The sequence below is a fragment of the Colobus angolensis genome, unplaced genomic scaffold (genome assembly GCF_000951035.1).
Source record: "Colobus angolensis palliatus isolate OR3802 unplaced genomic scaffold, Cang.pa_1.0 Scaffold19, whole genome shotgun sequence".
Taxonomy (NCBI): domain Eukaryota; kingdom Metazoa; phylum Chordata; class Mammalia; order Primates; family Cercopithecidae; genus Colobus; species Colobus angolensis.
Window position 1 is genome coordinate 9,381,140 of NW_012115043.1, and position 71,730 is coordinate 9,452,869.

General features: G+C 46.1%; 2 pseudogenes across 1 annotated transcript; one reads left to right on the forward strand and one right to left on the reverse strand.

The window, feature by feature from the left end:
- Window positions 1–3,413: 3,413 nt before the first annotated feature.
- LOC105510675 lies at window positions 3,414–30,664 on the forward strand (annotated as a pseudogene).
- Window positions 30,665–35,425: 4,761 nt separating this feature from the next.
- On the reverse strand, window positions 35,426–35,859 carry LOC105510585 (annotated as a pseudogene). Its single transcript, XR_001001578.1, has one exon. The product of XR_001001578.1 is annotated as a 60S ribosomal protein L36 pseudogene (transcript).
- Window positions 35,860–71,730: the final 35,871 nt, after the last annotated feature.

A 71,730-nucleotide genomic window follows, 5' to 3' on the forward strand; every position in this document is an offset into this window, starting at 1 on the left:
TTTATCTATTAAAATCATATTTCTGAGTAATTTTAAAGTTTTCTTTATGGACTAGGGATATAAACCTTTTTCTGTCACTGAGGTTACAAAAACTTTCTCCTAGTAAGTAATTTGTTGTTTAGCTATATTTTTTCTTTCCTTTTTTAGCCACCCAGCCTCCAAAATCACACTTCACTTTATTTATTTTTATTTTTTGAGACAGAGTATGGTTCTGTCACCCAGGCTGGAGTGCAGTGGCATGATCTCAGCTCACTGCAGCCTCTGCCTCCTAGGTTCAAGTGATTCTCCTGCCTTAGTCTCCTGAGTAGCTGGGATCACAGGCACCTGCCACCACGCCTGGCTAATTTTTGTATTTGTGGTAGAGGCGGTGTTTCACCATGTTGGCCAGTCTGGTCTCGAACTCCTGAACTCAGGTAATCAGCCTGCCTCAGCTTCCTGAAGTGCTGGGATTACAGACGTGATCACAGTGGTGCCTGGCCACATTTCACTTAATTTTTTTTTGAGATGGAGTTTCACTCTTGTTGCCCAGGCTGGACTGCAGTGGTGTGATCTCAGCTCACTGAAACCTCCCCCTTCCAGGTTCAAGCGATTCTCCTGCCTCAGCCTCCTGAGTAGCTAGGATTATAGGCATGCACCACCACGCCCAGCTCATTTTGTATTTGTATTAGATATGGGGTTTCTCCATGTTGGTCAGGCTGGTCTCTCGAACTCCCGACCTAAGGTGATCCACCCACCTCGGCCTCCCAAAGTGCTGGGATTACAGGTGTGAGCCACCACACCCTGCCATTTCACTTAATTTTTATCCTGCTGAATGAAAACATTTTAACTTAGTGATTTTAGTGTAAACAGGAGCAGGACAGAATGTAATTATCTAGGTCTCGCTCTGTCACCCAGGCTAGAGTGCAGTGGCATGATCGTAGCTACAGCAGCCTCGAACTCCTGGGCTCAAGCAATTTTCCCACCTCAGACTCCTGAGTAACTAGGACCACAGGCGTGTGCCACCAGGCTCAGCTAATTTTTAATTTTTTTTGTAGAGATAAGAATTCTCTATGTTGCCCAGGCCAGTCTTGAACTCCTGACTCCAAGTAATCCTCCCACTTTAGCTTGCCAAAGTGCTCGGATTACAGGTATGAACTACTGCTTCCGGCTGAGAGTTTACTTTTGTTTGCTAGTGGTGTTTTTGGTATCTTTTCATATTTGAGGCTTTAGTGCTAGTGCTGAAGTATTATTACACTCACCATCTGAAGTTTACAGGACTTTTGTTTTAATATTAACAACTTTAGTTCTGCATCTTTGCAAGTATACACAATATGCCTACCAGGACTCTGCTTTATATCAATCAAAAGCAAGAAGTAATAAAGTAAAACTTTGCCTGGCTAGAGGCTTTGAAAGAATGGAATATTCTGGTTTAATTCTATTAACTTGGAAGTATGAAGGTGAAAAAAAATTCAAAACTTTAATTTCCTGTTGATTGCAATTTGAAAATACAGCCAGTGATCCACTTTTCTTCTCTAGTAAGTTTGGACATTCAGATCTACTTGGTCTTTTATTATAGAACTCCTAGTGTGCCTTAGACTTATATTGTGAAGGTCCCTTTCTAAAACTTTAGATGTAGGATGTAAGTGGTATTGTGTAAGATCAGACTGGATAAGAACAGATACCTGTAAATATACTTTTTAGATTAAATCTCTGATTGCCACTTGTTTTTCTGTTTAACTTACTTAAAAAAACACATTGCTGGAGGGTGAGAGTAGGAAGGAGATTTATGTCTTTTAATTGAATGTCAGTGTTTCATATCAAGACAGAACATATAGTATCCCTGGCTTTGGGCCTACAGAAGGAAACACATTTTTCTACCTGCTGTATGCCAGAGGTTCCTGAACACCTGCGGGGCTTATTGCAGCACAGATTGCTAGGCCCTACTCCAGAGTTTCTGATTCATCAGGTCTAGGGTGGGGCCTGAGAAGTTGCATTTATAAAAAGTTCTGCCGGGCGCGGTGGCTCAAGCCTGTAATCTCAGCACTTTGGGAGGCTGCGACGGGCGGATCATGAGGTCAGGAGATCGAGACCATCCTGGCTAACACGGTGAAACCCCGTCTCTACTAAAAAATACAAAAAACTAGCCAGGCGAGGTGGCGGGTGCCTGTAGTCCCAGCTACTCCGGAGGCTGAGGCAGGAGAATGGCGTAAACCCGGGAGGCGGAGCTTGCAGTGAGCTGAGATCCGGCCACTGCACTCCAGCCTGGGTGACCCAGCCAGACTCCGTCTCAAAAAAAAAAAAAAAGTTCTCAGGTGATGCTGGTGGTGCTGGTTCAGAGACTACATTTTTGAGAACCATTCTTGTATACTAACTGTAAATTGTAGAACTCTAGAAGAAAGCTTAGTTTGGTCTGAGACAAGAAGCACACAGGTTATGGAGCAAATCATGAAAGATTCAGCCCTTGATCCCAGCCTAGTGTGGAATTCAGTTAACAAGCAATACACAGTGACATAACACGATTCTTGGTTTTCATGATTACAAGTCATAGCCAAATATGGAGTGAGAAATTCAGTTTCATTTGCAAGGTTTGGAGAGGCCAGGTGATTCTCATCAAATAGGATTTAGTGATTAACCCCTTGAGAGTAGGAGTTATTTATATCCTTTTTCTCTCCCCCATCACTTAGCATTTAGCCTTACTTTAGAAAGACCTTGTATTTTTTTTTAAACTGGTAAAGAGCTTTGAGTGCTTATTAAATTGAAAATTGTGTGTTTTTAAAGATATTAGACATGTTTCTTATTTAAAAGTCTTAACAATAATGTCAGAGAATAAAATAATCTTTTTCCAAAAAACAGAAATCATTGTGATTATTTTATCTTACTGGAATGTTAGATAATATAGTCTGCTACATTAATCATCAAGCGTGCTATGGGTTTTCCATTTTTATAGGATTTGTACCACAATTGAGGTAATACTGGTAATTCTTGTGCTCCATTCGAAGATGAATAATAAAGGCCAAAATCAAAGACCTGGCATAGAAGCTGTATAATGAAGATAGCTCTGAAGGAACACATGTACACATACATAGACACACATATATATAAAGTATGCACAGATTTTCTTTTTAAGTTTTAAAGTTTTTAAAGTGTAAGCCAGCCCTGCCCCTCTCCTGGAGTGGGCAGGGACAGCAGTTGCCTGTGCAGCTTTGCTTGTGAAACCACAGGCCCTTCTGGCCACACTGCCACCTGGCCATGTCTCCTTTCCCTTTTTTTTTCCCTTTTACCTCCTTTCTCATTGACCAATGGGCTTGGAGCATTGAGGCCATGCCCTTATCCTGTGTTCTAGTGCAGCCCTGGTTACACCTCCGCTGGCTCAGTCGCACAGCTGCGTGGTAGCTGGCTAGAAGTGTTTAGCAGTGGTTGCCAGGATCACACTGATGTGGTCCCAACCCCACCTCCCTCCCTACCCTGTGGTGTCGGAAGAAACTGACACAGTGAATTGGACACAGCCAAGAAAAAAAGGTAAAATGCAGCCAATTGGCCACGGCCAAGAAAAAAAGGTAAAATGCACGGGATCTTGGCTACCTGACCCAGCCCCAAGCCCTCTCTGACAGCAGGACCACTGCCAGAGTCTGTGCCACTCCTGAGGCATACCGGGCTGGGCCTCTTGGCTTCCCCAGCCAAAGTCTTGTCAGCCAGCCCCACCCCATCAGCAGCCCAGCCCCCACCCTCACTGGTCACTCCTGGGTGACTCTGGGCTAATGACTCCCAAGGCTTCCCACTCCAGATTTGGTCCTCACCTCCTGCCACCCCAAGCCAGACCTCCCTGGGCTCTTTGAGCTCATATCTCCAAGCACCTCCTCCCCCACTGCAGAGCAATGTGGCCCCCACCAAGGGAGGAGTTGTTGGGAGAAAAGCTGAGTGTTGGGAGAGAAGCTGAGGCAGGGCTTGCATGTCTGACATAATGCAAAAGAGTCTTGGAACATGTCTGGGGTCCAGGGTATAAAACCCCTCATGACCTTTGGAATACCAACCTCTGTGCTAAAGAGTGGAAGGCTGCCCTGCTGCGCCACAATCTAAGCCCAGGGCATAAAACCCCTCGTGGCTTGGATGAAATCCAGGGCTCAGGGCATAAAACCCCTCATGGTCTCTGGAATGTGTCTAGACTTGCTGGCTCCTTGCTTCTAGCAATCCCAGGTTCATAAAACGATTGTATCTTAAACTAGAAGAACATGTTTCCCATTATCTCAAGTAGTATAATGTGTTCCATATACTTCAAAGAAAAATGCTAAACCATCACAGCTGTAGCTCATTCACTTGATGCACTGCTTTCTCTCAACACTCACATCCTTACTACCTGCTTCTTTGTTTGATCACCAATAAACAGTGTGGGCTCCCAGAGCTCGGGGTCTTCACAGTCTCCATTGCTAGCGTTGGCCCCCTGGTCCCACTTTATGCCTTAACTAGTCTTTTCTCATTCCTTTGACTCCACTGGACGTCGTAGCCCCCATGGCCTGGTGTAGGGTCTGATCATTCCAACAAGGAATGGAATGTAGTGAGTCACAATCCCCCTGGGAACTGTCATTATTGCCACAAGACCAGCCTTTGATCTTAGGACCCAGTCCCCTATCTGTTCTCACCCCGTTTCTGGTTCCTCTGGTTGCAGCACAAATTTCCAGCTGGAACTATGGGACCTGGGAGCAAGAGGTTTCAGGTTGCCTTACTCCCTTAACTTAGACACTGACAGTGTGAAAATCTTACACTCCCCACCATTGCCTCCCCCCGCACCAGTGAGCAAACATTGACTGTTGTCAATGGGAGAATGGGATTGGTTGGTTTCCTTCCGGGCTTCTACTCTTAAGAGAGACTTTAGCATTTTGTTTTCTGAGTTCTCTACCTCATGTTTGAGTTCTCCATGGTTCTGAGACCAGAGTGCCTTTCAGTCAGTGGTCTCTGGAGTAAGATCTGCTCATCGCCTGTGGAACAGATCTTGGGAAACTGAACTTCACAGCTTGAATCTTCCTCATCTCATCTCAACCTGGGGTACTTTGAGTGGCACAGGATAAATATGGGGCATCTTTCTGAAGCATCAGTTTGGCTTGATTCTCTTGAAAGAGAAAAAATAATATACTTAGGGGTGACAGTCACGTAGATTACTAAGAGTATACCAGACTTCTCTCTGAAGTTGTCCTCTTGGGTTGGGTTGTCCAGGCTTGGGTTGTCCTCTTTCTGATAAATTCCCAGATTTAACAGAAAGCCTGCCTTCTGTCATGAGGATACATTGATGTAAAAGTTTGAGAGGTGCTGGTATACTTCTTACACTAACAGATGTGTGACGATGTGTGACTCTGAACTGCACAGTGTACAGTTCCTGCCTACTTAATGTTTACTTTTCTACCTCTGCCTCTGGTTTTGGTCCCTGGAAGCTGCTGATTCATGGCAAAACCCCAGAGCTCGGAGTCAGAAGACTGAGTTTAAGTTTCATTATTGCCTTTTTTTTTTTTTTTTAGCCATCGTATCAGTCCCTGTCTGTCCTTAAGTGATTGTGACAACACCTTGTACAGTTGTTGGTGGCATTAAATCAGATGGTGTATAAGAGTATTTTGCAAAAACCGTAACGTAGGATGTGACTGTAGGGGCTTATAGTTCTCATGAGTATTACTGCTCTTCTTTTCCAAAGTTGAGAGAATATTAGCAGAGGAACAGCCCTTGTGTTCGGCAGGAGTAAAGAGGAAGAAAAGGAAAAAAATGGCAGTAGCACTGAGACAACCACTTCTGGTGGTTGCCACTCACCTGGGGATGTGAGTCTTGGCTGGCCAGTCTTCTGGGGACAAGGGGCCCAAGGGGCAGTAGAGGGTAATTGTTAAGATTGTGGAAAAACTGTCAGGTACTGGTTAAGAATTCTGGGTTCAAATCCTACCTCTCCATCTGCTAGGGATAAGATTTAGGGCAAATTGCTTGAGCTCTCTTTGGGCCTCCTTTTTCACATCTGTAAAATAGGGTTGGTATTGTTTTATATTTGTGAGGTTTAAATGAGATTTGTTATTGCTGTTGTTTTTATGTTAATCCCTAGTACAGGGCCTGCTGTAAACACCCAGGACACCAGGGAAATGGTAGTTACTGTTTGATTTTCCTCATCCACAGTCTCAAGGGGAAACCAGGCCAATGAGAACAGCCATTTGCCATCAGGCTGTCCCTTTAGGAGTCACTGAAAGGGCCCCAGCATGTGGTAAGGAGAACCCCAGGCACTAGGGTTAGGAGAAGATCTAACTTTTGCATTCATCTTTGCCATCAGTTTGCTGTGTGACCACAGAAAAATCACTTCTTCCACTGGGCCTCAGTTTCCTCCTCTGTAAGATGATACTGGATAAGATCAGTGTTTTCCAAATTTGTTTTTTAGCTGGAGACTCCTTTGTTCAAGTGAACCCTTACTCAAAAGTCTGGTTTTTAAAATAGAGGTGGAGGTCTTCTGGAGCTCTCCCAGATTCATCGCCCATGTCCTGGGCCTGAGGAGAGGGGTCCGGTGAGCTTATGAAGAGCTGTGCTGGTCAGGTGACCCCACTCCATGTAACTGCATCGCTTAGGGGACTTTCCCATCTATCTATTCTGTCCTTGGCAAGGCAGCAGGTGGCCATTTGGTGGGAGGAGGTCACAATCACAGGTCGTGATTTTGACCTCCTCCACTCTTCTTCAGCATTTCGTTTCCCTGAACCTGTATCTTCTTCATTCCCTGACTTTCTTGCCTCTCTCTAAGCAACTCTTTCTCCCCTTGCCCTTGTTTTTCCCTTTTTGCTTCCTGTAGATTCAGGACCTTGTGAAGGTGCTGCGTTCCCCACACTGGACATGTGGAAGGTGAGGGAGTGCTGAGACTTCTCTCTGGCTTACTCTCTCCAGCTGTGCATGCCCTTAGGCTTCTCTGGTTTGGGGGAATACTTTGTCTTCGGCTTATTTTATTTTGCTGCCTTAACCTTCAGCCTGTTTGTGTCCACTTCTTCATCTGTTTGTTTTTTTTCCTTCCCCCACATCTTTTATCATTTTAGAGAAGGTGAGACATACCTTAAAGCTTAACAACAATTTGAGAATAACTTTCAGAGCAGGCCTGTGGGATTTGGGGCTTTTTTTTTTTTTTTTTTCCTGAGATGGAGTCTTGCTCTGTCGCCCAGGCTGGAGTGCAGTGGCAGGGGCACAGTCTCAGCTCGCTGCAATCTCTGCCTCCTGAGTTCAAGCCATTCTCTTGCCTCCACCTCCTGAGTAGCTGGAATTACAGGTGCCCATCACCATGCCCAACTAGTTTTTGTATTTTCAGTAGAGACAGGGTCTCACCATGTTGGCCAGGCTGGTCTCGAACCCCTAACCTCAAAAGATCTGCCCTCCTCGGCCTCCCAAAGTGTTGGGATTACAGGCATGAGCCATCATGCCCAGGCTGAGATTTGGGCTTTTGAATGCCCAATGTGATGCTCTCAGACTAGGAGGCATGGAGGGAAAAAACCCAACCAACCTTTAGGTTTTGCCGTAAAGGCAAAGATCATTAGACCACATAGAAGTTTCTGACTTTTTAAAATTAATTCACTTTGGTTGAAGAGAGAAAACACAGGGTTAAGAGAAAATGAGTTCATGTTATAGTTGGAAGGATTGAAGCTATTTTTTCAGAGGAACTAACTGTAAAAGATATGAGGTTAACCAAACAGATAAATGACTGAAACATTCTGCCCCTAATCTCTTTAAAATCAAATGAACACTTAGCGATATTCACTGGGCCTTGATAGCAAAGGCACTTTGCTAAATAAACAATGGAGAGAATAGATGAACAAGCTAGGCTGCACACTGAGGGAGGCAGACTCCTCTGAAGGCGGCAAGAGAGAATTTTGGAACATTCTAAATGCTCAGCTTTGGGGTAGCTTGGTTCCGAATGGACTTGAGGCTGGGGGAAGTGGCATTTGAGGCTGACTTGAAGATTAAAGGTGGGTAAACATTCATCCATAAGGGGAGTAGGGGAGGCAGGGAGAGCAGTGAGGTCATGGCCATAATTATGAACTCAGAGAGCACCTTTCAGGAGCACAGGGGGCCTGGTGGGGGGCAGGGCATGGGGGTACAGGGGGCTAGGAGATGACTTCCTCTGGTTGTGATTTGGCATTTCCTTCATATCTAACTTGCCTGGGGTGCTCCTGAAAAGCCAGAGGAGCAGGGCACAAATGGCACCAGATCCTGTTGAAGATGGGCATGGGGAGGGGGACTGAGACAGAGCACCCTTGGCTGCTGTTAGAGACTTTTCAGTTCTCACACCTGTTACCCGCCCCCCTCCAAGTCGGTCAGGTTTGTCCAGGTGCTGTGACTCACCTTGCCAGCTCAGAGGAGATACTGAGTGGTATAGTGCAGAGTACAGGCCTAGAGGCATCCTGCAGCCGTGTATTTGGCTTTTTCTCTGCCAGTGGTCCAGTGGATTAGGGGATCTGGAGCCTGTTTCCTACTGCTCTGAGATTCTGTGTCCAGCCCAGGTCTCTCTGTTCTGGAAACAAAGGCCCAGATCCCCATATTTCCTTTTTGCTGTTTAGTTTTAGTTTTTGTTTTTGAGACAAGAGTCTGGCTCTCTCTCCTGGAGTGCAGTGGTGGGATATTGGCTCACTACAACCTCCGCCTCCTGGGTTCAGGTGATTGTCGTGCTTCAGGTCTCCCGACTAGCTAGGATTACAGGCATCCACCACTGTGCCCAGCTAATTTTTTTGTATTTTTAGTAGAGACGGGGTTTTGCTATATTGCCCAGGCTGGTCTGGAACTCCTGGCCTCAAGTGATCCACCAGCCTCGGCCTCCCAAAGTGCTGGGATTACATGCATGAGCCACTGCACCTGGCTCCTTGTTGCTTCTATACCTTCTCTATATCCATAACTGTTTCCCATGTAAGTTTTTTTTAATTTCTCATTTTTATTACCATGTAAATCATGTAAATTTTCTTTCTTTTTTTTTTTTTTGAGACGGAGTCTCACTCTGTTGTCCAGGCTGAAGTGCAGTGGCGTGATCTCAGCTCACTGCAAGCTCCGCCTCCCGGGTTCACACCATTCTCCTGCCTCAGCCTCCCGAGTAACTGGGACTACAGGTGCCTGCCACCTCGCCTGGCTAACTTTTTGTATTTTTAGTGGAGACGGGGTTTCACCGTGTTAGCCAGGATGGTCTCGATCTCCTGACCTTGTGATCCGCTCACCTCGGCCTCCCAAAGTGCTGGGATTACAGGCGTGAGCCACCACGCCCGGCCAACCATGTAGGTTTTCTACTCCAGGAGTGCAGATTTGTGATTGCAGTATCCTGAGTAGAGCTGATAACATTTCCAGAAGTAGGGAATAATGGAGAGAGAGAAAAATATCTTAATGTGATGGGACCATTTGAGGAGAGTAGGCTTTATTTTTTTTTAACTCCATTCTTAGCTACAAGACTTAAAATTATCTTAAGTTCTGCTAGCCTCTGCAGCACTTACTCTAAGAAGGGAAGCAGATTTAGGTTTTCAGAGGCCAAGATCGAAGGGTCCAGTAAGCAGGCAGTCCTTTTCCTGGAGTGAGGTGTAGCCATTTTCCCCAAACCCAGCTTCCTGTCCAGGCCCTGGCTCCCTGGTGTTTCTCTCTTGTCAAGCTTAGCTGGTCAGCCAGCTTTTTCCACTGTCTGCTCACCTGGCCTGTTGGATATTAGAAGAGCTTTAGAGCCAGATGCTTGGGCCAAGAGTAAGGCCAGAGTCTGGAAACAGGCTGGGTGGGGCTCTGGTCAAGCAAGTAGGTCCAGCTGGGGGCAAGGGAGAGGCTCCACATGACTCCAAGTCCTGAATCCTAGGATGGTCCCTAGCTGCTGTTTCCAGGAAAGAGGCCCCACAATTTCTAAGTTGCCAAGAGCCACAGGGCAGATGTCTTACCTCTGTTTTTTTGGGTGGTTTCTTGGTTGGGTTGATGTTTCTGGATGTAAAAGGACAGGGTAGGGGTGGTGACCATGGCTGATTCTCTTTTTACCTCCAGAGAGTGGGGAGAGGCTTCTAGTTGGGCAACTTTTTTTTTCCCCTGAAAAGGCCTGAATCAGAAACACAGTCAATAGGTGCAGTGGCTTATACCTATAATCCCAACACTTTGGGAGACCAAGGTGGGAGGATCACTTGAGCCCAGGAGTTTGAGACCAGCCTGGGCAACATGGTGAGAACTTAGAGAGACAGGGTCTTGCTATCTCACGGGTAGCTTGTTCTCTAGGACCAAGTGGCCTTCCTGGGGATGGGGCTGGGGGAAGGCTGAGACTGGCCTTTTACTTGAGGTCTGGGGATATGCAAGATTGTTGGAATGAGCTTGGGAGCTTGGCTCACCCCACCCTGGGTGACTGTTATCAGACATTGAATGATCCTCTTACATGTTTCTTCCCACACAGAAACATGATGCTGACAATGCCCCTCATCTTACGGATGAAACCAAGTGAGTGTCTCCTATTGGGGCAGCAGTCTCTAGGCCGAGGGAGTCAGGAAGGCCCCTGCCTATGACCTTCTTTTCCATCAAGCCACCTGCACCCCTGACCCATGTCTCCACCCCTACGACTTTCTCATCGACCAAGAGCCTGCAGTAACTCTACCAACAGCTCAATGGTGTTGCCTCTGAGGTACCTCAGAAATTGAAGCCCAGAGTGGGGTGCAGGGGCAAGGAAAGTAGGATAGAAACTGAAGCAGGTTTTCACAAGAGAGGGCAGATCCTGGGAGCAGCTGATTTGCTGCTGGGCAATGTTGAGGAAGTTACCTCTTCCCTGAGTCTTCTCCCTTGAAGCTGTTCACATGAAGGAGTTGGACCACGTGACTGGTTGCATCATTTTTTGCTGTAGAAGCACCAGATGAGTGCTGCTCCAAAGGGAGGGATGGTGGGGAGATAAGAACCATGAGATATTTTGGTACAAAAGAGTTGTGGAATGAAGGGTTCAAGATAGGCAGAAAAGAAAATGTTGCCAGTTGCTGGGGAAGAAAGGAAGTCAGAGGGCTTAGACACTGAGGGGGCAGAAGATCTCCATGTGCACCATCATCTCTTGTAGTCAGCAACAGGTATCCATGGGGAGGGCCCTGCATCTTCTTGTTAAGAATAAAAAGTTCCTCTTCAAAGTTTCTGCTTTTAAAAACAATAAGTGTTAAGAATAATAGTTCCTTTTAAAAACTTCTTTAAAGTTTTCTTTTTATGCTACAAACTAATAAATCTTTTAGTTTACTAATGACTCTTTGTTATGCCCTGGGTAGCTGTTAAATATAGTAGAGAAATAAGTGTATTCTATGTTTCTATGCCCTTATATTTTAAACAAAGCCTGTTTATTCTAGTTTCTAGTCTGCCTAGATATGCTCGGACATGCCTAGGCATGTCCCAGCTCGTAGCCTATGCCTTTTCTTTATTTGGAAATATTATTATCCTTGTTTCCTATAAGTAACCCCCTCCCTTTCTTTGTTCTCCATCATGCCATTACCTATTTAGGAAAGTTTTAAGATTTTAGCAAATCAGAATCAGTTTAGATTGTGAATTCCAGCTCTTGTCAATGAAGATAGGACACAGCAGTAGGGTCTTGATGCATCAGGGATAAAAACTCCTGCTTTCCTTTGTTTGGTGTGCTCTCATGGCAGTCTGGCTTGCAAACAGGATCCTTCTGCAGAAGTAAAATTGCCTTGCTGAGAAATCTTTTGTTTGTGTGTTCGTGTTCCTTGTGACTCCAAATTTTCATTTCTAACAATCTGCTGTCCTGAAGAATCTGGAGGTAAGAGGGCCTGGGCCAAGGTGCAGTGACCCCCTGGGCCAGCCCTCACACCTCCTCCCACAGTGGGGATTGGGTGACCCTCTGCCCGCTGAGACAGCCCAACAGCTCCCAGCCCTAATTATTGCCCTCTTTAACTCTCCCCACAGTCCTCCTCCAGCTCCTCCCCTCTACATGCGTCTCAGAGCCAATACCAAGAGGTAACTGTACCCTAAACTCCAGCTATCTAACAAACAATCAACTCAATAGAATGATTGAGACATTGTTAAGAGTCTAGTAGGGTCCCCGGTGCCACTCTGCCGATCCTGGGCTCCAATTTCCCCTTGGGGCCCTGAAGAAAGGGGCTAGGGGTGCCCGGTGCCAAGGGTATATGGGGAGCTGGGGGGCCCAGGTCTCAGCTGGAGGGACCCCAGAACATGGAGCATGCATCATGGCTCTTCTGTTGCTGCCCTCTTTGCCTACTGTCTCTTCTCCAGACACCCCTGCTCCAGTCCTTGCCACACATGCCTTGGGATTGTTGCCTCTCGGGGAAGTGCTAGTCTGACTGGTTGCCAGGAACTCCATATTTCTGCCCTGACTCAGTCCCTAATTTGCTCTTTGATTCTGGACAAGCCACCTCTCCTCCTTGGGCTTGTGTTTCCTGAGGAAGTAGAGAGTATCAAAAGTCTCTGCTAGCTCTGAGAGTCCAAGATTTAAAGGTCCACTAGAATGTAAACCTCAGGGCCAAGGGATCCTGTCTGTACTTTTTTGTCCTATATCCCTGCTACGAAGAATTGTACCTGGCCCATATGTGCTCAATGTTGAGTGAATGAATTTTCTAAATCACAAGCTGGCAGAATGGTGGGCTTTTCTCAGACTCCATCTATACATGTCATTGGTAGAAGGTCGTGACTACAAGTTGTCCAGGATCTTGGAATTTTGAACAAAGAATTGGATAAAATGCCCAGCAAAGCAAAGAAAGAATGAAGCAACAAAAGAACCAAAGCAGGGATTTATTGAAAACACAAGCACACTCCACAGTGTGGGAGTGGGCCTGAGGAACCTCTCAAGGGCCTGGATACAGAATCTTCCTGGGTCCAAATACCTGCCAGAAGTTTCCCATAGGCCACTTCATGCTCACCTCATGTAACTGAAGTGGTAGCCGCAATCAGTCTGATTGGTTGCAGAAAGCAGCCAACCAGAGGCTGAAGTGAAGTTACAAAAGTCACACTCCTGTGCAAACAATCTGATTGGTTGCAAAAAGCAACCAACAACCAATCAGAGGCTAGGGTGAAGTTACAAAGTTATACTTCTTGGCAAATGAAGATTTGACCAGCAATCAGTCTTAACTTGTTGCAGACAGCCAATTTCCCATCTGCCTCACAGAAAAGGTGAAAGGTTCTTTTCACCTCACAGAAAGGTGAAAGCCTCTGGTTCTTTCATTACTCAGACATGGAAAGTTAGGGTTTTCTTTTCATTTTGGTTCTAGGAAATCGGCACAAAACAGTCTTAGGTTCCCTGCCTCCAGACCCTATTTTCCTGCCTCATAGAGGTTTATGTTACTGTCCTTTCGGGAGAATCCAAATTCAGACTTTCAGTTCTGTGGCTGTGGGCCAAAACCAACAAAGACCCAAATCCTCTGTCCTTGGGAGCTTGAGGAGAGTTGACCAGTTCATGGTCCCAGTGGGTCTGAGAACTTTGCCTTTAAAATCCACTCCTGGCCTCTGCCTACCGCTTCATGGCCTGGGGAATAGAGTCGAGGGGGCCACCCTTGGTCACCTTCCTTTGACCCTCCCCACGAAACAGCACAACCAAGAAATTGTGGATCAACTGGAAGTAGTAATGTGATTTCTTTGCTCACAGCATGACTGCTGGGTTTGGGGGGCACTCAGATGTAGAGGCCCCAGTCTCGTCTTGCCCACTCCCAGCCTGAAGAAGAAGGCTTACCCCCCCAAATTCCACCTTATCCCCACAGGGTCCCTGATAACCTGGTCCCATGGGTGGGCCTGTCCTGGGGCATTGGTGGCATTCAGGGGGCAAGTCCCTTGCTGGGCCATCTCTGCCTCCCCTTAGTGAGAGCTCTGTCTTCTTTTTCCTACAGGAAAAGCAAGAAAGCCAGCAAAACCAGGGAGAGCCCTAAAGAGGCAGTTAGAGGTGAGTGGAGGGTGTGAAGTTCCCTCCTGTCCTCTGGAGAATGTTGCTTTCCTTTTCTTTCAGCACTTGCTTGGCTTTTCTCCCAAAGGTTCAAATCCAGAGAACCAACATACTGATGTCTGAGAAAGGAAAATTAAATACTGAACTCTATCATATGCAATGTGCTGCCAGGAACTTTGAAAGTGGGAATCTGGGCATCCCGTCATCCTTCAACCTGGTGCTTTGACAGGACTTTTGGGGGAGTCCTTTGGGCCCCGTCTCAACGTCTCTCATTTCAGGAGAGTCCACGGATCTGGCCAGCCGCCTGCAGTATTCCCAGCAGTGTGTGGGAGAGTTGGATTGGACTCTTTGCTGTCTCCACGCAGCAGAAGAACATGGACAGGGTGAGTCCGATTGCCTGCTGCATCCCTTGGCAGCCCAGGTTCCCAGATGGGGGAGTGAGGGACCTTTAGGTCCCTTCTGCAGGATGGAGTGTCCTGCCCAGAAAACAGCATGGGCCATTCCTCATTGCTTTTGTGTGTGGTTGTTAGAGGCAGCCTAGGGCTGAGTTGGCTGCTGTGAGTGAGTTGGGGAACGCTGTGGGGAGCAAGCAGAGCTTGGACGTGGAGCACTGGATGCAGAGCTCGGAGGCCAAGTGCCTACCGTGCCCTTACCTGGCTGTGGCCTTGGCCAAGTCCTAGGTGGGGGATATGGTACTTGCACTGTGAAGGTACAGAAGAGTATCTTTAGTATGTTACCATTTGTGTAGAGAGAGGGAACATGTGTGTGTGTGTGTGTAAGTACTATGATAATATATATAAAACATGCTTGAAAGTGGTTTCAGAGCCACTGGCTGCGTTTTCTTGAGGCTCAAAAATGAGAAACAAACTAGGAAAGAAGGGAATTTATTGCTGTAACCAGATACAGGGAGAAGGCTGGAGATAATCCCACCAGACCAACTCGAAGTGTTACAATTGTCTTAATGCTCATATAGGTTGGGGTTATGTGCCTACGTGCAGCATAGCATTCACCTAAGTCTATTGACAGCTAATTTTGTTTCAACTAGAAAGTCAGAGGCAAAAAGTGCTGGCTAAGTCTGATTAAGCTGTGAGGGCCCTGGTACCCTCAAGGCCTGTCTACTGTGGTACCAGAGTGATTATTTCTATCTTATCTCCCTCACAGCTTGGTCTGGAGAGCTGCCTTAGACTCTCCAATGAATCTATTCAAACAGCTGCCTCTTTTACCTTGACTCGTCTCAGATTCCGTCAACCCGAGACTAGGAATATAAGACTGTCTCTATTATTTTGACTTGCTCCAGGATAGGGAGAAGCCTATGCAAGGGTCCTACTGACCGTATGTTTCATTTCTAGCTTTGATACCTGGGCATGAATTTCTCTAGTTTAACTATTTGCTCAATGTTAAGGTAGCTCTGTGGAAATTTGTTTGTGTAAACTGGAGTGCTGTGCACGGCTGTCTGTGTGACTGTCATGAAGGCCTGTCTGTGTGATTGTCAGGGAGAATTGACCTGCCACAAAAGGATTCATATAAAACTCAGGAGAGAGACACAGGGTGGCTGGGAGATATTTCCCTTCTGTACCTTCTGAGTTTTGGACTATGTGAATTTATCATCCTTTCAAAAAGTGAACGAAAGATTAATTTCCTCCTTCCTTTCTGTGTCCCAACCCCTATTAAAAAAAAGGGCTTAGAGAATCAGATATACCTGGATGTTCAAATCCCAGCTCTGTCTGAGTGATCTAAGGCAAGCAATTAACCTCTAATACCCCATGTTTTTTATCTACTCAACAGACGTAATAGTAGTAACTGTCTCACATGGTGGTTGTGAGAATTAAATGGATTGCTAGCATGGTGCCTGGTGAAGCACTCAAAGGTTCAAACAGTGGTAGCAATAATGGTAATAACAATAGTAATATTCTCTGATCTCTCTGGGCCTCTGGTAACCAGCTATAAATTCGATCTCTTTCCCTGTCCCTTCCACCCTTATTGAGTTCTTTGAGAAACAAATGAGACTATGGGCTTGGAAATGCCTTGAAAATATGTCAGCTGTGATTGAGAGTAAGGAAGTGTTAACTGGGGAATAGTTATTATAGCTATTGTTACTGGTCAGCCAGCTGCTCCTCTGCCTGCTATATCCTGACTTAACCTTTCTGTATTTGCAGTATAACAAGGAGGTAACCAAAGACAGAGATGCCCTCAGGCTGGAGTTATACAAGAACAGGTAGGACGGGGGAGGGTGGGATGGGAGGTCTGGGGCCCTTAGCATGGCTGATGTCCTGGGAGGTGGCTGGCTGTGCCCCTGACTCACAGTGTGGCCTTGGGGAACTCATGTCTTCTCTCTGGCGTGCCACCTGTGACTTTTGATTCCTGAAGTCCCTTCCAGTGCCACGGTTCTGTGGTTGTGGGGCGAAGCTAGAGGAGCCGTCCTTTCTGCTCTTCATTGTAGTCCTTTCTGTTCTTCGTTCATTCCTTTCTCTCCTGCCTCTGGCCATAGCCAAAACAATGAGGACCTGAAGCAGAAGAACTCCCAACAAGAAGAGAAACTTCAAGTCCTAGTGACCCTGAAGTCAGGGATTTAACAGAACTGAAGGATCACCACAGGAGACTGGAGAGGGCTGAGCTCCTGCTTCAGGCAAGAGGCTGAAGCCCCAGGGGTGGTGGGAGCCCCATCCAGCTGGGGACATGGTCTGGGGATCATGCACGGTATGGGGAGGCTCCAGCCAAGAGCTGGAAAATTTAGGTCCTTGTTCTGGTCCTGCCATAGAATCCTCTAGAGACTGCTAAAAATCTACCAATTGGGGCCCTGCCATAGACCTGGGGAATCAGAATCTCAGGGTTAGGGCTTACATTTTTTTAAAAATTGCATCATGGATGAAAACCATTATTATGCAGATTACACTTATATGGCTAGCTCATGAGTCTGTTTATTTCCTTCTGAGGTTCAAGCCAACACTTCGACTATTCCACAGTAATAATAAGAGAGTAGAGGTTTTGTTTGTTTGTTTTTTATTTTGAGACGGGGCCTCCCTGTATCACCAGGGCGGGAGTGCAGTGGCGTGATCTTGGCTCACTGCAACCTCCACCTCCCAGGCTCAAGCGATCCTCCTGCCTCAGCTTCTCAAGTAGCTGGGACTACAGATGCACGCCACCATGCCTGGGTAACTTTTGTATTTGTAGAGATGGGGCTTTGCCATGTTGCCCAGGCTGGTCATGAACGCCTGATCTCAAGCAATCCACCCACCTCAACCTCCCAAAGTGTTGTTATTACAGGCATGAACCACCATCCTTGGCCTGAAATCTTTAAAAAAAAATTTAATTTTTTATTTCTAAAGCAAAGAAACTCGACAGTAGAGATCTTTATTGACCAAGTTGTACATTAAGCCAGGCTCTAGACCTTTTAAAGGGCACTATGTGGCTCCCTTGTAGTCCTTTCTGTTCTTCGTTCATTCCTTTCTCTCCTGCCTCTGGCCATAGCCAAAACAATGAGGACCTGAAGCAGAAGAACTCCGAACGAGAAGAGAAGCTTCAAGTCCTAGTGACCCTGAAGTCAGGGATTTAACTCCCCAGAGATTTAACTCCTGGAGATTTAAGGCTCCCCAGATCTGGACTTCTCACTATTTACCATTCGATTTGATTCTAGGAAGTCGGCACGAAACAGTCTTAGGTTCCCTGCCTCCAGACCCTATTTTCCTGCCTCATAGAGGTTTATGTTACTGTCCTTTTGGGAGAATCCCTTCTCTTTCTGCACTTGCTTGGCTTTTCTCCCAAAGGTTCAAATCAGACAGTTGGAATCTTGATGTTTGAGAAAGCAGAATTGAAGACAGCACTGTATCGTACTGAACATGCTGCCTGGCAGTTTGAAGGTGGGAATCTGGGCACCCATCATCCTTCAACCTGGCACTTTGACAGGCTTTTAGGGGTAGTCCTTTGGGTCCCATCTCAACCTCTCTCATTTCAGGAGAGTCCATGGATCTGGTCAGCAGCCTGCAGTATTTGCAGCAGTTTACGGGAGAGTTGGAACGAACTCTCTTTGCTGTCTCCATGCAGCAGAAGAACATGGACAGGGTGAGTCGTACAGCCTGCCCCATCCCCTGGCAGCCCGGCTTCCCAGATGGAGGAGTTGAAGCTGGTTATGAAGCTCTTAATGCTAACCAGCAGTTACAGCAGTCCATGGAGGAGCGGGCACAGCTGGAAGCACACCTGGGGCAGGTGAGGCTTTGCAGAGGGAGGGATGTGGAAGGAAGATAACCCCAGGTGGCCAGGAGCAGGTGAGGACCAGTGACAGCCCTTCCTAACTTCTGTGCCCATTCTTGCAGGTGATGGAATCACTGAAACAACTACAGATGGAGAAAGATCAACACACTGAGAATCTGAAAGGAGAAAGCACCTTGTGGTGGCAGAGGATGCGGGAGATGTCAGAGGAGGTGAGACCTGACCCTTCAGCCCCAACCACAGATAGGTCACTTGATTTTTCCAGGTCTCTGTGAAATGGAAGGAGCACAGCCAGAGGTGGTCATGGGTCTGGGGTTTGTGGAGGTGAGGGCAGAAAGGAAGATGGTAGCCTGTCCGGCCACCAGCCCTGCTCTCCAGGGCCCTTCCCCACTGTGCTTTGGGCAGGTGCCCATGTTGAGGGAGGAGAGGGCATGTAGCATGAGTCGAGTACAGGAGCTGGAGACGAGCTTGGCTGAACTAAGGAACCAGATGGGTAAGCTGGGGCTGGTGTGACCTGGGAGCAGGCCTGGCATCAGAGGGCTGTGGGGATGGCTTAGAATGCCCCAGGGAGGTGGGCGCATGGAAGGGCTTTGAGGCAGAGGGAAAGAGGTCTGTGCCAGGAGATGGCAAGTCTTGTCATCTTCATGAGCCTCAGTTGTCCCCATCAACCAAGAGGAAAAAGTGCCTGTTGTCAGCCACCCACAGTTGTCTGTACCTGAAAGTGGCTTGGAAGATTGGCTACCATCAGGGTGTGAGGAATCATTAGCAGGGAGGCCAAGTTTGGGGAGCTTGAGGGGAGGAGTGGATCAAGAGGAGGATTTTTTTTTTTTTTTTTTTTGAGAATGCAGAGGGTTTTTTTGAGAATCATTAGCAGGGAGGCCAAGTCTGGGGAGCCTGAGAGGAGCTGTGTACCAAGAGGAGGGTTTTTTTGAGAATCCAGAGGCCCTTATTGTCTGCTTCCTTTCTCAGCTGAATCCTCACCCCTGGAGCCCCCAGCAGGGGGCACAACCCTCATGTGAAGTGGCACTTCTGAAAGGACCTGTGAGCCAGAGCCCTGCTTTGATGGCTGTGGGCGAGAGGGGATGATTTTTCTGATCTGCCTCCATCCTTCCCAGTGCCATGGGAGGCAGACACCAAGTTCTGGGCTCTCCAGCTGCAGCAGCAGCTACCAGCAGAGGCTGAGCACCTGTGGAAGGAGCTGGAGAGTGTGGCAGGACAGCTCCAGTGGGCCCACATGCAAGACAATAGGGGCTTGAAAGGCCTGAACTGGGAGCAGGAGGAGAGGCTGCTGGAGCTGAGCTCTGAGGGGAGCAGGCAAACCCTGGGGACCATGCAGAACGACCTCACCACCATCAGCCCTGCACTCTCCCAGAACTCTGAGCTCAAGGAGCAGCTGCAGAGAGCAGCTTTGTAAAACTGGTGCATCCCACCTGGGGAGACTGTCCTCCTCCCTAGGCCTCCAAGACTTTGTTTCCCCACCTGTTAAGTGGGGGCAGTGTAGCCCTCATGTGAAGTGGCACTTCTGAAGGGACCTGTGAGCCAGAGCCCTGCTTTGATGGCTGTCGGGGAGAGGGGATCATTTTTCTAATCTGCCTCCATCCTTCCCGGTGCCATGGGAGGCAGACACCAAGTTCTGGGATCTTCAGCTGCAGTGGGTGGCGTGATTGCTTGTCTCTGTCCAGAACAATGAGAACATGGAGATCACCAGTGCACTTTAGTCTGAGCAGCACATCAAGGAGGAGCTGCCGGAGAAGCTGGGTGAGCTGTAGGAGATGGTAATCCCTGCTGATTATGCCACTGCAAGGGAGAAGGCAAGGGAGAAGAGAGAGGCAGACAGCTACATTGTACATTGCCCAGACTACTACTTCCTCATCACTGTCCTCTGCCCAGGAGGGGCCCAGTTAGGGTCACTCTGCGGCACAGACTGGCCTTCTGGAAGAACAGTGCCTTTCTCCGCCCTGACTTTGGTACACCTTCCTCCAGCCTGCTGTGGCTGCCACAGGTCAGAACCTGCTGCTGTCTTTTGCTGAGCTCCCGGGGGTGTGAGGTCCTCATGTATTCATGAAGGAGGCTGTGCAGCCCCTGCTTTGAGCTTTGGCCATTCGAAATGCTGCCTAGCAGCCCAAGGCCCGGGCAAACCATATCTACACCCCCAAGTGGCTCCAAGCACGTGTGACTGTCAGTCTGACTGCACCAGCATCTGTCCTACCTGTTCCACACTCTTGTGTCCATGGCACTGAGGCACCTTCTCTCCCGCATGGCCCCCTAATGCCCTGTGCTCTGTTCTGTGACAGACGCCAAAGACCATGCTGTGTCTGTATAGCCACCTGCTGATGACACCGTGTTACCTGGTGGTGTCCCTTGCCCTGGTACCAGTCTCGCTAGCTTAGCGGCACCTCAGGTTCGTGCCTCCTCCTCCTCTGCCCACCGCCCTCCTGTACCTACTATGGATTCTCTTCTTTTTTCACAAGTAGTTTGTTCCCTAGGGCGAAGTGCCCTTCCTGGGGACTGGGATGGGGGAAGGCTGAAACTGGGCTTTTCCTTGAGGTTTGGGGAGATAGAATATTGTTGGAATGAGCTTGGTAACTTGGCTAACCCTGCCCTCGGTGATTCTTACAGAAATTGAATGACCATCTCATATGTTTCTTCCCACACAGAATCATGATACTAGCCCCAATCTCATGGATGAAAGTAAGTGAGTGAGTGTCTCCTATCGGGGCAGCAGTCTCTAGGCTGAGGGAGTCAGGGAGACCACTGGCTAAGACCTTCTTTCCCATTGAGCCACCTGCACTCCTGACATCTGTGTCTCTGCCCTTAGGACCTTCTCATCAACCGAGAGCCTGCAACAACTCTCCCAACAGCTCAATGGCATTGCTTCTGAGGTACTTCAGAAATTGTGGCCCAGAGGGGAGTGCGGGGAGAAGGAAAGTATGATAGAAAGAAGCTGAGGCAGGGAGCACAAGAGAGAGGAAAGATCCTGGGACCAGCCGATTTGCTGGGCAATGTTGAGGAAGTTGCCCCTTCCCTGAGGCTTCTTCCTTGAAGCTGTTCATATGAAGGAGTTGGACCCCGTGGCTGGTTACATCATTTTATCCTGCTGTAGAAACACCAGATGAGAGCTGCTTGGGAGGGAGGGATGGTGGGGAGATAAGAACCATGAGAGAAGTTGGCACAAAGAGGTTACAGGATGAAGGGTCTGAGTTATGCAGAAAAGAAAATGTTGCCAGTTGCTGGGGAAGAGAGGAAGTCAGAGGGCTTAGACACAGAAGATCTTCATGCACACCCTCATCTCTTGTAGTCAGCAGCATGTATCCATGCGGAGGGTCCTGCATCATCTGCTACCTTGAAGGATCTGGAGGTAAGAGGCCCTGGGCCATGACCCAGTGACCCTGCAGGCCAGCCCTCCAACCTCCTCCCACAGCGGGGGCTGGGTGCCCCTCTGCCAGCTGAGACAGCTCATGCACACCCCAACCCTAATGATTGCTCTCTCTACCTCTCCCCTCAATCCTCCTCCAACTCCTCCTCTCTTCATGTGCCTCAGAGCAGATACCAAGAGGTAACAGTTGCCCTGGGCTCGAGTTATATAACACTCAGTCAACTGAATAAAACCAGCGAGTCATTGGTAAGAGTTCAATGGGGTCCGCTGATTCCACACGGCAAGTCCTGGGCTCCAGTTTCCCCTTGGGGCCCTGAAGAAAGGACTGGGGGTCCTTGATGCCAAGGGCAAATGGGGAGCTGGGGGGCCATGGCCTCAGCTGGAGGGGCCCCAGAGCACACAGCGTGCATCATGGCTCTTCTGTTGCTGCCTTTTTTGCCTACTGTCTCTTCTCCAGACACCCTTGCCACACATGCCCTGGGGTTGTGGCTTCTCAGGGAAGCACTGGCCTGATTGGTTTTCAGGAGCCCCGTATTTCCACCCTGACTCAGGCCCTAATTTGTTCTTTGATTCTAGATAAGCCACCTCTCCTTCTTGGGCTTGTGTTTTCCAAGGAAGTCGAGTTAGAGAGTATCAAAAGTCTCTGTTAGCTCTGAGAGTCCATGATTTAAAGGTCCAGTAGAATGTAAACCTCAGGGCCAAGGGATCCTGTCTGTCCTTTTCTGTCCTATATCTCTGCTGTGAAGAACCATACCTGGCCCGTACGTGCTCAGTCAATGTTTGCTGGGTGAATGCACCTTTCTAAATCACAAGCTGGTAGAAGGGTGAGCTTTTCTCAAACTCCATCTCTAAAGGTTTATGTTACTGTCCTTTCGGGAGAATCCAGATTCAGACTTTCAGTTCTGTGGCTGTGGGCCAAAACCAACAAAGACCCAAATCCTCTGTTCTTGGGAGCTTGAGGAGAGTTGACCAGTTCATGATCCCAGTGAGTCTGAGAACTTTGCCTTTAAAATCCACTCCTGGCCTCTGCCTACCGCTTCATGGCCTGGGGAATAGAGTTGAAGGGGCCACCCTTGGTCACTTTCCTTTGACCCTCCCAAGGAAACAATACATCCAAGAAATTGTCGATCTTATGGAAGTAGTAACGTGATTTCTTTGCTCACAGCATGACTGCTGGGTTTGGGGGGCACTCAGATGTAGAGGCCCCAGTCTCGTCTTGCCCACTCCCAGCCTGGAGAAGAAGGCTTACCCCCAGATTCCACCTCATCCCCACAGGGTCCCTGATAACCTGGTCCCATGGGTGGGCCTGTCCTGGGGCATTGGTGGCATTCAGGGGGCAAGTCCCTCGCTGGGCCATCTCTGCCTCCCCCTAGTAAGAGCTCTGTCTTCCTCTTCCTACAGGAAAAGCAAGAAAGCCAGCAAAACCAGGGAGCCCTAAAGAGGCAATTACAGGTGAGTGGAGGGCGTGAAGTTCCTTCCTGTCCTCTGGAGAATGTTGCTTTCCTTCTCTTTCAGCATTTGCTTGGCTTTTCTCCCAAAGGTTCAAATCAGGTAATTGGAATTTTGATGTTTGAGAAAGCAGAATTGAAGACAGCGCTGTATCACACTGAATGTGCTGCCAGGCAGTTTGAAGGTGGGAATCTGGGCCCCCATCATCCTTCAACCTGGCGCTTTGACAGGCCTTTAGGCCTTTGGGCCCCATCTCAACCTCTTTCATTCTAGAAGAGGCCAAGGATCTGGCCAGCCATCTGCAGTATTCCTGGAAGCATGTGGGTGAGTTGCAACGGGAGCAGAGGAAGGCAGATAGGGTAAGTCCAACCACTTGCCCCATACCCTGCTTTCCAGATGGAGGAGTGAGGGACCTTTAGGTCCCTTCTGCAGGATGGAGTGTCCTGCCCAGAAAGCAGCATGGGCCATTTCTTGCTGCTTTTGTGCGTGGTTGTTAGAGTCAGCCTGGGGCTGTGTTGGCTGCTGTGGGTGAGTTGGGGGCACTGTTGGGAGCAAGCACTGGATGCAGAGCTTGGAGGCCAAGTGCCTACCCTGCCCTTACCTGGCTGTGGCCTTGGCCAAGTCCTAGGTAGGGGATATGGTACTTGCCCTGTGAAGGTACAGAAGAGTATCTTTAGTATGTTACCATTTGTGTAGAGAGAGGGAACATGTGTGTGTGTGTTTGTGTATGTACTATGATAATATACATAAAACATGTCTGCAAGAATTTGTAAAAAACTTAGGAGAGAGGAACGGGGTGGCTGGGAGATATTTCCTTTCTGTATTTTCTGAGTTTTGGACTATGGGAATGTACCCTTCAAAAACTGAACACCAGATTATCCCCCTTTCTTTCTGTGCCTCCACCCCCAGCTGTTAAGTGGAGGGTGTCCAGCTTCTTGGCGTCTTGAACAAAGAATTGGACAAAATGCACAAAGTGAGGAAGGAATGGAGGGATTTATTGAAACTGAAAGCACACTCCACAGCGTGGGAGTGCACCCGAGCATAAGGGCTCAAAGGCACCGTTAAAGAATTTTTGGGAGTTTACCACCTAGAGGATTCCATTGGTTACTTCGGGTATACCCTATGTAAATGGAGAGGATGAAGTAAAGTTACAAAGTCATTTAGCCATAGGCCCCATAGGAAGGATATTTCCTGTTATAGCTGAAGCGTGAACAGGCCTTATGTTCCCTGCGTCCAGATCCTAATTTCCTGCCTGATAACGAAAAAATGGGCTTAGAAAATCAGATATACCTGAGTGTTCAAATCCCAACTCTGTCTGATGATCTTAGGCAAGCACTTAACCTCTAACACCCCATGTTTTTCAACTACACAATAGAGGTGATAATAGTAACTGCCTGCTATGGTGGTTGTGAGGATTAAATGGGATTGCTAGCATGGTGCCTGGTGAAGCACTCAATAAAGGTTCCCACAGTGGCAGTCATAACGGTAATAACAATAGCAATATTCTCTTTTCTCTCTGGGCCTCTGGTAACCAGCTATAAATTTGATCTCTTTCCCTGTCCCTTCCACCCTTACTGAGTTCTTTGAGAAACAAATGAGACTGTGGGCTTGGAAATGCCTTGAAAACGTGTCAGGCGTGATTGAGAGTGAGGAAGTGTTACTGCGGAATAGTCACTGTAGCTGTCGTTCCTGATCTGCCAGCTGCTCCTCTGCCTGCTGTATCCTGACTTCACCTTTCTGTATTTTCAGTACAACAACCAGTTAACTGGAGACAGTGATGCCCTCACGCTGAAGTTATATAAGAACAGGTAGGACGGGGGACGGTGGGATGGGAGGTCTGGGGCCCTTAGCATGGGTGATGTGCTGGGAGGTGGGAGGGGTGCAGGTGAGTATGGTGAGGTGGTCATGCAGGTTTGTCTGTGTGCACAGGCTAAGCTCTAGTACTGGCTGTGCCCCTGAATCATGGTATAGCCTTGGGCAACTCATGTCTTCTCTCTGGCGTGCCACCTGTGACTTTTGATTCCTGAGGTCCCTTCCAGTGCCACGGGGTTCTGTGGTTGTAGGGTGAGGGTAGAGGGTTGATCACCAAAGCAGCACTTTCTGTTCCTTGTTCATTCCTTTCTCTACTGCCTCTGGCCACAGCAACAGCAATAAGGAGCTGAAGCAGGAGAACTCAGCTTTGGCAGAGCAGCTTCAAGTTGTACCGACTGACAAGGCAGGGATGCAGTGTAACTTGGAGGAGCTGAAAAAGAAACTAGAACTCACTGACCTCATGCTTCAACAAGCGAGAGGCTGCAGCCCCAGGGGTGGTGGGAGCCCCATCCAGCTGGGGACATGGTCTGGGGATCATGCAGGGTATGGGGAGGCTCCAGCCAAGAGCTGGAAAATTTGGGTCCTTGTTCTGGTCCTGCCATAGAATCCTCTGGAGACCGCTAAAAATCTACAAACTGGGGCCCTGCCATAGACTTAGGGAATCAGAATCTTAGGGTTAGGGCTTAAATTTTTTTTTTTTTTAATGCATCATAGATGAAAACCATTATTTTATAGATTACACTTATATGGCTAGCTCATGAGTCTGTTTATTTCGTTCTGAGGTTCAAGCCAACACTTCGACTATTCCACGGTAATAATAGAGAGTAGAGTTCTTGTTTGTTTGTTTGTTTGTTTTGGGATGGGGTCTTGCTCTGTCACCGGGGCTGGAGTGCAGTGGCATGATCTTGGCTCATTGCAACCTTCACCTTCCAAGCTCAGGCGATCCTCCTGCCTCAGCCCCTCAAGTAGCTGGGACTATAGGCACACACCACCACGCCTGGGTAATTTTTGTATTTGTAGAGACACGGCTTCGCCATGTTGCCCAGGCTGGTCTTGAACTCCCGAACTCAAGCAATCCACTCACCTCAGCCTCCCAAAGTGTTGGGATTACAGGCACGAGCCACCATGCCCAGCCTGAGATCTCTTCAAAATTATTTTTTATTTCTAAAGCAAAGCAACTTCACAGTAGAGATCTTTATTGACCAAGTTGTACATTGAGCCTAGCTTGAGCCCTTTTAAGGGGCACTGTGTGGAATGGCCCAGGCTCCTCAGATAGAAACTTCTCTTTCTTTACCATTCAGTTGTCTAGCTGGTGTGAAGGCCCTAATGCTAACCAGCAGTTACAGCAGCCCATGGAGGAATGGGCACAGCTGGAATCTACCTGGGGCAGGTGAGGCTTTGCAGAGGGAGGGATGTGGAAGGAAGGTGACCCCAGGGGGCCAGGAACAGGTGAGGATCAGTGGCAGCCCTTCCTGACTTCTGTGCCCATTCTCGTAGGTGATGGAGTGGCTGAAGTATCTGCAAATGGAGGGAGACCAGTATGCCGAGTATCTGCATGGAGAGAGCGCCATGTGGTGGCAGAGGATGCGGGAGATGTCAGAGAAGGTGAGAACTGACCCTTCAGCCCCAACCACAGATAGGTCACTTGATTGTTCCAGGCCTCTGTGAAATGGGAGGAGCACAGCCAGAGGTGGTCATGGGTCTGGGCTTTGTGGAGGTGAGGGCAGAGAGGCAGACGGTAGCCTGTCCAGCCACCAGCCCTGCTCTCCAGGGCCCTTTCCCCCCGTGCTTTGGGCAAGTGCATACATTGAGAGAGGAGAGGGTACATAGCATGAGTCGAGTACAGGAGCTGGAGACGAGCTTGGCTAAACTAAGGAACCAGATGGGTAAGCTGGGGCTGGTGTGACCTGGGAGCAGGCCTGGCATCAGAGGGCTGTGGGGATGGCTTAGAATGCCCCAGGGAGGTGGGCGCATGGAAGGGCTTTGAGGCAGAGGGAGAGAGGTCTGTGCCAGGAGATGGCAAGTCTTGTCATCTTCATGAGCCTCAGTTGTCCCCATCAGCCAAGAGGAAAAAGTGCCTGTTGTCAGCCACCCACAGTTGTCTGTACCTGAAAGTGGCTTGGAAGATTGGCTACCATCAGGGCACGAAGGGTCGTTAGTAGCAGGGAGGCCAAGTTTGGGGAACCTGAGATGAGCTATGCACCAAGAGGAGGGTTTTTTTGAGAATCCAGAGGCCCTTATTCCTTATTGTCTGCTTCCTTTCTCAGCTGAACCCCCACCCCCGGAGCCCCCAGCAGGGCCCTCCCGAGGTGGAGCAGCAGCTACAAACAGAGGCTGAGCACGTGCGGAAGGAGCCGGAGAATCTGGCAGGGCAGCTTTAAGCCCAAGTGGAAGAAAATGAGGGCTTGAGTCTCCCGAACTGGGAGCAGGAGGAGAGGCTGCTGGAGCAGGAGGAGAGGCCGCTGGAGCAGGAGAGGCTTCTGTAGCGGAATGCTGCTTCCTTTCTTAGCTGAACCCCCACCCCTGGAGCTCCCAGCAGGGCCCTCCCAGGTGGAGCAGCAACTACAAGCAGAGGCTGAGCACCTGCGGAAGGAGGTGGAGAATCTGACAGGACGGCTTTAAACCCAAGTGCAAGAAGATGAGGGCTTGAGTCGCCTGAACCAAGAGCAGGAGGAAGTTGCTGGAGCAAGAGGAGAGGCTGCTGGAGCAGGAGCGGAACGCTGCTTCCTTTCTTGGCTGAACCCCCGCCCCCGGAGTCCCCAGCAGGGCCCTCCAAGGTGGAGCAGCAGCTACAAGCAGAGGCTGAGCACTTGCGGAAGGAGCTGGAGAATCTGACAGGACAGCTTTAAGCCCAAGTGCAAGAAAATGAGGGCTTGAGTCGCCTGAACCAAGAGCAGGAGGAGAGGTTGCTGGAACAAGAGAAGAGGCTGTTGGAACTGGAGCGGAAGGCCGAGCTCTGGGAGGAGCAGGTGGAGGCGCTCAGGCAAACCGTGCAGAACGACCGTACCACCATCAGCCGCGCGCTCTCCCAGAAACACGAGCTGAAGAAGCATCTGGGCTAGCTGAAGGAGATGGTAACTCTCGCCCAATTCAAGAAGGACAGGGAGGTGGGTACCAGCCTCTGGGGAAGGGAGGTGGGAGGCCAGAGGCAGCTCCCTCTGGTGAGCAGTACAGGTGACCTCAGCACCCTCCAGGGCAGTGCCGTGACTGTTTCTTGCTTCCTGCCCTCTGACTTTTAGAGGTAGGTAGCCTTGGACTCCTCCGAATATCCTCTAGCTGGCTATCATCCCAGCTAGAGACACGGAACCCTCCAATCACAGGGAAAAGACAGTGGTGTAAGAGGCTCGTTAGATTCAAACTGAATTCTGGCCTCGGCTCCACTGCTCACCATTGAACTGCTTTCCATCTCTAAGTCTTGGTTTCTTTCACTTAAAAGGAAATGAGCATTTTCCTCGCAGAGGTGCTCAGGATTAAATGAGATAATACGTGGAAAGCATTAGGCATGTAGCACACGTAGCAGATGGGGGTTGACTCCTGCTTTTCCACCTGTGGCTTACAGGGTAAATGGTGGAAAAAGGGTGTGTGATTTGAGGCTGGGGAAGGAGGCATGGGGCTCTCGGCAAGCGAGGCAGTCACTTAGGCCTGGAGCAAGGGGCCAGGGGCGTGGGCAGGCGACAGTGTCCCACGGTGCCCTTGTTACCCTGTTTCTGGGCCCAGAATCTGGAAGCCAGCCACCGCTTCACCTCACACCCAGCGTCTTCCTGCAGGTGGAGCTGAAGAGCCAAGAGGCTCAGAGCCTGCCGCAGCAGCGAAACTAGTGGCCGGCTCACCTGCAGCCGTACTATCAGCAGCTGATCTCTGAGAAAGAGGCACTGCACAGGCAGTTACTTCTGCAGATCCAGCTCGTGGACCAGCTGCAGCACCAGAGAAAAGAGTAGCAGAGATGGCCCGCCAAGAGTTGCAGGAGACCCAGGAAACGGAGTTGCTGAGGGCAGGTGCCCGAGGGAGATGAGACCTGGCAACTTCTGTGCCTTCTCATTCTCTTTCCTGACCCCTTAGGAGCGCCTAGAAGCAGAACCAGTAGCTACAGGCCCAGTTGAGCTTCATGGCTCTCCCTGGGGAAGGTACGGGGGAGACCACTCAGAGGAAGAGGAGAGAGCTCCAGGAGGAGCGGGGGACTGTTAGCAGCATAGGATTGAGGAGTTGGAAGAGACCCTTAGAACAGCTGGTCATTATGCAGACCAGGTGTCCGCACTAAGTTCGACATCAATATGGTGACCTGGGAGCGGGGGACCACCAGGTTGCCTAAGGATGGGTAAACTGGCCCAGGTCAGAAATAGAGCAGGTCAGAACTCCCAGGTCGATAGGTAGTGGGACTGTGCCTGGGCAACATAACAGGACCTTGGCTCTTTAAAAAAAAATACAATAAAAATACAGAACAGCTGCTCATTCCTCTCTGGGGAGGGGCTGACCTAGGGTTACACAGTGAGGGTGGGAGCAGAGGTGGGCCCACTGGACCTCCCTTGTTGGTTTGTCTGAGGACCCCTCTGGTCACCACCCCCCACCTCCATAGGAGATGGACTGGAGAGTGAGGAGGAGGAGCAGCAGCCTTGGTCCATGCTGAGCATCCTGGAGAACCTGGAGAGCAGGGAGGCCATGGTGAGCCTGACTCCCCCTGCCCCACCTTTGCTGCCTCCCTCTCTGCTCCCTCCCAGACACCCTTATGCTCTTGGTTTTTCTGCCTTCTGATTTCTTTGGACTCTCACCCCTTCCCTCAGAGCCAGTGATCAGACACCATTTCACCTGAGGCCAATAGGTGCACCCTCTGAGGCCCCAAGGGAAGGGCTTCTCTCTACTGCCCTGGCCCATTCATCCTGTGTATCCCCCTACAAGAATGCGCACCTCCTGCCCGCTAGTGACATTTTAAAACTTGGCTTTAGCCAGTGCCGAAGAGGAGCAGGCACAGCCACATCGGCAGCTGAAAGAGCAAAGGGTGCACTGCCAGCGCCTTCTCACCTGGTGGCCTTGGCCCAAAAGCAGCCAGAGGCGGCAACCTCAGCCCCAGGGACTGGGGGCGATTCTGTGTGGGCAGAGCCATGGGGCCTTGCAGGAGACCATGGAGAAGCTGCAGGTGAGTGAGTCTTTCCTGGCATGGCCCAGAAGGGTGGGGGTGGGGCAGGTTGTTGTGGGGATGTGACCCCGTTATTTTGACTCCAGAGCCGCTTTATGGAGCTCATGCAGGAGAAGGAGTGGGTGGAGAAACTGGAATGTCGCTGCATTCAGCTGTCTGGAGAAACAGACACCATCAGTGAGCGAGAGGCTAGGGCACGGCAGGGGCAGCTGCAGGGTGGTCAGAGGGGCCCCAGTGTCTGAGCCCTGTCCTCCTGCAGGAAAGTACATCACATCATACCAGAGCCAGAGGTCAGTGCTGAAGACGTGGCACCAGGAGGAGGAGTACGTAAGCAGGTTGGCCCAGGACAAGGAGGAGATGAAGGTAGGGAGTGCAACATCTCTGCAGGGGTGGGGGTGGGGGGGCGTGGGCATGGCCGTGGCAGCTGAGCACCCCTCCCTCCAGGTGACGCTGTTGGAGCTGGTGTTGCAGCTTGTGGGCGACCACAACGAGTGGCATGGTAGATTCCTGGCAGTTGCCCAGAACCCTGCTGATGAGCCCGCCCCAGGGGATTGGGGCTGCCGACACGCAGGGTGGTGAGTAGAGCCCTTGGGCAAGGTGGGCTGGCAGGATGAGGGGAGGGCTCACACGGTGCTCTGAGCCCTGCCTCCCCGTCTCCAAAGATCTCCCACAGTGTGGAGCCTGAACAAGAAGAGGCCGGGGCGGGTTCTCCCCACGACAGCCCTATTGCACAGCAGATCATGAGGTGCAGAACCCCCGGGAGTGCCCAGGCTTGGGCAGCAACCCCTGCATCCCCATTTTTTACTGAGCTCAGGAGAACAAGGTGAGGATAACAGTCATCTAAAAGCCGGCCACTGTCAGCAAAGCCTGGAGAAATGGGGCCAGAGGGTCTCCCCCACTATGTCCCTGCCACCTCTTCCCAGTTACCCCTTTACCCTTACAGTAGCAAAATAAGACCCCTATCTAATGAGCGAGACAGGTGCAGATGAGGTGAACATCACTGTCATCTAAAAACAGGCCACAAAATTAAAAAAAAAAAATTTATGGGATTAAAAATAAAGTTATGGGAAAAAAAGTTATGGGGTAATAAAAGTTATGGGTGGGATTAAAGAAGTTATGAAAAAAGTTGTAAGAAAAAAGTTATGAAAATAGTTATGGAAAAAAGTTATGGAAAAGTTATAGAAAATAAGTTATGGGATTAAAAAATAGTCACGGATAAAAATTCAAAAAATAAAAAATAAAAAGCAGGCTACTGTCAGCAAAGCCTGGAGAAGTGGGCCTGGAGACTCTGCCCCTACCATGTCCCTAGCACCCCTTCCCAGTCACCCTTTTACCCTTAGAGTAGCAAGACAAGCCCCCTGTCTAATGGGGTGAGACACACAAGTGCAGACCCTTTGCGGCCTTGGCCAGGGCTGAGTCCTTAAATTTGTGGATGATGATGATTGTTATTTAAGAGCTAGAGGCTCAGAGTTTATTTCTTTCGAGGAAGCCTCATGGCCTCTCTGATGGCCTTAATGTCACCAAAGTAATTTTTCCCTCATGGGGGCTCCCATTTTACTCAGAGAGGCAGCTGAGGCAGGGCAATGGAGCTAATGTAGACCAGGTGAGGGCACGAGTTGCTGGAGGTGGGTCCCCTTCCTCAGTGTACATATTGTATCTGTGCAACATTTTGTATATTCTGGGGGTAGGGCTGCCCCCGGTGTCATACATAGTGGAGGCTGGAGTTGGCACATGGGGAGGAGTTTCTAATAATTATTTGTGGCTGGGAAACTTATTTGATAGCATATGGCAGAGGAAGGAGGCAGGGATGGGGTTGTGGCTCCATGGTGATGAGACTCCTGTTTATTTTGCTTTTTATTTAGGAATAAATAGCTTTTGGTCATACTGCTCAGCCTGGTGTGTTCCTATTTCCTTCGCTGGCTCCTGGAGTTTGTGCCACTGAATGGGGAGCGCCAGAGTGTCTGAACATGTCCAACTGGGCTGGTGGGGACCTTCCAGGCCTGTTACTTGTATGCTGCCTGGTGACACCTGGGGGATTCCACGGGGACTGCCGTGGTGCCTGTGGGGCACAGTCCAGCCCTGACAGCTAACAGGCTCAGAAGCCTGATCTACCGGTGGCTGGGAAGGCAGGTACCAGCACCCAAGGGCACTGACTTCCATCTAGCCCAGGCGTCTTCCATTCCATCCTCCTCCCTCCCTTGTCTGTCTGTGCCTGGTGGCCTGTTTTTTCTGTCCCTCCAGAGTGCCAGCTGCCCCGCAGGCTTCCTCCAGGCTGAGTTAATGGCCCTGCGCCCTTGTGGTGAGAACTAGCTTCACAGGATGAGCCAGCTAAGCTCCAGGAGCTTTCCAGGAAAAGTGTGCCTTGGAAAGGATGTGGCCTTTTCACTACTCCCAACAACACTCTCTTAATAATGGCTTGGCCCTTCCCCTCCTCTGAGTTCCACAGAAAATGCAGCTAGCAGAGGACACATTTCCCGTCATTCAGAATGGGTTTGATTATCAGCCAAGGGACAGAAGGACTGGTAGAGACTGTCAGGCCACATGGCTGCCTGCACAGTACACCCATGCTTGGCAGGGGACTGAAGGGATGGCGGGAGCTGGCTGTCCACAGGCCAGGCATGACAAGGAGGCCTCACTGGAGGTGGCACACTTTGGAGGGGCAATGTTCCTGTTGGCTACTGAACTCTTCCTTTGGGCAATAAGTTGAATGTCAAAATGAGGAACTATGGGTCATTTTACCTTGACGTGATATACCTGGCTCCTTGCCAAAGGACACCTTACTTTTGATTTTGCTAAGGGAAGAGGAGACAAAACATGAAGGCACTTGTTGACTAAAAGTAAGTCTTGCAAAATGCTTCAGCATGGAAAAGAGAAATGGAAAAACTAGAAAATAAATCATACTTCCCAGAAGCTCAAGAGAAAATGTCCCCTCTTTCCATATGGCCCACAGATGCCAACCATGGGAGAGGGTGGCATGTTTAAAAACAGGCAGAATAAGAACCTATTCACAAGCCAAAGATTTGGAAGTGACATTAGCTACCCCTCTCCAGATACAGGGGAAAGTACAGATCCTTGGAAACCCTAGACCTCAGTCTCTATTACTAGATTCTCTTTTGAGCAGCAGCTTGGAAAGGCAAAGATGGGGAAGATTTTTAACTTCACTTCCTATGAATTATGCAGCTTCTTGCTAAGCATGGCTGAGAGTTTATTTGGGCACGAGAGATTATGTGCAGGAACCTAAGAGGAGCCTGCTCTGAAGAATGCTGTCAGCATCAAAAGGGGCGGAGGAGGAGATGGAATACAACACCCAAACTCCACAGACTCCAGAGCACATCTTGGGAGAGGTTCCAAATGTGGGCCCTAGTGATGCCATCTGCAGCAGAGAGAGCAAGTTCCAAAGAAGATAAGACAAGGTACCATAATTCGGTGGTGAAATATATCAGATTTTGATAATAGTATTTAACTCTGTGGGTATTAATTTCATTAATATGTATTATTTCAGGAAAAGTGGATAAAATCTAATAATCTCTTCCACAATATGTGTATATAAGTGAGTGAGGATGCTGCAACTGCCTACCTAGCAATCCTAAATTATCCAACTAGCACTCAGGGGAGCTGTAAACTTTAAGGGTCTATATATTTAGCCACTACTCAGGTCACTGGGCTCCCTAGCCCAAGTATAGTTTCAGCCAATCTGGCAGCATGGACCCAAATTTGGGGTGATCAAAATCAGTCTTCCTCTGATATATACACATAATACCCCAGCCACCCCAGCCTTGCACCCAACTACAGCCCAACTTACAAGTTCATTATCGTGATCCCTGCCCTTTGGAGAGCATCACATAATTCACAACAAGTAGCTGATTGAAGAGCAGGGAGTTGGTTTCATTCATCTTTTTCCTCTTTATTTTTAGCCTACTGCATGGTATGGTCAGGCTCTGAACACCTATTTATTATGGAATAAAGGAGAAAGGGGAGAAGAGGGAGAGAGTTGGAAGACAGCTAAAATATGCTTGTGTCTAAACAATGAAAAGGAGAGAGAATACTGCAAGATGACTCTTTCCCCTCTTGAAGCCCTCTTACTAACTTCATGCCTGTTTCTTTCCATATTCTTGCCCTTATCCTTCTTCCAGTGACCCATTCTCTCTCCACTTTTGATGTCACTGATCTTTTCCTGTTTGGGGCCTTATTTCTACCCCTATTTGCTTGCAAGACTATCTACCTTTCTTTTTCTCATTCTCTGTGTATCTCATCTGTTTGTCTGATTTTTACAAATTTGATCTCTTATTCTGTCATCTGATAACTTTTTTCTTTTAAGAAGGAATGGCGGGGCCTCAGGAGAGCCAACCGGTAAAAGAGTAGATAAGAGAAAGAGCATCATCTAATGTTTCCCACAGGGGCAGGGCCCATTCATCCCTGCTCCCCATGCTTTGTCCCAGTAGGTCAGAAGTGGTCAGTCAAGGGTGTCCTATATCTCATCTCTCTCTGGGCTCCTTTGAGTTGTCCTCTTGACCTACTACCTACTGTTACCATCAACATGGAAGCTAACCCTTTCAGGCACTACCCAGTTTCTGTTGTTAACTGATCTACCTCAAAGAGGCAGCCCCAGTCCCTAATTTTGAACAGCAGTGAAGACATACATTCTACAAAAGTCAAGAGAACTCCGTGTTTTTCCCACAGTTTGCTTCCCCAGAAACTGACACCTGAGAACTCCATATACCCAAACCTAGTCTTGGTTCGGAGGTTTCTAGGCAACTTCCTAACACATGCACAGAGGCTACCTCTAAGGGGTGAATCCTAGTTTCATCTCCCAAGTCCAGCTTCACCCTAAGATCAGCTCCACTAACTCTAAAGAACCTATGGTACAGGAGCTATTTCTCATTCATCTTAGAACAATGGGTTCTCTGTTTGAATAATAAAATAACTTCCCTAAAGGCATTAAAATTTAAGTTTATTTTCTAAAGCATTATAATACATAGAAAAGTTTAGGGAAGAAGCAGTTGCTTGCTGTACAGAATGAATCTATTGGTGTCATATCTAAGAAAAACCATTGTCAAATCCAAAGTCATGAAGATTTACCTCTATGTTTTCTTCTAAAAGTTTTATGGTTTTAGCTCTTATATTTAGATCATTGATCCATTTTGAGTTCATTGTGTATATAGTGTAAGGTAAGAGTTCAACTTCATTCTTTTGCTTGTGGCGGTCTAGTTGTCCAAGCACCATTTGTTGAAAATACTATTCTTTCAAATGGTCTTGGTATCCTTGTTGAAAATCAGTTGACCCTACTTGTATGGCTTTTATCCTGGACTCTCAATTCTATTCCATTGATTTATATGTCAATCTTGTGCTAGTACCACACTGTTCTGATTACTGTGGCTTTGTAGTAAGTTTGAAATCAGGAAGTGTTTGAATTCCACTTTTATTCCTCTTTTTCAAGATTTGTTCTATTTGAGGCCCATTTGCAATTCCATATGAATTTTGGGATGAGCTTTTCCAGTTCTGCAAAACAGATCATTGGGGTTTTGATAGGGATTGCATTGAATTTTATTTATAGATTCTTTAGGATTTTAAAAATATATATTGGGCATTATTGCTATCTTAAAAATTTTTTTTGTGTGTGTGTGTCAAGCTGTTCTTTATTTCAGGGAGAAGCCAGGGGAAGGGGCTCAGTCTTTCTTGGCAGCAGCTTTCCTCATAGCGGCTAACAGGTTGCTCAGCTCCTCCCGCTTCCTCTTGGCGCGGATGTGCGTCCCCACCCTTTTCTTGATAAACTTGAGGGCCCGTTTGTCCTTGGAGACCTTTAGTATCTCCATGGCGCGCCGCTCGTACGGGGCAAAGCCACACACCTCCCGAATCATGTCCCGCACGAACTTGGTGTGTTTAGTCAGACGCCCGCGGCGGCGGCTGTGCCTGGGCTTGCTCACGTTCTTGGTCACCTTGTGGCCCTTGTTGAGGCCCACGGCCATAGGGTAGCGTAGAGCCATGGCTACTGCTCTCCAATGGCGGCCGTGGCGGAAGGGCTGGCGCCGCGCGGAACTCTGCTATCTTAAAAATATTAAGTCTTCCAGTCCATAAATATGGAATGCTTTTCCATTTATTGGTGTCTTTAATTTCTTTTAGCAATGTTTTGTAGTTTTCTGTGTAAAAATCTTGCACTGCATTGGTTAATTTTATTCCTAAGTATTTTATTATTTTTGAAATAATTACAAATGAAATTCTTTTCTTAATTTTCTTTTTGGGTTGTCTATTGCTAACGTATAGAAATGTAACTGATTTTCTGCCTCATACCCTGACTCTCCTGAGTTAATTTCTTAGCTCTAATAATTTTATTTGTAGATTCTTTAGGATTTTTGTATATATATATAGAATCATGTCATCTGTGAATGGTTTTACTTCTTCCTTTTCAATTTGGATGCACTCTCTTTTTCTTGTCTAATTGCTCTGGCTAGAAGTTCTAGTACAATGTTGAATAGCACTGGTGAAAGTGGGCACCCTTGTCTTGTTCCTGATCTTAGAAAAATATTTCAGTCTTTTACTACTGAGTATGATGTTAACTGTGGTTTTTAAAAAATGAATACCTTTTTATCATGTTGAAGAAGTTCCCTTCTACTAGTCATAGTTTTATGAGTGTTTTTATCACTAAAGGGTATTGGAGCTTGTCAAATGCTTTTCCTGCATCAATTGAAATGATCATGTGGGGCCAGGCACAGTGGCTCATGCCTGTAATCCCACCATTTTGGGAGGCCAAAGCAGGTGAATTGCCTGAGCTCAGGAGTTTGAGACTGGCCTGGCCAACATGGCAAAACCCTGTCTCTACTAAAAGTACAAAAATTAGCTGGGCGTGGTGGTGCGTGCCTGTAGTCCTAACTACTTGGGAGGCTGAGGCCAGAGAATTGCTTGAACCCCGGAGACAGAGGTTGCAGTGAGCTGAGATCATGCTGCTGCACTCTAGCCTGGGTAACAGAATGAGACCCTGTCTCAAAGAAAAGAAAATGAAAAAAGATCACGTAGACTTTTTCTCTTCATTCTATTAATGCGATTGGTATATTATATTATTACATTGATTGATTTTTGTACGTTGAACCACTCTTGCATTCCTGGAATAAATTTCTGTATTCTGTTATTATGCTTTACTGTTCCATCTTTTACATATTTTCTCCTGTCATATTTATTTCCTGCTATATGTGTACATATTATCTCCACATTTGTCTTTTTCCACACTTGTCACTCTTGATTACTATTTTGTGTCTCTTTTATTGCTTGCATATTTGGCTGATTTTCCTAGATAAGCACATTATATTTCACTGTCGCAGGCAGACTAGAACCAACTCAGCAATGGAGGGCAGAAGGACTCAAGGCAAAGTATAGTAGTTAACCAGTTACAGAGGCAGAACACACTAGCGTAAGTCAAGATGAGGTTGCAATGTCTATTTGTCTCATGCCACAATACCTGTGAATCAAGAATGCTGACCTCCCTGGAATCTTCTTAAGATTCTGCCCTAGAGAATAGGGAAAAGAGCTACCATCCTTAGGGTCTTGATAAGAACTATTGAGAGGCTCCTTGACCAATGGGAGCATGTCTCTGTGACAGCATTTTGGGAATTTAAGCAGCATCAGGAAAGCCACACTTTGTTAAAGAGATAAGTAAACTAAACCCTGCTAATAATGCATTTGAGTATACCAGCTTCATATCCTTAGGTGAAGAGCCTGGACCTTCTTAAACATTAAACACTCTGGGATATAAATGATCAGATCTTTATGTCTGCATGAGTAAGTTGTGAGAAGAAGGAGAGACAGAAGAGGAAGGTCAGAGGTACAGGGGAAGAGGTTCTTTAAAAAGGGCAAAACATGCACAAAATGTAGGTCGAGAGAACTATAAACAAACTTCCCCATTGTACAAACGAGCCCAGGGTGAATTCTGAGAGGGGGATCTAAGCAAACAGTGAATTTGCCTTCTACAATTAGGATGCGAATTCCCCTTAAAAAAGGTGGATGCTCAGACATGCCTAGCACAAGTCACAAGACACAGGATTCAGAAAAGACACTAGAAAAATCTCTCTTCCAAGTGATGCTTAGTTTTCTGGTTCTAGCTATGCTACATTAAGGCTTTCCCAATCTCCGTCAGCAGGGGAAGGAGTATAAGGCATTGTTGCGAGTCTGAATTCCTGATGTGCAGCCCCCAGCTCTAAACCTTTCAACATAAACCCATCAAGGAGTGTGTTTCTGGTCCCAATCCTGGATCCCACAGATTTGACTGCTATGAGGTCTCCCTGTCCCTTATTTTTTTCCCTAAAATCTGATTTTGGTCTTACTGCAAACCCTTGAATTCTCATAAGATAGATGTATCAGGGAAATTCTAACTCCTAAACCTAAACAAAATAACTGTAAAAAATACCAGAAGAATTGTATTTCAATCAAGTTTTCCTATTTTAAATTGCTATCATGTATTTATTTTTTATTTTTTAACTTTGAAGTTCAAGGGTACGTGTGCAAGTTTGTTACATAGGTAAACTTGTGTTGTGGGGGTTTGTTGTACAGATTTTTTTTTTTTTTGTCAGCCAGATATGAAGCCTAGAACCCATATACCCATATTGCGGATCCTCTCCCTCCTTCTACCCCAACCCGCCAGTAGGCTTCAGTATGTGTTGTTCTTCTGTATGTATCTATGTATTTTCATCATTTAGCTCCCACTTGTGAGAACATGTGGTGTTAGGTTTTCTGTTCCTGCATTAGTTTGCTAAGGATAGTGGCCTCCAGCTCCATCCATGTTCCTGCAAAGGGCATGATCTCATTCTTTTTTATGGCTGCATAGTATTCCATGGTGTATATACATGTACCACATTTTCTTGATTTAGTCTATCACTGGTGGGCATTTAGATTGATTCCATGTCTTTGCTATTGTGAATAGTGCTGCAATGAACATGTGCGTGCATGTATCTATAACAGAATGATTTAGAGTCCTCTGGGTATATACCCAGTGATGGCATTGCTGGATCAAATGGTATATCTGTCTTTAGGTCTTTGAGGAATTGCCACACTGTCTTCCACAATGGTTGAACTAATTTACACTCCCACCAATAGTGTATAAGCATTCTTTTCTCTACAACCTTTCCAGCGTCTCTTATTTTTTGACTTTTTCCTAATAGCCATTAAATTGCCTTTAACTCCTAATTTCTAGCCATTTCTTGTCTGATTTTAGGTGACAGAGCTGCTGACAATTAGATTTGCCCCAAGGATGACTCCAGTGATAAATGCCATAATGGCTCCGTCTTTGCCCAGCCATTTTGCCAACCAGGAGAATGAACATTCATCCCTCCAGGGACAGGTAGGGAAACCAGTAGGAATCCCACTCCATCAGTGTGATCTTCAGGTGGGAAGTGGAGCGGTTGAGTCCCTGCACTGCAGGTGGAGGCTCACCTCCAGAGCTCATCATGGGGGAATAGCCTAGCCTTAAAAAAACTATTCATACAGTTTTCAAGCTTGTTTAATGTCAGTATGATTCTAGATCCTTCTGGATGATTGATATTGGAGATGCAGTAGAAAAGGATAGCCCTGAGTACCAAAGAGGTGGGAAGAGGGTACTGCAAGAATACAGTCCCCCATTTCACAAGCTGATCTTCTGATTTTTATTGACTGATTGATTGATTGAAATGGGGTCTTGCTCTGTTGCCCAGGCTGGAGTGCAGTGGCACAATCATAGCCCATTGGAGTCTCAACTCCCTGGGCTCAAGCAATCCTTTTGTGTCAGCCTCCCAAGTCCCCAGGCTGCTCTCAAAGTCCTGGGGTGAAGCAATCCTCCTACCTCAGCCTCCCAAAGTGCTAGGATGGCAGGCGTGAGCCACCGAGCCCAGCCCTATACTGAGGACACTGAGAGGAGGCTCCCAGTCATACAGGGCAGAAGCTACCAACCAGAGGAATCCCACCCTAAGGCAGCCAGGTCCAAGATCTGTTTCTATCAGGTCATGGAGAGACTGTGAGTTTAGGAGTAGGGGTGAGGTTGAGTGGTGTCAGGTTTCAGAAGTAACTCTAAGACTTTTCTCCATTTTAAGTCTGCTTGGGAGCATTTCTGTTCATTTTCCTACAGCAAAGCCACTCAGCAGCACCTACACTGTTTCAGGTCACTTAAATGGTACCCAAGGTCAGGGCTGGATTTTAACTTTTTAACTGGATTAGAAAGGAAGGCTAGTTGGGAGCACATCAGCTAGTACTCACCAGAAGCAACTTGTGCAGGAAAGAGTTAACATAGTAGGCTTGAGACTGCTATCCTTGAAAAGGATACCTTGGCTGCTATCTGGGAACTTGGGTTTAGGGTTCCACACTTTTAGGGGTTGAGCTGAGTGGGAGAGAAGAAGGAGAAAAACAATTTTCTATTGTTTGGTCCTAATATATCCTTGTCTCTTTCCATTTCCGCTCCTTTCAGACACACGCCTTAAACTACTTTTCTCATATCTCATTTTTGTTCTCTCAGAATTATAGAAAGAGATTCTTTCTAAAGAAGCTCACCAATTGTACCAGAGATGCCTATATAGTCTGTTTGAATGACTCTATTGGGCTATATTTTCTGTTTGAATGACTGTCTTCCAGTTGATAGCAGTGCTCTTCTTGTCTGCTCATTTCTGATGCTATGAGTTTTGATTTGTGTCTTCACTGCCTTCTTTTAATCTCTTTTTCAGATTCATCTCTCCCCTTTCCCTCTGCTATGGTATCGATCTACATTTTTTGTTTGTTTCTGTATTTGTCTCTGACATAATCTCAGCACTTGAATGTTTGTGTGTCTTCCTTTCAGAGCTAAATGCATTCAAAGACATCTTTTCTAGGGACGCCTGGAGAAAAAAGCCGCCTGAGTACATGAGCAGAACTACTTCAATCATCTATTTGTGATCAGAGAACAACTTTGTTGTTGTTGTTGTTTCCGGGCTCCAGTGGGTCAGAAATGATTAGATAGTACTCATGTTTGTCAAAATCTGTGCCCTGGCCTGGCTGCCTGCAGGCTCTCCTAGATTCTATCAACAAAGACACACTAACATCCTTCAACAAAAAGCTATCAAGAAGTGGTTTCAATACATGTGTGGAGAAAACACAAGTAAGACGACAACAACAACAACAAAACCCCAAAATTTTAAAAACCAGAAAAAAATAGAAAAAGATGTTTTCAAGCCCCACAGCTGACCACTACTAAGAGTCAATATTTCCAAAGCCCACTATTTTGATAAAATACTTGGAAGCTCCCTGGCCTCTCCTTTTTGACCGGACTCTTTGGCAGCTGAGACACAGCCAATGGTATTAAAACAAAGCAACAGTGACCTTCCTCCCCACCTCCTACCCTTGCTGCAAAGGCAGAGCCCAGTACCCTAATACACACGTGCGACTGACTCAGCCCCAAAAGGTTGTCCATCACTCCTGGCAGTGTTTCCAGGGCTTCCAGACAGGGCTCCAAGGCTTCCAGGGAGGGTTTCTCCAAGGATTTCAGCAGGGGCTCCAAGACTTCCTTTGAGAGGTTTTAGACAGTTTATGTTAAGATTTCAAGGAGTCCCTTGCAGGAACTATGAGACTTATCAAGGTTTCCAAATTTCTACTTATGGGCCCCGATGGAGGCCATAGATTTATTCTGCGGGCTTTTAGATATTTTGGGCAGCAGCTTCTAGCACTGTCTTCTTCTTCAAGGTCTTGGGGACTAGCTGATCATTATTAATCAGGGAGGCTTCTAGAGGATCCTGTCAGCATATGCTTTCCTCAGCCACCTCTTTTCATTCAGTCATTCAGCAGACATTTAAAGGGTACTATATTCTAGGCATTGGGCTGGGTCAAACTTATGCACACAGCATCAGCCTCAAAGAGCTCACAGACATGGCTGCTCCCAGGACTCTCCTGCTGGAGGGGGCTGCCACCATCTATTGCTGTCTTCAGCTCCCACAAGGCCCTCATCTATAAAGCCTTGCTTCCCTGCCAGGTGGAACAGCTCAGGGTTCATCTTTCAGTTCTGTGACTGTGCAGCAGTTAGTCTTAGAGTCCCCACTGGCAATTTTGTTCCAAGATCTTTCAAGAAGTTTACTAAAACCTCCTGTGGAGCAGCACTAGGAGACTAAATCTCTGTCACCCCACCAGTGACAATTCTCAGGCTCTCTGGCCCTTGTTTGGCTACACTCTTTTTTTTTTTTTTTGAGACGGAGTCTCGCTCTGTCACCCAGGCTGGAGTGCAGTGGCGCGATCTCGGCTCACTGCAAGCTCCACCTCCTGGGTTCACACCATTCTCCTGTCTCAGCTTCCCAGGTAACTGGGACTACAGGTGCCTGCCACCACGCCCAGCTAATTTTTTGTATTTTTAGTAGAGACGGGGTTTCACTGTGTTAGCCAGGATGGTCTCGATCTCCTGACCTCGTGATCCACCCGCCTCGGCCTCCCAAAGTGCTGGGATTACAGGAGTGAGCCACCATGCCCAGCCTTGGCTACACTCTTGAGGCAATGGTAGGGACCCTCAAAGACCAAGAGTCTGAAAAGATCTTTTAGCCCTAATGCCAATCCCACCCAGCCACACTTTGCTAACAAAGTAGTCACACTTTCCAAGACTTTTCAAATTTATTCCTGCAAATCAAATTCCATAAGCCACAACTGAATAGGAATATATTCTTTAATGAAACACACCTGGAGTGGATTTGCCACTCTCTAGTAAGTCAGAGAAGCCCTGATGGGGTTTTGGAAAGTACATGACATCACACTGGGTACCAGGAGAGGCCATGCCTAGAAAAAGGAGCAATAATAATAACAGCTACATTGATAGCTGTGCAACAGATAACTGTTGAAGCAGTCTACAGATATTTTCTAGGGAACTCATTTTACCTGCCCAACGTCCCTATGAAGTAGATACTATTGTTTCATCCTCACTTTACACTTAAGAAACGGAGAAACTGAGATTGTAAGTAACTTGTTCAATGTCACATAGCTGGTATAATAGCAAGGCTTGAACCCTGGCAGTCTGGCCAGAGACTCTGAGCTCTAATGCCTGCACCTCTCCAAGGTGACTGGAAATGTCTCTTACAATACTTCCATTTCCTGTCAGCTTTCTTTTTTTTCTTCCTTTCAAATAATCTTCCATGATACTGGTTCAGCTACTGAAGACCACTTTTGGTCCTGGAGAGAAGGAACAGGAGGGCTTATTGTTCCTTCCCTCAGTGTTCCTGAAACAAAATTTTCTCTCTACTTTTCCACCCCTGGCCCATTTAGTCAACCCTTCTAATTGGGCCTTACTCTGTTTCCCCCTCTCAAAATATGAATCCTTGCAGACATCTTTCTTCCCTTCTCTCGAAGCTGAGAATGGAGGGAGAGAGGACTGGTCTGCCAAGGGAGCCAACCGTAAGGTCAGAGAAGGGAGCCCCTGGGTGCTCAGCGGGGTCTGAGCCTCAGTGTCTGAATCTGCCTGTGTGACTCTGGCATCTTGGGGGGCTCTCTGACACCCTCTCCCTTGCCCTCTCCTGTTAGATCCTTTGTCTTTCATGGCTCTTTTCTCTGTTACTGTCTCCTGGCCTGTTTGTCTCCCCACCCATCTGCCCACCATCCACGTCCACCTTTTTGCTGCTGGAGTTGCTTTTTGGGGCCTGGCTTTCCTTCTTTCACCATCTCCTTGTCTCTGGACTCTTCTCAGTTTACTCTTTCTGGCTGTATCTTGCTGAGGAAGTGTCTGTGTCTGATTCTTGCCTATTTTTTTCCTAGAAGGATAAAAGGGGAAAGGAGCTTATGACCCCAGGATAAAATCCATTCTTTTGTAACATGGTGTAAAGGCCCTTGCATCTGTCTTCACTTCTACTCTTGCCACTGCTGCCCTGTAAGGCAGTGCTGCAGCCATAAGGAACTTGATTTTTTCCCTAAATGTGCTCCACCCCTCACAGGTACTGTTCCCTCCACTGGAAGGACTTTGCCACCCCAAACCTGCTATTCAGCTAACTCCCACTCATTTTCAAGCCTCAGACACAGCTTCCTCTAGGAAAACAGCCCCTGGCCCAGGTGTGTCTTGCACGTGCTTCCAGCCCACATTGCTGTGAAAGCGATGGTCATGTGTATTGAATTTGCTGTGAAAGCGATGGTCATGTGTATTGAATTTGCCTATTTACTTACTGTGTCTTCCCCATTGCACTTTGCTCTTTGAAGGCAAAGAATGACCTTCCTTCAAGAGAGCATAGTGAGAAGACTGCTTTTGGCATCATTCCCTATCAACTGTTCTCTCCCCACATCATCCTCTGAAATGTTGGTTCTTTTCTGCCTGATTTGGGGATTCTACAAGCCCAAATACTAATGCTTCCTCCTCCAAGTCCCAAGAAACACCCTTGAGGGTATTTCTTCTAAAACTTCTCATGTCAGTCTATTTTTTTAAATCATGGAAGAAGGTGAGATTGAGTAGGAGTTTCATGGGGGTCCTTCCGATAACCATTTTGGTGGCTCCACTTACAGGCAGGAAACTTAGATAAAATCAATCACATATCGATAACCCTTACCCATGTTCAATATAAACTTCAAGCATTTTTCAAAGGGAGGCATAATATCTCATTCACAAAAAATTTGTTGAAATGTTTCTTTCATGTATATCTACATATGTGTATATATGTGTGTGTATGTATGTGTGTATACATGTGTACATATTAGTGACCTACAGATAGCTCTACAAAAGGAGGCTTTATTCATATATAAGCATAGGATAGGGATGTAGAATGAGTCCTGGATGACAGCACCTTGAACCTGGCTTTTCTGGCTGCCTCTGAGAAATTGTGAGTTAGGGCCATGGGCTGGGTTCTGAGAGGACCTAATCAGTTCCAAGCACCTTAAAATCCAAGCTGTGAAGTTTATATATTCTTCTAAAGAAAAATGTCTCCTTTAGTAGTGGTAGCCAAAGAAAAACTACATTTTTGCCTGGCAGAAGTAATAGCCTATTATCGCACCTGTAGTACCTCCTTGTTGAATGAATAGTTGAACGTTGCCCAGCCAATTCATATGTCATTGTTTCCTTGCGTGTTCCCCAATCCTAGAGAGGGCTTGAGCCTTTGATATGCTTTGGATGTTTGTCCCCCTCAAATCTCACATTGAAATGTGCTCCTCAATGTTGGATATGTGGTCTAGCAGGATGTGTTTCGGTCATGGAGTCAGAATCCTCATGAATGGCTTGGTGCTGTCCTCCCACTCCGAGTTCATGTGAGATCTGGTTGTTGAAAAGAGCCTGGCACCTCCTCCCTCTCTCTTGCTCACACTCTCACCATGTGCTATGCTGGCTCCTCCTGAGCCTTCCACCATGAGTAAAAGCTTCCTGAGGCTATCACCAGAAGCAGATGCTGGCAGCATGATTCTTGTACAGTCTGCATAACTGTGAGCCAAATAAACCTCTTTTCTCTATTAATTACTGAGTCTCAGGTATTTCTTCATAGCAACACAAATTGACTAACACAGCCCTGTACTTGTTCATGAACTGACTAACACAGCCCTGTACTTTTTCAAGTTTCTATTGCTGGCTTCACCACCACCAACTAGAGCCTCCAGCAGGGCTCACCCTGCCCTGGTCTCTCTCCTGGCAAAGTCAGCTTCCCACAGCTGATCCTATACCAGTTCTCCAGGCAGACAAAAGCTCAGAATTACCCTCTCCGTTCTGCACACAGCAGTGCCCAGGACAGTCCTGTGCTTTAAGCCCTTCTTCATGCAGTAGCTCTCTTGAGGAATTTATGCAACATTGGCGAGATAAGACTCTCACAGCAGTCTCCCTTTCAATGATTTTGTTAGCTGTTTTAGACATTTACATTGAAATTCTAAGATTATTTTGTCGAATTTTGAAACAACAAACAAAAGGGATCCTTTAGAAGGTATTTTTAGATCTCCCACTGAATTGCGATACAGAGAGAGAGAGAGAGAGAGACAGGGTCTTGCTCTGTCACCCAGGATGGAGTGCAGTGGTGCAATCACAACTCACTATAACCTTGAACTCCTGGGCTCAAGTGATTTGTTCCACCCCAGCCTCCAAAGTAGTTAATTTTTTTAAGTAAATTTTGTTTCTTTTTGTAGAGACAGGATCTCACTGTGTTGCGCAGGTCGATCTCACACTCATGGCCTCAAGCGATTTTCCAACCTCGGCTTCCCAAAGTTCTGGGATTATAGGCGTGAGCCACCCTCCCTAGCCTGAGTTGTGTTTTTAAAATCAAGGTTCTCTTTGCATGTCTAGTAGTTTTTGCTTATTAAAACACATAGGTGCTGGATTGTGTAGTGTGTCTGTTTTTTACATAATTTATTCAGTCTAGCCTAATAAAATACTGCTACTACTATTTCTGCGTGTGTGTGTGTGTATTTGGATTTGTCAGCTACTTTATTTTCAACTCCTTTGGAAGCATTTTGTTTTAAGTATATTTCTTGTTCAACAATATATTAAATAACATATGGGAAAAAACAAAACCCAATAATGTAGTCTCTTTTAATTGAAAAATTCAACCCATTGACATTTCGTAAAATAATTGTTATACTCCCTTTTATTTTTTCATCTTATTTTATGTTTACCATTTATTTAACTATATCTTTTTTAAAAATTTTCCTTCTTTTCCACATATTCTTCTGTGTCCCCTGTTGATTTAGAAATTCTACTCGATTTTCCCATTCTGCTCATAATTACCTCCCAGTTTGTAACACTCATGATCAGACACATATTTCTTTACTAGTAAATAAAAAGGCATATTCCTCTACATGCCCCCTGCCGCACACACACAAATTTCACAATAGTCACAGAGAGACACATGTCCCATGTTTATGTCCAGCTACTCAGGCACACCTGGTTGGGGGCCAAACAAGCATAGTGGGCTCAGACCTGAGAATGGGACTCCAGGGGCCCAAAGTCCCTGTCTCCATTGATAGGCTAGCTCTGACAATCCCCAGTTACTAATAGTCAGAACCTCATTTTTAAAGCTAGAGCTGTCTCAGACTTAATATACCTGTCATCAGACCTCTCAGAAAAGGTCAGATGGGGACAGATTTGGGAGTGAGAGGATAAAGGGGTGCCCCAGGGCATGGGGGAGAAGGGTATAAGAAATAGTGAAATGTGCCCAAGAGAAGTTGAGGGATGATGTTTGACTGTAGGGCCACTCTGCCTGGTAGGAGTATCCCTCAGCAGGTACAGAAGCTCTCCAACGCCAAAGCCTGGTGAGGTGCTGTGTCCTGGACATACATGGGAGAAGAGAAAAGGCAAGATAGAGAAGAGTGACCTGAAGGGTCACAGCAGGGAAAGGAGGAGAGGGCGGGGTGGGGGATATGGTCGGCATGGAGGGTGGATGAAGGGCCCCTGCTATAGAGACAGGGCTTTAGGCAGAGGTCCCAGACAGACTGGGCTTCCAGACTGGGGCCTTCTTCTTGTGGAGGAGGTAGGATTTGGACTAGGGAGGAGCGGACAGTAGCCTGGGGTCTTGAGAGTCAAGTATTTCCTCTTAGGGAGTGTAGAAGCACGTGGAGACAGGTCAGAATGGGATTGGGAATGGGAGGGCCTCTTATATTTGGCCCTCAGCTGGGCACTCCTTAGGAGGTTGGGTCACAGCCTGAGCAAGACCCTCCATGCCCTCTGGGTGAAGGTGGACTCCAGCTCTGGACAGACTCCTCCAGAGACCTGGGACCCTGGACCCCAGCACACCTGAATGGGCTGTAAGGGTCAGGAGCACCCATCCTTCCTCACAGTCTGCAAAGAGCCCTTTGGAAAGGAAAACATCTTGGCTCCACTCCCTCAAACTTGAGTCCAGGAAGAGTCCAGGAATCAGAAGAGAATAGGACTTGTACTAAAGTGAGCTAGAGGCATCCGGGCTGGATGCTGGTGGAAAAGCAGGAGGAGCACAGCTAGCTCTCATTAGCTGAGCACTGACCTCGACAGGTGCTGTGATGGATGGTCATCCTTACAAGTTATGTCATCACTAATGTGGAGATGAAAAACCAGAGGCTCTGAATTTAGATTGCTTTCCCAGGGTCGCACACCTAATAGGTGGGAGAGCTTACACAAAAGCTGTCTCTTTCTGATTTCAAAGCCGAATGTCTCAACTTCTACACCCTCCACAATTATTCTGAATACTTTGGCAGCCTTCATTTGGAGTCTGGCCTTACACTTATTATTGAATGGGAAAGGTTACCAAGGAAAGAACAGAATAGAGAGGACTGAAGAGAATAAGGGTGTGGGGGGGCCCTTTGTGACTCTGGGCAGTGTCTCCCAGTTCACTTCTATACCTGCTTTCCTCACACACACACAAATGTGCAGCTTTGGCTGATCCCTCGGTTGGAGAGGTATTAAATAATCAGGTTCCTCTGCCTCCCAAACCATGGAAGAACCCCCACCGACCCTGTCCACATCAGTTCCCCTCAGCTTCCCCTAAGCTTCCATGCCTCTCTTGCTTTCTGTCAGAACTGCACTGTGTGGAAAAGGCCTGCGGGCATCAGGAGGGGCCCCAGAAGAGCAGACAGACTTAATTAGATTGTCAAAGGGCTTGGTCTGTTCTTCCCCGTTTCCACAATCACTTCATGTCTCTGCCCACCTTAAAATTAAAAATAAATTTAAAAATCTGGGCTGGGCGCAGTGGCTCACGCCTGTCATCCCAGCACTTTGGGAGTCCGAGGCTGGCGCATCACTTGAGGTCAGGAGTTCAAGACCAGCCTGGCTAACAGGGCAAAACCCCGTCTCTACTAAAAATACGAGAATTAGCCAGGTGTGGTGGTGGTGGGCACCTGTAATCCCAGCTACGTGGGAGGCTGAGGCAGGAGAATTGCTTGAACCTGGCAGGCGGAGGTTGCAGTGAGCGGAGATCACACCACTGCACTCCAGCCTGGGCGACAGAGCGAGACTTTATCTCAAAAACAAAAACAAAAACAAAAAAAACCTACTATGCGAAAAATACAAAAAAAAAAAACAATGCAAAACCCTCATGTCATCTATCACACATAAACTGTCACCATTTGGTCATATCTCTCCCTCTGCCCTGCGAAAGGATAAGTATAAGAAACAAAGTTTAATTGTTGCCTTGTTGGGTGATTATAAAACTAGTGAAGTTTTTGTAAATAACTTGTTAAGTTGTGTAGTATATGTTGTGTCTACTGGTTAAGTCATTGAAGTGTTCAGAGGACTCTACTTTGTGATTGTAATTTAAATAATGTAGGGATATTTATAATTAAACGAGGAATTAATGACTAGATGTTCAATTAAAAATGCGTTTAGAGATAGTATCAGATGTGTGAGTATAATAAATTGAGCAGAAAACAATACAAATAGTGGTGAGTATGGCTTCCTGGTGCAAAAAAGCCTTTGGACCTGTGAGAGTTTCAACATAAACGCTAAGAGGCAGGAGAGATACAGCAGAGAAGACATGAGAAAGACCTAAGAGGCGCTAGAAGCAAGGGGGCGACACGCAACCGGATGCCCCAGGCGCTTCAGAACAAGCTGCCTCCTGGGGAGGCGGCAGGAGAGCCAAGTGGGCTCAGCCTCGGATGGCTGAGGGGACACCTAGAGGGTTCCAAGCAGGGGCAGGACAGGCCCGGTAGCAGGACCTCTTGAGTAGGGGGAGAGGGACAGGGAGATGGCTTTACTTCCGAGGAGCGCTGCGCGGGGAGAGACCGGCACCCCGGCCATGGTGACCCAGGAGAGTGACACTGTCCAAAGTCACCGGAAGACATGCGACTGGAAGGGGGACAGGGGAGGAGGGTCCCGGTAACAGTGTGCCTCGCTGGGCCCAGGCTCGGACGAATCTCAGGGCATCCGTGCGCCCGTGTTTATACCCTACGGCCGTCCGTGCGTGGAGCTGGGGGCCACCGCCGAAGTCCCCCAGGCAGGGCAGGGGAGAGCAGGGCAGGGCGCCCGGGGCTGGGGCTCCTCCCTGCACCCCGCCACGGAGAAGGGGCTTAGGGCGCCGGGCTCCCCTGACTCAGCGCCCAGCGGGGGCCCTGGCGCAGCCGCGGAAAGTCCGTTAGCCCCGGACGCCCCTGGCGGCAGGCGCGGGAGACCCCTCTGGCAGCCGTTAAAGGGCGTTGCGTTCCCGCCCCGCCTCCACCTTCCGTTAGGGTTGGATGGTGGGGCTGGTTTTTATTTAGCAGGGGCCCCCGTGCAGGAGGACGCCCACTGGAGCTCTGGAGAGTGGGACATCCCCAAACCTAAACTGTTAACTGAGACCTGGAACTGTAGCAGAGTCATCTATTCTTCCTCTTCTACTTCTCTTTTTTTTTTTTCTGAGACGGAGTTTGCTTCTTGTTGCCCAGGCTGGAGTACAGTGGCGCCATCTCAGCTGACTGCAACCTCCGCCTCCCCCATTCAAGTGATTCTCCTGCCTCAGCCTCCCGAGTAGCTGGGGTTACAGGCATGCGCCACCACGCCTGGCTAATTTTTTTTGTATTTTTATTAGAGACAGGGTTTCACTATGTTGGTCAGGCGAATCGTATATTCTTGTGGTGATAGTGGCCTTAGGAAAAACAAACAAACAAAAAACCTCTTATTGGATGACGTGAGGTAGAAGCTGCAGAAGCCTTGTTAAATAGTGCATCTGGCCTGTGGGGCGGCTTTTGGATAAACCCCTAGAAAATGTGAAAACTCTGTCACGGGAAGAAGGGGCTGTACAGTGGATGTTAAGTTGGGTGAAGTTTACGGTTCCATCCGTAAATACTGAGCTTCAGCTGCCAACCTCGCAAGCCACTTTTCTTCAGCTCAAAGCTGAGGATTTTGGATCAGATTTTCTGATGAAAGGGGAGCAGACATGCTTCCTGCTCTTTAAGCGATCTCCCTGGGATCCTAGTCATCCATCTAGTAAAGTTAAGAACCCGTCAGTGTTCCACCGACCCAGCCTTTTTGTGCCCAATTCACAGATTCTGCCAAGTGAGACAAGCCTAGGGGCTTCTACCACACACGACATACCTGTTTTCTTTCTATTCCTTTCTTTTCCGTATCAAAGTCCTCTCAGGCTCTCATAATGATACAAACATGGATTTTTACCATCCTCTATGAGACAGGAAAGACAATTCTTGAAATGACTTTTAAGTCACTTTGATGTCATTAGATAAGTCATTTAACAAGCGTGTTATTAAGTTTAAAAAATTAAAAGACTATGGCCTTTGGTGACTTCCCTCCCTGGTGGGGCACTATACTTTGCTCTCTAGCTGTTGCAGCCTTTTTCTGGCCTGCAGGTTAAGTTGGCTGTGTGAGCTGCGCAAAAGTTCTATAGTCTGTTAATGAAGCAAACGCTGTGGGCCTGACTTGGAAATGCATCTGGATGTGGACTCACCCAAGTTGCTGGGCATCGTGGGATGGCAGGAGGGTGTTTTTCCTGAGACCGGAACCGGGAAAGTGAGAAAGGTTCCTGGCAACAGGGAACCTGAACGAAGGACAGACTACCTTTAAAATTTTGGGGAAGGGCGAGGGTTTGTTCTTAAAGCCCATTTTTAGAATAGGTTAAACCCATATACAAATAGTAGCGTTCATGGTGACAGAAGATTCATCACAGTTGTTGGGAACCTAAAGGAAACGAGAGTGGGGATGGGCAAGCCTGGAATTAGAAAAAATATGACCTCTTTCTTCCTCCTGAATTTTAGTGCCTCGTCACTGTAAGCAGTCCTGGAATTCAGGAACAATGTTACAGAGATGATTAAACAGTAGTTCAGGTATAATTTTCAAGGCAGTTAAGAATTTGGGATTCAGTCTTGCTGATATTGAATCACAAATTCAGCACCCTTCAGGGGTGTGGGTCTGGTGAGTGGTGTCAGAGTAGCAGGAATCTTGAGACTGAGGGGTATAGGTGATATTCATTGTTAAGCAGCTACTCACTGCAAATAGCCTCTCCAGTGTCAGGACACTAGATATGTAATGTCGATTATACAGGAAAGTGGTGTTTGGTGATTTGCTTCTTTGATCTCTCAGCTCTCCCCTCCATTTTAACATCACCAAAATGCCTGAATTTAGGATGTGCTATTTGTCTCTACACCTTGAAATCCTGTGCTCTGTGCTGCTGGACTAAGTGGTAAAGAATGTTGGATTCTAGTGGGAACCTGAGGTTGAATTCTCAAGTATCCTACATGTTGTCCTTTCCTCCAATTGAGAGAGAATCTGAGGAGACCAATGAACTTTTGACCTCAGATCAGAGCTGGAAAGGGGGAGCTTGCAGAGGTATCGGTTCTGTGGGAGGTTGGATTATGACCAGAAAATGGGATAGTGACATGAGGAATGTGGCAGTGGTGTAAAGAACTTTTCTCCTTGGGGTGCTAGTTGAGGGCCTTTGCTGTCACTCCATACAGGGCCCGGAGCTGCCCTTTTGGAGTGACGTGCTGAAAGATGGAGCCCCGTCCTGGGTGAGGATACGGACCCGTGAAAGTGTCGGTTCCTAGGTTGATGGTAATTGGAAGAGCTTTTTGGGTGACTCTGAAGAAGGCTGTTGGGCTAAGGGTAAAAGACCAGCTGTCAGGTACAGGCTAAGGGATTCAGGACTCTCTTGAGACTTCTCTTTGGGTGGTAAGTGGGATGGTGTTACAGGTGCTGGACAGAAGTCTGAAGTGAGTCAGGGATGGGAAGCTTCCTTTGTGTTCTGTGGCACAATCACAGGCACAGTGGGAGGGATAGCGTTACTGTCCCTCCTCTCCCTGAAGTGTGTTCTGTACAGCTATGGGCTGTCCAGCTGCAACTCACCTTGGGCTTTCTCTGCCTTCACACTATATAGAAAAGGGAGAAAATGTCACTGTGAGAGATTTGGAAAATACCTAACACTAAAAAGAAACACTCTTATCCCCAAATAATGACAAGAAACTGAAGGAAAAAAAAATGTCTGATTTATGGGTTACTTTAGTCCAGGAAGCCTGAGGCCCACAGAATAAATACCCTTGTAGAGAAGGTATCAGTGTTTAAGTGTAGGTTAAGGGTCTTCGCTGAGGCTGGGGGTGGGACAGAACACAAATCTTCTAGGTTTTTACCCCTTGACAAGAGAGCCTTTCTGGGGGAGGTGCTATTGTGCAGGTTTTAAAAAAACTTTTATGCAAAGTACAAAAGAGTTACCAGAATGTGGGCTTCTGAGGGAGTCAGGTTGGTTATATATATAGTTGGGGGTTGTAAAGCAGGCATTGAAAAATAGCTGTGAGTTTCCAGAGTTTAAGGGGAGCAAGGTTGGTGGTTGAGTATTGCGTCCTGGAACCCTTTCCTGCATGGTTGAAGGAATTTGCTCTTGTGGATGCTAACTGGGAGCTTAAGGTTGCCTGACCAGAGCCCAAAAGAAACTGGAACTAAGGTACTGGCTGGATAGGCCAGCTATAGACACATTTGTGTCTATCCCATAGATGCAAAGCCGGCTGAAGGATACTGGTTCTGTTACTCTCATTTCACCAGACATTTTGAGGAATGTTTGATGTATGTGGTCCTGTAATGAGGGACAATGTTTTAAATTGGATAGCTATCTTTACAAAACAATAGTTTTGCCATATTTTTCTCACTTGCCATGGGCCAATGAAATCTTTCATTTAATTGCCACAGTCCTGGGACAGCATTTAATTTCTACTGATCTAACCCAGCTCTATGGCCCAAAAACCCATGGCATAATGTCATGGAGCTTCCCCATCTTTCTTTGAGCAGATGGCCAGAGGAAGGGTTTTAGGGTACCAAGATTATGGCCTGAAACTTTGCGGAGATTCTGAAATCTCTGCTTTATGGATTGATTAGGATTTCTAACCCTGCTTTTCCCTTCTGGAGGTATTTTTCTGTGACCATTTTGCAAATTTCCCAGCATCTTACTCTTTTAAAAAGCTTGGAAGTTTTCTGGCTCTGATATTTTTCCTTTGGTCTATGTTCTGCCTTTTTCTTAGGTGTTTTTGGCCCTCCTCCCAAATATTAGGTTGGTGCAAAAGTAATAGTGGGTTCAGACCATGAATTTTAAATCATAACTAGGCTCAAACACATCTTTATTAATCAAAATTGGAAACATTACAATCAACACGTTTTTGCCAACAAGACACAGGTCTATTCCTGTAGTGTAAAAATCCGCGCTTACAGATTTGAGGAACTCTCGGAAAGCATTTTCTGCATTCTGCTGGTTGTGGAAGTGTTTTCCCTGCAAAAAGTTGTTGATGGCTGAAGAAGTGGTAGTCAGCTGGGAGGAGGTCAGGTGAATATGGCAGATGAAGCAATGCTTTGTAGCTCAATTCATTCAACCTTTGAAGCGTTGGTTGTGTGACATGTGGTCAGGCATTGTTGTGGAGAAGAATTGGGCCATTTCTGTTGACTTATGCCAACTGCGATGTGCATCTCATTGATTTGCTGAGCATACTTCTCCCATGTAATGGTTTCACCAGGATTCAGAAAGCTGTAGTGGATCAGACTGGCAGCAGACCAACAGTGACCATGACCTTTTTTTTTTTTTGGTGTAAGTTTGGCTTTGGGAAGTGCTTTGGAGCTTCTTCTCAGTCCGGCCACTGAGCTGGTCTTCTCCGGTTGTTGTATAAAATGCACTTTTCATTGCATGTCACAATCTGATCAAGAAATGGTCTGTTGTTGTTGGGTAGAATAAGAGAAGACGACACTTTAAAATGATTTTTTTTGATTTTCAGTCAGCTCATGAAGCGCACCCACTTTTATCAAGCTTTTTCACCTTTCCAATTTGCTTCAAATGCTGAACAACCATAGAATGGCCGACATTGAGTTCTTCGGCAATTTCTCGTGTAGTTGTAAGAGAATCAGCTTCGATGATTGCTCTCAACTGGTCGTTGTCAACTTCTGATGGCCAGCTATTACGCTCCTCATTTTCAAGGCTGTTGTCTCCTTTGCAAAACTTCTTGAACCACTTATGCACTGTACGTTCATTAGCAGCTCCTGGGCCAAATGCTTTGTTGATGTTGTGAGTTGTCTCTGCTGCTTTATAACCCACTTTGAACTCGAATAAGAAAATTGCTTGAATTTGCTTTTTGTCTAACATGATTTCTGTAGTCTAAAATAGACATAAAATAAACAACAAGTAATAAGTCATTAGCAACAAAACATAGTGAGGAATGCCCATTAAAATGATGTATAACATAACCATGTTTATTTAAGAATGTATTCCAATATTAAACAGCAAATTCCAACAATACAAAAACTGCAATTACTTTTGCACTCACTTTAATAACTTTCAGCTGTTCTTTGGGAAAAGGCCAATTTCACAACTACAGTAAAAACAAAAAAAAAACAAAAACAAAAAACAAAAGACAAACCTGTGTGTCTTGCCGCTGATAACGTATGGATTGGTTTTGTTTTCCTTTAAATGGTATTTGGTTTCTGGACCCAAAAGCCCACAGTAGTAATGACGTACTTCCTGGCATTCTTGCTTGGGAATAATTCTTGAGTGTGCAACCATAAATAGCATGATATGCTTCAACCCATAGTCTATCAGAGTCCCCTTGCCACCATTCAGTTGAAAGACAACTACTTGTTGACAGGGCTTGACAATGAGTTTCCCATAGGTAGCTCCCGTAGGTAGTCAAAAAGACTCCAGAACTTTTCGATAATAATTTAGATTTGAAGGCATTTTGAAGAAGAAATGGAGAGCCTATGTTCTAGTCCTGGCACTGCCTTTATTAGCTGTGTGAATTTTGGCAGATCTCCAGATTTCTTTGGGTTGCGGTTTCCTCATGGGTAAAATTGGGATATTAATACCTTCCTCACAGTGTTGTTGGGAGGATTAGATGTGCTCTGTAATCTGTCATATCACATACATGCTTGCAAATTTTTGTTATAACTTAAAAGCCAGTTTTAAATATGCCCTGGCCAGAAAGCTGGGGCACACAGAAAGAAAAAATCAACAAAAGTTTGTCTAAGATCAACCCCTGGGGAGCTCAGAGCCCAGCAGAAAAAGCAGAAAAAGGGTTATTGGGAGTGCTTTGCTGCTCCCCTCATCACTCTGACAATCTGCTGACTGCTAAACTGTTGGGGAACCCTCTGCCCCCGAGACACAGGGCAACACCATCGGTGGCTATTAGAGATTTTCCTGGAAACTGGGAACCGGGTGACCAGCTCACACAGCTGTGCTGCACCCCTGCCAACCACCCAGACTGGATGGCGGTGTCATACCAGTTGTGCATCCCCAGTACCAGTGCCCTGCCCGGAGATCTTCCACTCTTGAGCCTTTGCAAAAGGCTGAGCCATTGCACCACCAGACCACCCGAAAACAACATCACAACCATGCCGAGTTTGGCAAGCACAGACCAGAGGGTCCCTGGGGAGTTGTTGGTCCCCTGGAGATCCAACCCTCAGCTTGGACTGCCCCTTGTGGGGGTGGAGCATGGCCTGCCAAAGCCCACTGGGACAAAGGAAACGTGGGCATGGTGTTGCCAACTGTTGAAGAGGGCTACCGAAGCCCGAGAACAGACGCGGAGAAGGGGGGTCATCTCTCGCCCCAGCCCCATTTTGCAGTTAAGTGTTCTGGATGCTTCGCAGCTCTTCTCCTGAGGCCTGATGAGCACGTGCTGAAAGAGGGCCTTTTCCGTTTCTCCAGCTGCACCCCTGCTAAGGGCCAGTGAGCCCTAAGAGCCTACCTGCTGTTTCTCTCAGGTATCATCTATAGGACTGTGCCCTGAATCACACCACCGCCACCAATACATGGCTACAACAGACAGCACCCGAAAAAGACACCGCAGGAACCTACCTGCAACCAAGGAGCCTGTAGAGAGCCTTGGCCTTCTGCAAGCAACCAGAAATGAAGCCTATTGATCATATACAACATACACCACAGTCAAAACCCCAAGGGAAAAAATGAAAAAAAAGATCAGAGTGCCCCATCTGAATGATAGCAAATTAAAAAAAAAAAAAAAGAACCTTCAGCTATTAGCCAGGTATGGTGGTGCATGCCTGCAGTACCCGCTACTCAGGAGGCTGAGGCAGGAAGATCACTTGAGCTCAGGAGGTGGAGGCTGCAGTGAGCCATGATTGCACCACTGTACTCCAGCTTGGAGAACAGAGCAAGATCCCAGTTCCCCAAGCTTACTCTGGGGATTCCTTGGCAGAGAGGTGGGCCTGTTCAGTTTGTTTTAAGCTTCAAAATTTATTTTTGTTTCTCTTTGCCCCTTTTTTGGCCAAGATTTCCTAGAAGCAGCATAGATGGCCATGCTTTCATTTTGTCCCACATTGTTGTCGAGGTGGTGTGGCTTCCGACCCTGGATCCATCCTATCCCTCAGTGGGGTCCCTATGGTCAAGTGACTTAAGAGTCAAAAGACAGCCGGGCGCTGTGGCTCGAGCCTGTAATCCCAGCACTTTGGGAGGCCAAGACGGGCGGATCACAAGGTCAGGAGATCGAGACCATCCTGGCTAACACGGTGAAACCCCATCTCTACTAAAAAATACAAAAAACTAGCCAGGCGAGGTGGCGGGCGCCTGTAGTCCCAGGTACTCGGGAGGCTGAGGCAGGAAGGAGAATGGCGTAAACCCCGGAGGCGGAGCTTGCAGTGAGCTGAGATCTGGCCACTGCACTCCAGCCCGGGTGACAGAGTGAGACTCCGTCTGAAAAAAAAAAAAATAAAGAGTCGAAAGACTTAGAGCCTGTTGAACATTCCAGGCCAGAGGGAAATGCAATGGGCAGGCACTCATCAACTCTTCAAACCTTTTAAGCAATATATGAGCCAGAAATCAAAGCCAAAAAGGTTACAAAATTGACTTGTCTATAAGTTCTATGCATTGCACTATTGTAATCTTGGTTTTTAGTTAGAATTGCAGCAATTAGCTATATAAACATAAACATAGCATTTTTCTGAAACTGTTTAAGCTAAGGAACTTTAGAGGCTTGAGTTGTGCCGCAGTGCTTTCTACGGGTCTCTTTAGTAATTTATCCTAGGGTGGCCAATACATTTCTTGTCATATTTTTAGCAGCAGTGAAACTTTATGGTCTGTAGCAATTTGATTCTTGTCCCCTTGAAGGAAATAATTCGCCTGAGGGGTATGAGGCAGAGTGAGAGAATGAGGCAAGTTTTTGAGCAGAAGTGAGAGTTTATCAAAAAGTTTTAAAGCAGGAATAAAAGAAATAAAGTACACTTGGAAGAGGGCCAAGAGGGCAACTTGAGAGATCCAAGTGCCCTGTTTGACTTTTGACTTGGGGTTTTATAAGTTGGCATGCTTCTGGGTTTTTTTTTTTCTCTCTTTTGATTTTCCTTGGGGTGGGCTATCCACATGGGCAGTGGCTTGTCAGCACTTGGAAAGGGCCACATGCACAGTGTGTTTATTGAAATTGTGCCTATGCTCATTCAAGGCATTTTTCCTTTACCAGTTGAGTGTTCCTAGAGGAAGGCCATATACCAGTTAAACTCTGTCATTTTTCCTCTTAGTGAGCATGCTTGAGCCCACTTGCCCAACTTCTGCAATCATATCAGGAAGCTGCTGATCACCAGCTTCAGGTATCTTCTGTCTATTGGGAGACTGCCTCTCCTTGGCACTGGCTGTGACTAATTATTGTTTTAGAGAGACATTGGTCTCTAATAATTTTAGACAATGGTACCCTGACATTCCTGGGTGGGGAGCCCTCTCCTGCCCTAGTCATGCTTGCCTAGCTACCCACTCTAACAGTATTTCTATTTGCAAAAGCCCCATAACTGGGAACAACTATACGCAGAAGTCTCTGTCACCAGGTGTCGTGATATCTCCTCGGTCATTCTCTTTTCATACTGGTGACAGGAACTTTTCCATGGTTGGGATGGATGGAAAAAGAGCCAGATAATGTCCCGGGAGGCAAAGTACTTCAATTTTCTAGCTGTTTAGGCACCTGTGTGCCCATCCTTGAGTTGGATGCTCTGAACTAACTCTATCCCTTGAAAATGACCTTTGAGACCAGGCATGGTGGTTCATGCCCTGTAATCCCAGCACTTTGGGAGGCTGAGGAGGAGGATCACTTAAACCTAGGAGTTAGAGACCAGTCTGGAAAAGAGCATAATGAGACTCTGTCTCAACAAAAAAATTTTTTTTTTTTTTTTTAAATTAGCTAGGCAAGGTGGCACATGCCTATGGCCCCAGCTACTTGGAAGGCTGAGGCAGGAGTATCACTTGAGCCCAAGAGATTGAGGCTGCAGTGAGCCATGAGTGTGCCACTGCATTCCAGCCTGGGTGACAGAGTCCAGCCTGGGTGACAGAATGAGACCCTGTCTCATAATAAAAAAAAATTTTAAAAAGGCCAAGTGGGATGCCAAATGATCCAAAATGAGGGTGATTTGCAGGCTCTGTCAAATCATCTCTAGTCTTCAGAATATCATGATTCTGGCTGTCTTGGAAAGAAGTAAAACAATGAGAGAAGATAACATTAGTGATTTGAAAATCAAAAGAGAATTTTTGTGTCAGAATAAAAAAAAAAGGAATTTCACTAAGGAACCAACTAAAACATCATGAAGAAAATTACAACCCAGTTCTTCTTTAGAGACTTATTGTAGCCAAGAAATAATTCAGGATCAGGAGTTAGCCCAAATTCTAGTCAAATAATAGAGCTTAAAAACAGAGGTCAGGGCTGGAATCTAGTATAAACAGGTGTGGTACAGTTTTCCTTTGAAACATAATTTTTATCTCTCTCTAGTCCCCCTTTTCTACTAAAGAGAAAGTATAGTAAGATTGATCTGTGTGCAAAATTAGTTTTAGCCTTATTGTACTTCATCTGATTATTTGCACAAAGTGCAGCAAGAATTGTTTGACCGTATAGGCTTTGCTGGAACTTTACCTGAAAATTTGTTAGTCTAATCAAAGCCTTGGTAAAATAATCAATGTCTCCAATTGTGCCCTACAAAAAAAAAAAAAAAAAGGAAACAGATTCTTATTCATCATATGCAAATATAACTATATTGCCATAAGAATACTCATGAGTGGTTTCCAAATTTTAGAGAACTCAGGTAGAAAGAAAGGTAACTTTGGGTCACAAAAGTGTAGTTTACAATCAGAGTTGCTGCCTTCCAAACAAGTATGTTTGTTCACTGTTGGGAGAAAAGCTGAGTGTTGGGAGAGAAGCTGAGGCAGGGCTTGGAACATGTCCAGGGTCCAGGGTAAAACCCCTTGTGGCCTTCGGAATGTGTCCAGACTTGATGGCTCTTTGCTTCTAGCACTCCCATGATCTCAAGTAGCCATATGTTTCAAAGAAAATGCTAAACCATCACAGGTGTAGCTCATTCACTTGATACACCGCTTCCTTTCAACCCCCACATCCTCACCACCTGTTTTTGTTTGATCACCAGTAAATAGTGTGGGCTCCCAGAGCTCAGGGCCTTCACAGCCTCCATACTAGTGTTGGCCCCCTGGTCCTACTTTCTCTGTTAACTTGTCTTTTCTCATTCCTTTGACTCCGCTGGACTTCATAGCCCCCACAGCCTGGTGTTGGGTCCAATCACCCCAACATTCCTGGTGCCCAATGTGGGGTGACGAAGACCCCAGGGAAGAAACCCTAGAATGTGTGAAAGTGGAGGATGCATCATCAGAGGACACCCGAGGACGACTGAAGGAAGCTTGGCAGAAAAGCTGAGCACTCGGAAGAACTAGGGTAACAATGGGACAAAATGAAAGCAAACATTCTGCTTATTTGAATTTCTTTATTTTTATTTATTTGTTTTGAGACAGAGTCTCGCTCTGTCGCCCAGGCTGCAGTGCAGTGGCGTGATCTTGGCTCACTGCAAGCTCTGCCTCCTGGGTTCATGCCATTCTCCTGCCTCAGCCTCCCGAGTAGCTGGGACTACAGGTGCTCGCCACCGTGCCTGGCTAGTTTTTTGTATTTTTAGTAGAGATGGGGTTTCACTATGTTAGCCGGGATGGTCTCGAACTCCTGACCTTGTGATCTGCCAGCCTTGGCCTCCCAAAGTGCTGGGATTACAGGCGTGAGCCACCACGCCTGGCCAGCTTATTTAAATTTCTTAAGGCATTTATTACAAAGAGGGAGAGTGAAAGTTAGTACTCAGAATTTATCACTCCTTAGTACAGTAAAGCAGTTTTGCCCATGGTTTCTGGAACAAGGGACTATGGAGTTGGATGAATGGGAAAGAATGGGAAGAGATTTTAAAAAGGCATATAAAGATGAAGTAAAAATTCCAGTTTCTGTTTGGTCAATGTGGGTGCTAATACAGGCAGCTCTTGAGCCATTTCAAATAGATAATGAGGCAGATTCAGATAAGGAAGACGAGGACAAGTGTAAAAAACTAACTTCAGATTCTGAGTGTGAGGAACAGCTACCAGAGGAGATTAAAGAAAAGAAAGGAAAGCTAAAAAAAAAAGTATGTTTTACTAGCCCGTCAGCTCCACCTGCTGAATTAAATGAATGGCCACCTCCTCCCTCTCCCCTTAAAGGGTGAGAAAATGAATTAGCTAAAAAACTTACTGCTCCTGTAGTTGCAATATTGAAACCTGGAGCAATTGGTGGTGCTACACAAAATTCTATTCAAAAAGCTAGAGCTGCGGGAGACCTCAAAGCATGGCAATTTCCAGTTACTATATAACCCAGCAAGGAGGACAGAATATAGCTAATTAGGCCACCTTTCTTTTTAAGTTACTAAAGGAATTTAAGCAAGTCATTAGTCAATATGGACCAAACTCTACTTTTGTGCACTTTGTTTAAAAATGTGGCTCTTGATAATAGGTTAATACCATAAGATTGGGATACTTTAACAAAATCTGTTCTCACTCTGTCTCAGTATTTACAGTTTAAAACTTGGTGGACTGATGAAGCTCAAAACCAGGCAAAGGAAAACACACAAGCGCGGCCACCTGTGCCTGTTTCCTTTGAACAGTTAATGGGAGTTGGCCCTATTTGGGGTCGATTAGAGAATCAAGCAGTAATGGAGGATGTTGCCATTTTTCAGCTGCGCTCTGTGTGCTTACAGGCATGGGAAAGGATAAACGTTACAGGGAAAAAAGATCCTCTTTTCAGTTCTGTCTGACAAGGACCTGAAGAACCATATGTTGATTTTGTTGCTCAGCTCCAACAGGCTGTGTAGAAAGCCATAACTGATACAACAGCTCAGCATGTTGTAATACACCTTCTTGCATACGATAATGCTAATGCAGAGTGTCAAACTGCTATTAGACCCCTGAGAAGGAAGGCTCATTTAGCTGAATATATTCAGGCTTGCGATGGCATTGGAGGTAACTTACTTAAGGCTACTCTTTTAGCTCAGGCTATGGCTGGATTGAAAGTAGGAAAGAATATGCCCCATTTCTCAGGCTCTTGCTTTAATTGTGGGCAATTTGGACACACAAAAAAGGAGTGCAGAAAAGGAAATGCTATCTAGTAATGGAAAAGTCTCATCTGCAGGACCTCAACAGCAAGTTTTTCAAACTGACTTTGCTTCTGCTCAAAGGGCTGAACTCACTATGGCTATGATAACAGTGTTAAAAACTTTTAAACAGCCAGTAAACATTGTTTCTGATTCAGCCTATGTAGTGCAAGCCACCCCAAGAGTTCACCTTGGAATTGCCATCCACAAATCCAGCAACTCTTTGTCAGTCAAGTTAGAGCAATTTATTGGACATTGTAGAATCTGGCAGCCCCTTACACTGTTCCAGATTCACTGTTCCTAGGGATAAAGAGCCTTCCTGCTCCTCCTCACACCCCAAAGTAGCAAGATCATATATAAACCATCTTCATTTTATTATGGAACTCTGGGCACTGCTTCCCTTTAGAGTGTTTCTCTTGCATCACTCCAGACAACATGGGTATTTCAAGTGTCAAGATCATTTTATACACTCTGGGTATAGGGGTAGCTTCACTTAACATATCATAACCAGCAAGTAAATGCACCTCAAGTGGAAATTCTCTAGTCCAAGGTTCCAGTAGTTGTCATTGGGAGGTACTCACAGGCCTTTGCCATAAGCCCCAATAAACACTCCACAAAAAGCTATCAAGTAGATAATTTGTCCCTACCAGCACTTGAGTTCCTACTCTACACTGTGGGCTTGGGCAGTCTTAGTGGTTCCCACCTAGCATGTCCAGTTCATATTGTTGGAAGGGCAGATTTACATGCCTTCTGTTTTATAGTACTAGTGTAGCAGGACCAGTCGCAGACAAAACCTCTCGGACACCAGTTTTAGGAAGGAAGAGGCTTTAATCAGCTGAGAGCATCGGTAGACTCATGTCTCAAGATTCGAGCTTCCTGAAGTAAAGATTCTTGTTCCTTTTAAGGACTTACAACTAAACATCCTGTTCAAACCCTTTTTACTAGACAACAGATTAGATAGTACTTATTTTCAATGAGTCAACCAGCTGGATTTTGTAAATCTGGAAAACAGTTGAATAAATATTTATTTAAATCTTAAGTTCGCTTTATGAATAAAATTCTTAATGAGTTAGGGAGTCAAGAATATTTTAGAGTGGAAAAGAGACATGAGAAGGAAGTAAGAAATGAAGAAAATTTTAAAAAATCATTATGAGCAATAGGAAAGCTTTCCCTTTTCCTCTTGATTTGACAGCAGAATCTAAGATTTAAAGAAAAAGAGTGTACCCAGGTTTAGAGTGATTTGTATGAATTTTAAGCCAGTTTGTGTTTTTCCAAATAAACATCCCAGGTTGGGGTAACCAGTGATTGCATCTTAATTTTGGACACTGACCAATATTTACAGTCAAGAAACAAACCAAAGACAAAACAATATGTGCCATTATTGTAAATCATTGCAGCACATCATTCCTTCTTACCAATACCTTCCCAAATCACTGGTTTTCTCTCCTGGGAATGGGTCAGAGTCCTTCTGTCAAATGCCCAGTTTAACTCAAATCAACATCTAGTGTGTAGATGCCATGGGGCAGTTTCTGTCCAACACCCTAAGACAGCACCCTCTGGGAGTTTTACCAGAAGAAGATGTCAATGGCCTTCTACAACAACACGGTGTTTCTTTAACTTACCCCCAAGTCGACAGATTTCAATTATATGGACTGACATCTACACCTACTAGGTAGTGTGGGTTTCACTTTGCCTTGCAGTGGTTGCAGTTCATTTGACATGCTCATTTGACAACAAACTGCCCTTTCCAGTGGTTGTCCTACTAAAGCACCAAGTAAAACGGGAAGGTTGGCAGGCTTCCTGTGAGGCAAATGCTTTTTCATATTGTTTTCCCTTTGTGGGGTGGTTCAGAGAACTTACACTTCCTGACAAGTATCTAAATAAGCACTGTACAAAACAAAGATGTGAATCATTTTAAATATTATATTTTATTTACCCAATATATATATAAAATATTATTATTTCAAGATGTAATCATAAAAATTATTGAGGATTTTAAAATATTTTTAATACTAAATCTTTGAAATCTTACGTGCTTTTTTTTACACTGAAAGCACATCTCAATTTGAACTAGCCATATTTCAAGTACTCAGAGGTTATACGCGGCTAGTGGCCTCTGTGTTGAACAGCGTAGGTCTAAACCTTCTCCTTTTACCCAGACTTGTCCTTTTCTAAATCTTCCAGCCTCCGAAGCCGCCACTGTTAGTATGGGAGCTCCACTTAAAGTCTCATTTCTGATTTCTCCAACTAGTGGTCAAGCAATCATTAACTGACTAATGTAGCCACAAAAATACTCCTCATAAGACATCTGTAATTTTTAGGTGAAAAATGTATTTTCAGTATTTCAGATGTAACGTTCTTTTTTTGGCTGATCTAGAAAACATATTTAAAGAAAAGGAGAAAGAGTAGAAAAACTTATAATCCTACCACCCCAGAAATAGCTACTGGATTTTAGTGTACATTCTTACAGACTTTTCTCATATGTATGTTTTTTCCCCAGAAGTGGAATTATATGGTATACATTGTTTTATTATCTTCTTCCCCTTAACAACATCCCAGAAACTTTTTCTCTTATAATGATTATCTTCTACAACTTCGATTTTAATGATCTACCATATGAGTGTGTCTCAGTTCATTTAACCAATCTCCCGTTGCCCACAGGCTACTAGACCTTGAGAACCTGCACCTAGAAGAGGAATGGATATCACCTGAACGTACCTGAAGAACAGCCCACAACGTGATATTCAGTTGCCTCCTGCTGGGAAGGGCATGAATGTATTTGTGATTAAATGAGGGAGAGGTGGATTACATTAAATGTGGACACCTTCAGAATTAGCAATTTCTGCTAATGTAGCAGGGGGTAACAGCATGTGCTGAGCGACCACAGTGTATACTGGATGCATTAAACCCCTCCTGAAGTGTCTGCCCATCTCTTGATGTGTGAACTCCAGAGTGAGAGCATCGTTGTGATGAATCTGCTTAGCTTAAGGGACCCACCATGAACAAAGTCATGCCGCCTTCCCCAAGGAAGCCCTCATCCAGTGATTATCAATAGGGGACTATAATTACTTGCCCTTCTTCTTCCAGTTTGGGACATTTCTTCAGAGTGATCCCAGTGATCTAGAGCTCTTTGGGCACTGGATTGCAGCTCCTCTTTTCCCTCTGCTTCACCCTGCTTTCTTCTCTTCACTCCCCCACATATGTATTCCCAAGGGCATGCTCCTGCAATAACATTCTGACATGCACACCTCCAATTCAGCGTCTGCTTCCAGGGAATCCAACCTGTGACAGGCACTAAAGCAAACTTTACTTTACTGGTCTGACCAGAGTTTAAGTGCATGATATGTCTTACAGAGACAGTGCAAGTTAAATAATACTTAGTTCTAAGTTCAATAGTTTTACAGATTTCTCCCTAATACTGGTGTTGCTAGTAATGAAACATTTTCTTTCTAATTTAAACCAAATCTGGCCTGGAGGTCTCACCTGAAGAAGTCAATAAGAAGTGTTCTGTATTTGTTACTCTCTAAGCGCTTTCCCTACCATTTGGACTGTACCAAGATCCCAGGCCTGGGATCTGAGAATGAGTGGGGGGGGGGGAGGTGGATAGGCATTGCCCGGCCTCAGTGGTCTCACAGGTGGGCATTTCTTGTGGTAACTTTCATGCTGTGCCAGCCTGTGACCCTCACTATTGCTCTCGGTACTGACACACTTGATCCACAGCCTCTCCATGAAGCCACACGTCTCCTCTTTATTACGGAGCAGGAAAATGAGTACAACCTATTTCCTCTCTGGAAATTCCAGCCTTATTCAGTACTTTCCTTATTTATGATGAGGGGATTTTACTTCTTAAGCAGCAGCTGTTGGCCATCAGCCAGTGTGGAGCAACCTCAGGAAGGTGACAGCCCCAGCTGAGCTGGCTACTTTTCTATTTCCTCAGGGAAGAGTTTCCAAACTCTCTAGTTCGGAAGCAGAGGTAGAGAAGTGCCCTCTGGTTCCTGTGCTGGGGATAGACGGTTCCATTTTTATGAGGGCTCCTATCTTTTTCCCTGGTTCAGGTCCTGAAGTTGTCTCTGTCCACCCTATACTAAGTTGGGTGGGGAAGCCATTGTTAAAAGATGCGTCAGAGAAGATGTGATTGAGCTGTTGTTATGAGTTGAATTGTGTCTCCCCAAAAGACATGTTGAAGACATAATCCTCAGTGCCACAAGATGTGATATTATTTGGAAACAGGGTCTTTGCAGAGGTTATTAGTTAAGATGAGGTCATACTGAAGTAGGGTGGGGCCTTTAATCCAATATAACTTATGTCCTTAAAAGAAGAGATCTAGAGATACAGATACAGGAGGGGAGAACATCTTGTGACGACGGAGGCAGAATTCGAAATCCTGCAGCTGTGAGCCAGGAAACGCCAAGGATTGCTAGCAAACCACCACCGGAAGCTAGAAAGAGGCGAGGAAGGATGCTCCCCTACAGATTTCAAGGTGGGCATGGCCCTGACGACACTTTCATTGTGGACTCCTGGTTCCACATTCGTGAGACCATAAAGATCGGTTATTGGAAGCTGCTTGGTTTGTGGTATTCTGCTGCAGCAGCCCTAGGAAATGAATACAGCGATTATCACAAAACCTTTAACTTGTGAAACCAGAAATAGACTTGGTGTTCTGTCTTCTAGTTCAGAAATTGACCCACGTGCTATTCGCAAAGTAGCCAACTTCTAACTGCTTAGGCAGACTGTTTATTTAGATCCTCTTTGTGACAAGCATTATTGTAGCTCTAATAGTTGCATACCAAGAACAATATTTAGTTGCTGAGAAGTCTGTTTCTAGCTCAGGGAAATTAGTGAAACTGAAAGAAAAGCTCACAGGGTTCAGGGAACTGGGAAATCCTCATAGGCAGGGGTCCAGGAGGGATTTCATTAAGGGCCTCCGTTCAGAGAAAGAAGCTCTAGAAAGAAATTTGAAGATTGTGGGGTACTATTCAGTGTCTTGTTTCATGTGGAGGAAACCAAGATGTGGGAAGGTTAAGTGGCTTACCAGGCCAAGCTGGTAAATGCTGGGGCCAGGACGGGGCCCTAAGCATCCAGAGATGCAGGACAGTGTGCTTTTCCCAACTCTGAACTCCCTTGTTGGCCTGGCGAAGAGTTGTACAAAGTCAGGAAGCCACTCTGAGGAAGTTCTATACTGACTTCTCAAAAATAGTGAGGTAGGCAGAATCAGCTTTGAGGAATGGGCCTAGCAACTTGTTTGAACTGCAGGTAACATCTGAAATGTAGTGTTAAGATCATGAACAGTGTAGACTTTTGTGTAAGATAATGGCGTTATATCCCAGCTCTGTGGTTATAGGGCCAAGTAACTTTAGTAAAACTTACTTTAGTAAAACTTACTTGTTTGTAAAAGGCTTTGCTTAGAATAGGTGCCCATTAAGGTTAGTTGTCTTTCTTTCCTCAGTTCTTTTTCAAGTTCTCATCTGTGTCCTAAAAATTTAATCTGATATAATAATGAGTATAGTAGTGATACCTACTACTAAAAAAATAGATAAGGTTTACTAAGCAGATCCTAGACACTGTATCACAATGGCTTTAAATAGGTTACTAATGCCCATAAGCCTAGGATATAGTTATAATTATTAAACTCATTATATAGATGCAAAACCTAGGCTTAAAAAATCAAGGAACTGGCCAGACATGGTGGCTCATGCCTGTAATCTCAGTACTTTGGGAGGCCAAGATGGGCAGATCACTTGAGGTCAGGAGTTTGAGACCAGCCTGGTCAACATGGTAAAACCCTGTCTCTACTAAAAATACAAAAAACATTAGTCAGGAGTGGTGGCGGGTGCCTGTAATCCTGGCTACTTAGGAGGCTGAGGCAGGCAGAAGAATCGCTTAAGCCTGGGAGGTGGAGGTTGCAGTGAGCTGAGATCATGCCACTGCACTCCAGCCTGGGTGACAAAAGGGAGACTCTGTCTCAAAAAAAATAAAAAATAAAAACAAAAAACCCCTCAAGACTAAGGAACTCGATGAGGCTCACATAAGTAGATAGGGGTGGAGCTGGAACAGGAACCTAGGCAGTCTGTGTTTTCTGTGACAAATATGAAAAATCGAGAAGAGCAACGTTTAGTCCCTAAACTCCACCATGAAATGAGAACAGTCATGTTGCAAGGCAGGAAGCTATAGTTTGCTTAATCCTTCGCAATTACCAACAGGTGGCGGTTTGTCAATTTACAACATTGTTGATATGTACACAAACTTAAATGGCTTAGAGTTAGTTCTGCCTTTTAAATATGAATCAGCAAGCCAAGTGTAGCCAAGATAGGAAAATTAAGTATTCTGATTAATATTTGAAATATTGGACTGTTTTCTAGCAACACTATCTATTGTACTCAAATCCACGACCAAATAGACTAGAGTCTATACATCCATACGTTTCTTGAATTTTTTTTTTATAACATCTCTACCTCATGATTGTCCAGACTACTTGAACATCTCCCAAAATGAGCATACCACCTCTTACAGAAGCCCTTTTCCTCTTTAGAGAACACGGAAAATTCTCTCCATTAGTGGTTTAAAGATCTAAATGTAAAAAAAGCAAAACTTTCAAAGAATCAGAAGAAAATACCACTGCTCCTCAATTTATGATAGGGTTACATCCCAATAAAGCCATCCTAAGTTGAAAATATTGTAAGTCCAAAATGCATTTAGTAACCTAACCTCCCAAACATCACAGCCCAGCCTAGCCTACCTTAAACATGCTCAGAACATTTACATTAGCCTGCAGTTGGGCAAAGTTATCTAACACAAGGCCTATTTTGTAAGGAAGTATTGAATATTTCATGTAATTTATTGAATATTGTACTGAAAGTGAAAAACAGAATGGTCATATGGGTACTTGAATTATGGTTTCCATTGGATGCATATTACTTCTGTACCATCATAAAGTCAAAGGATCGCTGAGCAGAACCATCATAAATCAGGAACTGTCTGTATAGAAAAAAATATCTTTACTACTTCACAGAAAAAAAACTTTATTATTTCGGGGGAGAATATTACTTTTTAACCAAAATTACAAAGGAAAAGATAGAGACATCTGATTACATTAAAATTAAAAACTTTTATTTCTCCAAAGACTTCATGAAAATATAAAAAACAAGACACAGACAGTCATATGGCCCACCCTAATGATTTTATTTAATCGTAATTACCTCTTTAAAGACCTGATCTCCAAATATGGTCACATCCTGAGGTACTTGGGTCAGGTCTTCAACATACGAATAGGTGGGGGCACAGTTCAACCCAAACGCTCACCATAGTAGTGATATTTAATAAAAATCTGGGCTGGGCACAGTGGCTCACACCTCTAATCCCAGCACTTTGGGAGGCCGAGGTGGGTAGATTGCTTGAGCTCAGGAGTACGAGACCAGCCTGGGCAACATGGTGAAACCCTGACTCTACAAAAAATACAAAAATTAGCCAGGCCTGGTGGGGCGTATCTGTGGTCCCAGCTACTCAGATGGACAGTTTAAACAATAAACATCTATTTCTCACAGTTATGGGGATAGAAAGTTCAAGATCAAGGCATTGGCAGATTCAGTGTCTGGTGAGGGCTCCCCTCTAGCTGTGTCCTCACATGGTGGAAAGGTGAGGGCTCTCTGAGGACTCTTTTACAAAGGCTCTAATCCCATTCACCAGGGCTCTACCACATAACCTAATCACCTCACCCATCTCTTAATACTATCACATTGCGGGTTAGGATTTCAGCATATGAATCTGGTGGGGGAGACATAAACATTCAATCCATAACTCTCTGATAATAATAGTATAGTTGAGGATGTGAAGTCATAGGAAATCTTATATATTGATGACGAGGAAACTGATTTTGCATTAAAATTGAAGATGCAAATATCCTCTTACCAGCTATTATGTTCCTAGAGATGTACTCTAGAGAACTTTTGCATAGGTGATTAAGAAGACAGATACACAGATAATCATACCGGCACTGGAAGAATCAGAAACAATCAAAATATCCATCAGCGAGAAAACAGAGTACATTAAATGATGTAAGTCAGTGAAAGCTAATGAACTAGCGCTATACATGGAACATAAGTGAATCTCATAAACAGAATGCAGACTGTTGCTACAGTCTTCTAGATAATGTAGCATTCCCACGACTGTATTTTGTTCTGTATTTTGTTCTGTAAAGGGACACTGCCATTCTCACACTGCTAGACATTCAGACTGGTTCTTCCATGACCTTCCAAGGCTAGTGGACTATGAGGCTCCTTTAGGACTTGTCAACATCCCAAGCCTTCCCACTAGAGCCTCTTTAACTGCCTTTACACCTTGCCCTTCCCACCCTCGGGATATAGGTGTTGACAGGTGTCAGTTTGTGACCTCATTCAAGGTTCTTCATTCGGTTAATTGCATGTCTTTTCCATTTTCATCATATCAGTTTCCAGCAGCTGATAAATTCCCTGGGTCCTTGTTATGTAAACAACCCCAATCCTTTTTTTGGAAGCATGTATAACATGAATAAAGAGAATGACTATACTTCCTGGGGGGGCAAGGATTCTGTCTACAAATGGCACAGCACTACTGTGCATAATGTGTGCTTTCCTGCTTATGACAATGTCATGCTTTAATATATTAGGTACTGGTATAATCAATAAGGTGTGTAAGTTTCAACTCAAGGCCTTGGAACAAGGTTCTCTTTCTCTATTATCTAGCTACCTAGAGAGGAGCTGGATTCAGGAGAAATGGCTTTGAGAGAGGCACTATGTAGGGAAGGGGTTATAAGCACACAGAACCATGAGCCAGATGGGCCTGGATTTGAGTTCCAGCCCTGCTTTTTATGTGAGACTTACGATAAGTTTTGTTATTGTTCTTTTCCCTTTGTAAGCCTGTTTCTGCAGCTCTACCTTCTTTATAGGGTTGATTAGATAAGATAAAGTATATGAAGCAATTAACATGACTTCCACCTACTACATAGTCGGTAAACATTAATGTTATTAAAGAGATCATTTCTTTAAGATAATAATTTCAAGGTTTGAATGCAAGATGATAGTGGCCTTTATGTGGTAATGAGGTAGAAAACAATGAAACAACTGGAGTGATTGAAGTTTCCACTGAGGAGCTGTTTTTTATTTTCTCCCAATGTGATTTAAGAAGATTTAAGACTATGGAAGGAAGCCAGGCCTCCACCTGTGGTTCCAGCCTGTAGCTGTGGTTGAATAAGTGACCATCTGAAGAGTATCCCTGGGTAAAGTAATTTAATTTCCCTGTATCTTACTTTCTCTTCTATAGACTATTGATTCATGGGAAGATAACAGTTTTGGAAAACCCTCTAGATAGTGACTGTGTTAATAGCCATGCTTACATTGCTCTGTAAACATGGAAGTGCTGGGAGTGCAATCACTCAAATCCCATGTCCTGCTTTCAGTGGCTTTCACCCACCGATACGATGTCTGAGTGTTCGTTGTCACCAAGGCCATTTTCACTGAGGTTTAATTTGAAATGAGCTGCATCTACTGCAGGACATAATGCTGGTGTGCTCCGCTTTAGAGAAGACCTTTTGCCCATGAATCTGCACATCGGCCTGATGAATCACAGGGAAATGATCCTGTCAGAGACCCCTCGGGATGTTTCTGCCTGAAAATTTGGCTTTAGCAGGAATGGCTACTGCTCCCTGGCTCCAGTGGCTGCATATTGACTGATACTTGCCCCAT